This window comes from Choloepus didactylus, chromosome 2 (genome assembly GCF_015220235.1).
Source record: "Choloepus didactylus isolate mChoDid1 chromosome 2, mChoDid1.pri, whole genome shotgun sequence".
Lineage (NCBI taxonomy): Eukaryota > Metazoa > Chordata > Mammalia > Pilosa > Megalonychidae > Choloepus > Choloepus didactylus.
The window spans coordinates 51354004-51426092 of NC_051308.1; the positions used below are offsets into that span (position 1 = coordinate 51354004).

At 39.9% G+C, this 72089-nt stretch overlaps 1 pseudogene; it reads right to left on the reverse strand.

Moving 5' to 3' along the window:
- Positions 1-7167: 7167 nt before the first annotated feature.
- Positions 7168-12974, reverse strand: LOC119511556 (annotated as a pseudogene).
- Positions 12975-72089: the final 59115 nt, after the last annotated feature.

Genomic DNA, 72089 nt, shown 5'->3' on the forward strand with positions numbered 1-72089 from the left:
GAGAGGTCTGATGAGCCAAACTGAGTGTGAAGCCCTTGTCTTCGACTCTGCAATGGGAAATATAGATGATCCTCAAATAACTTACATTTTAGTGAGGAAAGATGAGTATGGAGATCAGTTTAAAATAAGTACATATATAACTATTACAAAACAGCAGAAGATAAAATATCATAAGAAATTCTGGGACATTTCAGAGGTTAGAGAGCTCTTATCCGGTTACCAGAGGGCTTTAGATGCCCACCAAACTGATCATAGCCCTTACGCCTGGGCACCTGGGAGATGCCAGGTAATTCTTATTCATAGTGGTGGTGGGAGGCACAGTGTGGAGGAACAATTTACTTTATGCTTTTCCATTTTGAATTAATTTTTTTTGCAATAAATTCATTCCACTTGTTATTAAAAAAGAAAGGACTTCATAGTCAGGGCAGCAACTGACTGGGTTTTGAAAGCTCTGAGGGGTAGAAAGAATTCTAGGCTGAGGTTACTGCACAGGGGAAATCACAGAGGTAGGCAAACAGTGAAGAGGTTCAGGAAGCCAGAACTAGGAAGACTGGGGTGTTGGATATGAGCAGGAGCATGGGGGCACATAAGGCCAGTAGGGAAAGTTGGGGCCTTGTTGTAAAGGGTCAAAGATTACAGCATGAATTCATTTGGCGCCAGGAAATTCTGGAGTCTGAGCTGAGCAAGGCAAAACCAGCACTAGACTCTAGTGCATCCTCCTGGACTCTGCCCAAGACTTGGATATATGCTGGAGAACTTCTTCATGACCCTAATGACCTGGAGCTCCTAAATGCCAAAGGCTGATCTCTGCTCCACAGTCCAGTCCACCCAGTGCTGAAATTCAAAGGAGTTGTCAACACTGGGACTTTTAAGAAACACGACTAAAAGACAAGGGATATGATAGGCATCTTCACAGTACCCCTTCAAATCACCCATAGGTTACCCTCTCTCTTGCCAGTCATGAAAAGCCAAGGTAGACATTGAGATGTCTTCAGTTTCATATGTTATTCTTCACTTTAAGAAACTAAATCTGTATTAAATATTTGTATTATTGCTCCTCTTTTCCCTATTCCTCTTTCTTCAATTTAAGTGTGCCTCAAATATGAACATATACACACTCAACATACTAACTCACTCGCTACCTTGCTTCCCTCTCCCCTCTCCCGCCCACTACCGTGGTTCCATTAGAAGCAATGAGAACAACTCAATGAATTCCTAAACAATATTAATCTACTGCTTCAGTCAATAACAGACTTTTCATCTGTCAAAGTTCTCCATCAGCCACCTCCCATGCTTTAATCATTTCCTATCATTTGGATCCATTCTGTGCTGTCCATTCTGAATCCTCAACTCCTCCTTCCCTCACTTTTGTTTTTTTAATTTTTCTGACTCTGAAATGAAAGCCCATTACATTTTCCTTGAACCTAACCCCTTCACTGATGCACTTCTTCTACATTTCAAAGTATTTCTTTGAGCAATCTGATTGTTTTGTCTACTAAAGATGTTTTAAGCAAAGAGAACCAAATAGCAAAAACATCCCTAAGTGAATATAATTTTTTTGCTGAAGAAGATTCTGAAAGTCTTCATATCCTACTCCTATTTCTCCAGCAAGATTACAATTTATTATTTCACTCAAGAAATAGTTACTGAATGTCTACTTGGTACCAATAAAACAACCCTTCTTTAAATTGGTGCCAACTCCCTCTACCCACCCCCATCCTTTTTCCCTGCATGAATACTTCTACACATGGAAACCCAGGTATAACCTAACTCTCACCTTGTTCCAAATCTTTTTCTTCACTTTTGCCCTCAGTAGAAGGAAAGCACAGCTTGGCTGCACTCCCTCATAAAACAGACTTTCACAGCTCTGAAGCCCCTGCCTTCCAGTCGAAATTGTCACAGCTTCCTTAATCTCCCCCTCATGGGTCCTATTTAGGTGTACTTTACTCAGCTTCGTTTCTCTCCCGTGAGTCCTCTCCAAGTTCACCATTTGACTTTACTGGGACCTTCACTTTGATCTTTTTTTTTTTTTCTTCAAATGTCCCACATTTATTTACATCTGAAATGTATTTAATACAGGTGGGAGGGGGTGTAGTGCATAACACCTGACAGCAGCAAGACTTTCTGAGGAACCGAATGTTGACTACAATGTATCACACAGGTATCTATATACACAAGAGTTTCTTTGAAAAGAAAAAAAAGAGAGAATACAAAACATGTCTATGGATAAACATAAGATATAAAATGCAAAGGAGAACATGTACACAAAAATATATCTCTCCCAGAGAATTATAAATGGAAGGGACAGAAGAGTACCTTTGCCTGCACTTCAATAAAGTGGAGCTACCAACAGTATAATTATTGAAATGACAGGAATAAACCTGGGTGGCTCGGTGCTTAATCTAATGGCCAATTGCAATCTGTGGACTGTGGCACTGGCAAGCTGGTGGTTGAGGGTTGCGCATCCCAACTCTAAGTTCCAAGACGCTTGGCAGTAGCACCCATTTCCAAATGTTTAAGTTCACCCTAGTCGAACATTCTGCTCATAATAAGCAACCACTCCCCATTCTTTAGCCTCATTCTATATCCTGGTAACTTACATTTCATGTCTATGAGTTTACATATTATAATTAGTTCATATTAGTGAGACCCTGCAATATTTGTCCTTATGTGTCTGTCTTATTTCACTCAATATAGTGCCCTCAAGTTTTCTTTGGACAGTAAAGGGTTAAGTCAACTGATTTGTTTTTCCCTGACAAGAGCCAGAGAAATTCTTGATATTCTTAGTTGTGTCTCTGTAATATTTAATAAATTACATGACAAAATCTGACTGTATAAATATACTGATCTAACTATGTATTTGTAACTTTTGCAGTAGTCCAACCCTTTCATAATTTTTATCTCCTTATGCTCTTTAAACCAGCTTTGCAAATTTTCCCAGAAGACAACCAGCTCCCATTTTCTTTTTTCCTATATGTCACCCTCCTTCCCCATTCCTTAAGAGGGAATGAAGGAAATCCACATTCCTTAATGGACTCCTCCTGGCCTAAGTTTTTAATCCACCACCAGGAAAGAAACAACTTACAAGGCCGCTTTAAACCTTGTGGCATGGCCTGAAAGAGACTGACACACCACCCACCTGCAGGAAGTTGTCTTAAAGGTGCACTCACTGACTTAGGGCAGGGACGTTGAGGATAGTGCTAAGAAACTTAAAATTTCCTAGTGCTTTTTTTTTTAATTTATTTTTTTAATTGAGATTGTTCACATACCAAAGATCCAAAGTGTACAATCAGTTGCCCATGATACCATCATACAGCTGTGCATCCATCACCACAATTAATATTTTTCAATTTTTAGAACATTTTTATTACTTCAGAAAATAAAGACAACAAAAGGAAACTCCAGTCCTCCCGTACCCCTAACCACTCCCCCTCCATTATTGATTCATAGTTTTGGTATAGCACATTTATTACTGTTGATGAAAGAATGTTAAAATACTACTAATTGTAGGATATAGTTTGCAATAGGTATATATTTTTTCCTATATGCCCCTCTATTATTAACTTCTAGTTACTAGTGTCATACATTTGTTCTAGTTCATGAGAGAGATTTCTAATGTTTGTACAGTTAATCACAGACATTGTCCACCACAAGATTCACTGTTTGATACATTCCCATCTTTTAACTTCCAGCTTTCCTTCTGGTGACATAAGTGACTCTAAGCTTACCCTTTCCACTACTTTCACACACCATTCAGCACCGTTAGTTATTCTTACAACATGCTACCATCACCTCTGTCCATTTCCAAATGTTTAAGTTTACCCTAGTCGAACATTCTGCTCATAATAAGCAACTGCTCTCCATTCTTTAGCCTCATTCTATATCCTGGTAACTTATATTTCATGTCTATGAGTTTACATATTATAATTAGTTCATATTAGTGAGACCCTGCAATATTTGTCCTTATGTGTCTGTCTTATTTCACTCAATATAGTGCCCTCAAGTTTTCTTCATCAACCCGTTTTTTTTTTTAAGATGGTTTTGTTCACACACCACACATTCTGTCCTAAATAAACAATCATTGGTTCCCTGTATTGTCATGTATTTATGTATTCAACATCATCACCACTATCTATATAAGGATATCTCCATTTCTTCCACAAAGAATGAGGAAGAGTCAAAGAAGGTAGAGGGACAAAAGAAAAAGAAAAAAGAGAGAGAGAGAGAGAGGAAAAAAAAAAAACATGGCAGCTAGAAAGCAACAAAAGGAAAGATAGCATGAAATTAAAATAGAATAAAGAGTCAGACAACATCACCAGTGCCAGGAGTCCCATATCCTTCCCCTATGTTCCCCCTGCCCCCATATGCATTTAGCTTTGGTATATTGCCTTTGTTATATTAAAGGAAGCATAATACAATGTTTCTGTTAATTATAGTCTCTAGTTTGCATTGATTGTATTCCCCCCCCATTCCACCCTATTTTTAACACCTTGCAATGTTAACATTCATTTGTTCTACCTCATGTAAAAACATATTTGCAACTTTTATTACAGTTGTTGAGCACCCTAGGTTTCACTGAGTTATACAGTCCCAGTCTTAATCTTTCATCTTTTGTTCTAGTGTCCCACATGCTCCTAACCTTCCTCTTTCAACTATGCTCAAAGTCTTCTTTGTTCAGTGTACTTACATTGCTGTGCTACTATCTCCCAAAACTGTTTTCCAAACCTCTCACTCCTGTCTTTTCCTTTCTGTCTGCAGTGCTTCATCTAGTGTTTCCTATAGAGCTGCTATCTTGTTCACAAACTCTGTCATTGTCTCTTTGTCAGAGAATATTTTGAGCTCTCTCTCATATTTGAAGCACAGTTTTGCTGGATATAGGATTCTTGGTTGGTGGTTTTTCTCTTTCAGTATCTTAAATATATCACACCACTTCCTTCTTGCCTCCATGGTTTCTATTGGGAAATCCTCACATAGTCTTAGCAAGCTTCCTTTGTATGTGATGGACTGATTTTCTCTTGCTGCTTTCAGAATTCTCTCTTTATCTTTGACGTTTGGCAATCTGATTATTAAGTGTCTTGACATAGGCTTATTCAGATCTATTCTGTTTTGGGTACGCTGCACTTCTTCTTTTTTTTTTTTTTTATCATCATTTTATTGAGATATATTCACATACCACGCAGTCATACAAAACAAATCGTACTTTCGATTGTTTACAGTACCATTACATAGTTGTACATTCATCACCTAAATCAATCCCTGATACCTTCATTAGCACACACACAAAAATAACAAGAATAATAATTAGAGTGAAAAAGAGCAATTGAAGTAAAAAAGAACACTGGGTACCTTTGTCTGTTTGTTTCCTTCCCCTATTTTTCTACTCATCCATCCCTAAACTAGACAAAGTGGAATGACGCTGCACTTCTTAAATCCATAATTTTATATCTTTCATAAGAGATGGGAAATTTTCGTTGATTATTTCCTTTATTATTGCTTCTGCCCTTTTTCTCTTCTCTTCTCCTTCTGGGACACCAATGACACACACATTCCTGCATTTTGTTTTGTCCTTAAGTTCCCAGAGATGTTCTTCATATTTTTCCATCCTTTTCTCTATCTGTTCTTTTGTGTGTAGGCTTTCAGATGCATTGTTCTCCGGTTCTGGAGTGTTTTCTTCTGCCTCGAGATCTGCTGTTGTATGTTTCCATTGTGTCTTTCATCTCTTGTGTTGTGCCTTTCATTTCCATAGATTCCGCCAGTTGTTTTTTGAACTTTTGATTTCTATCTTATGTATGCCCAGTGTTTTCATTATATGCTTCATCTCTTTTGCCATTTCTTCCCTAAACTTTTTGAATTGATTTAGCATTAGTTGTTTAAATTCCTGTATCTCGGTTGAACTGTAAGTTTGTTCCTTTGACTGGGCCATAACTTTGTTTGTCTTAGTGTAGGTTGTAGTTTTCTGTTGTCTAGGCATCTAGTTTCCTTTGGTTTCCCCAGTCACATTTTCCCAGACCAGAATGGGCTCATGTCTTGGAAGGAGAGAATAGTATCCGGTTTCCCTGAGGGTGTCTTAGAAGATTGGTATACCCTGTGAGAGCTGGGCCCCACCACTTTCCTCTTAGGGAAGATACCCCCCTAAGGAGATGTCATTAGCATTTGAATAGTCTCTCTGCCTGTGCTATCTTTACCCTTGTATGGGTCAGAGCACTGGGAACTGAAAACGGCTGAGACTTTCTCCACTGGGCTGAAAAAGGGGCAGAAAGCCCCCTTTAGGGCCAGTCCATGGCCACCCTCCGGCTCTCCAAGGTAAGTCATCACCAAAAGCCTCTGTCTGCTTGTTGGGAATTCATATCTTGTATTGAACAGGCCATGTTTGTTAATTAAAACCCCAGTTAGAGCTCAGCTGAGCTATATTCACTTGCTCGGAGGGTGCTGCTCTCTAGCACCGTGAGGCTTTGCAGTTTGGGCCATGGGGGGAGGGAGCTCTGGGCTTGGATCCTCAGTTTTTACTTGCAGATTTTGTGCTGTGATCTTGGGCATTCCTCCCAATTCAGGTTGGTGTATGATGAGTGGACAGCATGTTTTCCCCCCCACAGTTATTCCAGATTATTTACTAGTTGTTCCCAGTTGTTTATTAGTTATTCCAGGGGGACAAACTAGCTTCCACTCCTCTTTAGCTGCCATCTTCTCAACAGAGTTCTTCCTAGTGTTTTCGAGACCAACAGTCACCTACAATTTATATAGTAAATTCTAAAAATTAAAAACATTAAAAAAGGCATTATTGTAATTAGTTAACCCATTCAAATCTGTAACATAGAAAATGGCTTATTTGAATGCAGGAAATACCCCTGTTACTAAGAATTCTGTTTTAAAGAAAGAGTACAAAAAGAAAAATCCTAAACCCCCAAAACTCAAACATTTCCATGGAATAGTGATACAAACATGTAACAAAGAGTATAAAAAGTTATTCATTCAAATATATACAAACTCTTTTAAAACCTCAAATACTTATTGAGGATATGCATGAGGAGCTGAAGAAGTTACACAGAAAGAGAATATATTGCAACAGCCTGGGCAGTAGTGTTCTATTATACTGCAAACCCTCTCTAACAAAAACGTCTTTTTAAATTCCAATGTGGATAGGGATTTTCTTCATGGGAACATCTGCGGCTATTTCTCAGCTGAGCTCATTCTTTTGGATTTAATGAAGGCCATGCCATTTGCCTGCATGTGAGTATTTAAGACAGTTTCAGTTTCAAAGTCTTTGCAACACTTTGCACTTTCTGTCTGAAATGGCACCATTGGATACTTTGCTCTTGGGGCTGAGTTTGTTCTCCTGCTGGTTATCTTCCCCAGACCCATTCTCCATGGAACTGGCTGAGCTTCCTTCAACTTATACACAATGAAGAGGTGCCTCGACAGCGAGATGTGAGATGTGTGGCAGAGGCCACATTTCTGGCACTGGTGGGAGGAACCATCCAATTCATGCTGTGGGATGTGTTCATGGAAATGAAGAAGACCTTTGGCGGTGAAGCCACAAGCAGCATATTTGTGAACCTTAAAAACATTTATCTTTAGGTTTTTCTAAATTAGTTGAGTAATTGCTCCTCTGGGAGGTCTTAACTCTAAAACTGGTTCTTCCAACTTCTGCTTTGGGTTGGGAACCTTGGTATCTTCTTTTATTTCTGTTTCCTCCTCATTGGTGGCTTCTGTCACTTCTTTTAAGTCACGGTCCTTAAATGCATGGACCTAAACACATCAGTTGGATGTGTTTCTCCAGCATCAACCGCTCCATAAAGGTGTGCCTGGAGATTGGGCAGTGTGAGAGGTATAAGCTTTCCTGATGCCTTTGTGCTTGATTTGATTATGATGACACAAGCTGTGTGATGAACTGAAAGACCCGTCACACTGGTGTCAAGGGTGATTCTTCACTTGCTTCTCACGCTCCTTCCTCACATGAGAGATGTAAACATCTCTTCATGTGAACAGGTGGTCACACTCCCAACATATCCACCCAGGACTTGCCACTTTCTTGGGTTCCAGTGATTTTTTTCCCAGGAGATGGAGATTTCTTTTCCAATTTCTCTTTTCCATTTACGGATTTGGTGTTCTTTGTTCAGATTTGTTGAATTTTGAGTTGCAAGTTTAATGCTCAAAGGCAAGTATATACCCAAGTGTACCTGTTTGTATATATTATGCTCCCCAGAAAAAGCCATGTTCTTTGATGCAATCTTGTGGGGGCAGACATATTAGTGTTGATTAAGTTGGAACCTTTGGATTAGGTTTTTTCCATGGAGATGCACCCAACCCAACTATGGGTGATAACTCTGATTGGATAATTTCCATGGAGGTGTGGCCCTGCCCATTCAGTGTGGGCCTTGATTAGTTTACTAGAGCACTATATAAGCTCAGACAGAAAAAGCAAGCTTGCTACAGCCAAGAGGGACACTTTGAAGAATACACAGGAGCTGAGAATGACATTTTAAAGAGGAGCTGCAGCTAAGAGAGGACAAAGCGCCCCAAGAGCAACTGAGAATGACATTTTGGAGAAAAGCTGCAGCCTAGAAAGGAACGTCCTGGGAGAAAACCATTTTGAAACCAGAACTCCAGAGCAGATGTCAGCCACATGCCTTCCCAGCTAACAGAGGTTTTCCAGATGCTGTTGGCCATCCTCCGTGAAGCTACCAGATTGTTGATGACTTACCTTGGACATTTTATGGCTTTAAGACTGTAACTTTGTAACCAAGTAAACCCCCTTTATAAAAGCCAATCCATTTCTGGTGTTTTGTGAAAAGGCAGCATTAGCAAACTAGAACACCAGGTTTGGAGGCCCTTCAATACTTTTCAATGTTCCATGCATAGACTTGATATGGTCCATCATAAGTTGCTTCTATGAATATAAAAGAGAACAGTCTGGTTACTTGAAAACAGACAACTTCTGGTCTTCAATGTGTTGATCAAAGTGGCAATGCAGCAAGGTTTGCAGGGTAAACACAGTGTCACACAGGGAACTTTTAAATATTACTTTTGGTTCCCCTATCTTGATGCCAGGATGCTGTGTGTAAGCACAGGAATGTGTACTGGGGCAGATTTAAATACCGTGGGACAAAGAGGACCCTTGTAGAAAGACTTCACAGTGAGAATCTTGAATGTGAGACTTCAGCGAAGCCACATCAGAGTATGGAACATCACAATGTACAATTCGAAAGCCAACTCAACGGGTTTAGCACAGATGGTGCTTGGTGATGTGGGTCTGGAAGTGTACCAATCTGCAAATAGTCCCACACTGAGGGCAGGTGTAGAGAGATTTGCACCGATGAATTCTCTTGTGTGATGCAAAACTGCTCTGGATAGGAAGCAAGCATCTGGCAGATAGTACATATCTTTTGTCCACTTATATCTGAAGCCTGCAAGAAATATGTCATGAGGTCTCATCCCGGAAAACTTCATTATACTCCAAGCACTTTAGACTATGTCTACAGAGTTTGGACGGTTCTTCATCTAGAGGCTTAGCTGAAATGATGGGTGTGATGAAGGAATGGCAATGACCATCCCACTTATGCCAGACTGAATTTTTGTTACAAGTGTGTGCCAGCTCCCACAGAGCTCAGAAGAGTGGGAGATGAAGCAGAAGTATTGCTAGACTAAGAAACTATCATTTGATCTGTTTGGACTGGCTTTAGAATTAACTTGGGAAGACTGCATGACAACTTGTTTCTTTCTAGGCCCACAAGCATGGGAAAGGAGACTGCACTTGGTGTAAAAAGCTAAATTCTTTGTACAATGGTTATCCGTTACTCCAGTGTGCATACAATGCTTTTCTTAGTGTTGGGTCACTCTCTTCCAGAACAAAGGAATCGCCACATTCCAAGCACTTAGAACCATGATACTTGCCTTAGCAGGGGAGATGAGGATTGGGATTTAAACTGGGCTTGGATTGACTCTACTCAGCACCTTGTTGAAAGCTTCCACCACCCCAGAACTCTGCAGGGAGGACACCACCTGCACCCAGGATACCTTTTTGAGTGGCTGCAAGGCTGCCACATTGATTATTGCCTGTTTGGTTAGCATTTGGTGGAGTTCCTAGGTGGCCTGGGCACCCTGAGGCAGAAGGTTGAGGTTGGCAAGGTGCACGAGCTGCTGGATGGTGTTGGCAGCTTTAATGATGGTGGTGCTAGCGCTCTGGGCAGAGGCAGCAGATATGACTGTGGCTTTTGCCATCGTGTTGTTAGTGAGCTTCAAATTGATAACTTGGGATCCTGCCTCTTCCTGGCAGAAACTGAGGAAGGCAGCAGCCACAGGCTTGACAGTCACCTGTTTGGGTGTCACCTCTGTGGGGGAAACAGCACTGGTGACAATAACCCATTGGAGAGGTGCCCTTGGGGGGAGAGTAAAGGACAGTGGCTGATGTTGGAGAGGACAGAAGGGACATCATGGAAGCCATCACGGAAGCCATCATGGATGCTGTCTACTCCAAAGGCTTTTTTCCAGAATCAAGATCAACTTTTGGCACCATTCTCTTTATCTCCCCGGAAGAAGTCTTAATGTTTTTTATGAAGACTTTGGGAATTGCTGGTGTTGATCCTGCAGGAGATGATGGTGATCCCTTCCACCATTTTCACTTGAAACACTCCTGGGCATATCTGGTTGCTTTACGGATGCTTTTTTTTGATTCATCAATGAGACTCTGGGGTATAGGAGACTTTTCAATGGTGCTTTGTCTATCATTTACTTCTTTTGGTAATGGAGAGGATTTTCTTGAATTGGTCACTGGTTCTTTGCAAGATTTGGAAACAGTCTTTTTAGTGCTAAGTGCTGTGACTGCAGTTATATATGAAGAAAGCTTGGAGGACTACTTCGTCTCTGACTGTGCAATGCTGACAAAATTAGCATCATTCTTAGAGCTCAACTTTCTGTCAAGTATCCTATTTTCAGGCACCTTTTCAGAGATCTTCAATTTATCCTCCATGTTTTCAACTTTAAAATGTTCACAAACACTCAGACCTATAGAATTTGTTTCTGTTTCTCTTTCAATAAGTTTTTAATCTATATTGCCTGAAGTAGATATTCCAGTTTTGCTTAAGTTTTCCCCTTCAGGTGCCCTGAGTTTGTCATAGTCTTGTTTGGAAACAGATCCTGTCAATACATTTGACCTAAAATCTGAATGCATTTCCTCCTCGTCAGGGTGGGTCATCCACTTCTATTTTCTCATCATCATCAAACTCCTCAGCACTTGGGGTAGAACTAAATTGACTGAAAGTTGAGTCTTTTAAAGTCACATCTCCTTTCAGGGACTTAGTTCCATCTTTACTGTAACTGGCCAGAGGTGGTGCTGTAAGGATCCCATTGTGCAAGCCCTTGCCGGTGGAACTATGGCCATCTTTCTCCACGCCTGTGGAGGAATCCAGGTTCCGAACACTCTTTTTTTTTTAATTCAATTTTACTGAGATATATTCACATACCATGCAGTAATACAAAGCATACATTCAATTGTTCACGGTACCATTATATAATTGTGCATTCATCACCAAAATTAATTTTTGAACATTTTCATTACCACACACATAAAAATAATAAGAATAAAAATTAAAGTGAAAAAGAACAATTAAAGTACAAAAGAACACTGGGTGCCTCTTTTTTTTGTCCCCATTTTTCTACTCATCCATCCATACACTGGACAAAGGGGAGTGTGGTCCATATGGCTTTCCCAATCACATTGTCACCCCTCATAAGCTACATTTTTATACAATCATCTTCAAGATTCAAGGGTTCTGGGCTGTAGTTTGTTAGTTTCAGGTATTTACTGCTAGCTATTCCAATTCATTAGAACCTAAAAAGGGTTGTCTATATTGTTCATAAGAGTGCCCACCAGAGCGACCTCTCGGCTCCTTTTGGAATCTCTCTGCCACTGAAGCTTATTTCATTTCCTTTCACATCCCCCTTTTGGTCAAGAAGATGTTCTCCATCCCACGATCCTGGGTCTAGATTCCTACCCGGGAGTCATATTCCATTTTGTCAGGGAGATTCAGTCCCCTGGGTGTCTGATCCCATGTAGGGGGGGAGGGCAGTGATTTCACCTGCCAAGTTGGCTTAGCTAGAGAGAGAGGGCCACATCTGAGCAACAAAGAGGCATTCGGGAGGAGGCTCTCAGGCACAATTATAGGCAGGCCTAGCTTCTCTTTTGAGGCAACAGTCTTGCCAAGGTCAAGTCCCCTGGTAGAGGGCTCGGCCCATCAAACCACCAGTTCCCTATGTCTGTGAGCACATCAGCAACCACGGAGGTGGGGAAGCCCAACACCCCCAAACACTCTTAACAGTAACACTGACGCCAGCTCGGAAGACCGTGGGGTGTGGGAGTCGTCTTCTACAAGCGCCTTCTGCTTGACGTGGCCTGCGTGGGTCATCGTGACGAGACGCGATAGCTGCTTTATGATCAGATACAGGATGGCCGAATGCTGCCAGGAAGTCATCCAAGTCTGGGGTCTGCTTATCCCACATGGACAAGAATGTGATCAGATGTTTTTATGAACCTTGACCTTTTGGAAAGACTTTTGACCAATGTTCAGTTCTCTGCAAACATGAAAGGGTTAAAAAGCAGCTCCAGTCAAAAGCTCTTTTGGCCTTCGCAACAGAAGTATCCCCAACACCCTCTGGTAGCTTCTAAAAGGAAAAGCACAGAACAGAGCACACCGCCCTTCCCGGGGCTGGCCTTCGCAGCGGTCAAGCCCTGGCGTCTGGGAGGCAGTTCTGTTGACCTTTGTTCAGTGCGGCGCCGCTGCTGGCAGCTGCTGCTATTGCTGTCCTTGTTGTGGAGGCTGCCCTGGCTGCTTCCTTCTTCTGGGCGTGTCATCTGCATTCCTGGCTGCTAGGGTGCTGTGTGTGTGTACGCTTGCGCGGTGGAGCTGCCCCTTGCGCAGCGGCCACTGCCCGTCGCCTGCCTCCGCCGCCTTGCAGTGCCCCGGCCCGCGCCTGCGCATTGCCGGGAGCCGCGCTCTAACCCCTGAGGGCCAAGGCTGCGGTGCGGCCCAGCTCGCAGAGCCTCACTTTGATCTTAGTGATAAATCTGATGGGATTATACTGTGTCTCACTGTGGCCCTGGGGCACATCCCACTGTAGCCCTGGGTTGAAGTCAAATATTGGGCGCTGCCAAGATTTCCCACAGAAATTTATTCTTGGATAGGTGGTACAGCCAGCTTTAACCCAGCAATCTGTACCATTTACTGAGTACTAACTATATGCTAGGCCCTGAAGTAGAAGATTTAATTCATTATCTCTTTTTTCCAGTAAAATAGACATGGTAGACTTTACTAGTTGTCTTCCAATACCTGTTTCTCCCCACACCCCTTCTTTTTAGAAATGGAAACTCTGAGTTTGAGTTGGTCACATGAGGGCTAGAAATAGGGACTAAATTTCCCAGCTCCACTTGCATAGAGATGTAGCCAGGTAACCAAGTTTTGGCCAGTGGAATATGAGAGGAAGAGTTACCTATAACTTATGAGAGGAATCCTTAAGGCTGTGGGGGGTTGCTGTGCAATCTCCTCCTTCCTGCTGGCTGGACTGTGGACAAAGTGATTGGAGCTTGAAAGGTCATTTTGTGCCATGCAGTGTAAGCATGTGTTGGGGGAAGGTGGTGCAACTAGATAACAGGAGCCGGGACTCCTGAAGTCACCATACTCATCCGGAACTACCTGCACCAGGGTTATTTTTACCTTCTTTACAACTTGTTTTAAGTCACTTGGGGTTTTAGAGTTTCTCTCATTCATAGCTGAATCTAATACTAATTGATACTGTAGGTTCTAATAGTCCCATTTAAGAGGGAAGAAATTGAGGCTCAGAGTGGTTAAGTAACTTGCTTAAAATTACATAAATAGCAAGTAGTAAGTGGTGGAGCCTGGTTCTCTTTGATTCCAAAGTCCCCTGCAGAGAGTCTCTTCCTGCTATAACATATTTCCTTCCAATTGAGTACAGGCCTCAGAAGTAAACTTCTTGTCTTCTCTACTGGTCTGAAGAGTCTTCTAAGCAAGGACATTTTGGTTGAACTTCTACTTCATGGACAAAAGTCCAGAAGCCCCTTCACTGTCTTGAAAGATGTTCCAATCAACCTATGTACCCGTGACCATTCAGGGACACTGGAGGAATTTTCCCCCTAACCACCCAACATGTTTGCCAAGCAGCTCCTTCTTAAAATGCAGGGCAGGATGAATGTCTTGCACACCCTGTCAGATTGTTAAGCCTTCCTGTCCAAACAAATCTACTCTACTGTTACTTTATTCCCCTGGCATGTTGATTCACATGCTTTGCTTCTCCCGCTGGGGATTGGGGCCCAAGCATGTCGGAGAAATTGAATGGCAGCAACTATTTCTGCCAAGACAAAAGCAAATATCCCTGGTAACAAGAAAAGGGAGAGGCTCACTGTGAAGTGTCCTGACTTCTGTATAGGTCTTCTGCCAGGGGACTCTAGAAAATTCCTTCAGGTAAAAATACTCTCAAGGCCCCTCAAACACACAAAAATAGTTTGGACCACAGTCAAGAACACAATTCAAACAGAGAAAAAATGTGCCCACTTTTTGCTTGTGTGGATTTGCAGGGTTCCATGTGCAGCTCTAATCCAAATTCAGTGTGTGACCTTGAGAGAAACAACTTGTTGTGTTGAAAGAGCATAGGGCTGAGATTCTGAAAGCCTGGCTACTGGTTACAACTCCAACACCATGCGGTTGAATCTTCGGGGATTTTTTTCACCTCTCTAATCCTCTCCGTTTTATGAATGAATGGGGATTCATTCATTCACTCACTTATCCATCCATCCATCTGTCCGCCGAATTCAACATTTATTTAATGTACATTTTTCTGGTTCTGGGTCCACACAGATGAACAAGATAATGGCTCTTCCCCTGAAGGAGTTCACAATCTATTTGAAATGGTTATAGAAAATGTTAAAATATTAATGGATATGAAAATACTTGCAAAAATATAAAGCTATGCATACAAAGAATTATTTTTAACTCGCAGCTTTGGAGACCTCAATTACCCCTTCTTTGAGAGGTGAACCCAAGGTTTGCCATGCCATGGAGAAATAGGCATGGAATTAGTGAACTGGCAATGGAGGCTGCTAGCAGCAGCTAAATTATAGTTTGGGCAACAAATGGTGAATGTATACCCATCCTAGGGAAAACATGTACTGAGAAGCACCTTGAAATTCTTTGTCCAAGCTCAGTAACTCATGGGAGCCCTAGGCCATAGAATCCTATCCTTTTGATTGGGAGATACCTCTGTCAGCCATGAGAGAAATTTCAATATTTTATTGAAAGCATTTTGCAGTCAGAAATCTTTTTTTTTTTTTTTTTGCTGGTGCCAGTATAATTTAACCATGATTTAATAGCTTCTTTCATTTACTTGTTAAATTATGCTTTTCTGTCACCTTCCCTTTGGGTTTTCTTGCCTTTTGGTCCTACAACCTCCCATTATTTATTAATGTCCCATAATACATGATTGAGGCAGGCAGAAAGCAGCCATTTCACAATGATTTAGGAGGCTCCTGGCAGGGAAACAACAAGAACAGGAGCTTATACTCTGAGAATCTCCCCTGTACTTGCTGTTTTTGGACCAGAGTCTGATAGTTCTCAGCCATCATCTATGTGGGATCTCCCCTCCCTGCCCCAACCCACCCCCCTGGCCATTTTCCTGCCCTGAGTAAATTCAAATTACTTGGCTCAAAACGACTGGTGAGTCACAGCTCATGTTTTTCCCAAGTGCCAACTGCTAGAATGAGTTTGCACCTCAAATTTGTGCTCAACCTGAAGAGACAGTAAGAGGTAATTTGGCTTTCCCTCCAAGGGAGGAGCCCTGTCTGGGATTAGGACATCTCAGATAATTTGATTCTTTAGACACTCAGGTTTGGAAGGAAGGCTAAAACACACTAGGAAGATGGTCCTTTTGTGTTCCACAATTCTTTTCTTTTCCACAGCTTGAAACATTTTGACTCATGGAATGGCTCTCAGGGAATGGGGTTAGGATGAGTTGTTCCAAAGTACGGATGGGCAAATAGAGGTGTTTCGTGACTTACCCAAGAATATAGATGGGGTTGTATCTGGAACCGCATCGCAATTCTGCTTCCCAGGGCATTTCTTAGTGGCACATTAATTCATTCTCTGATTCGGGGTTTCCTTTTCCTCATTGATTAGTTTGTGCTTCAGACTGGACCGGTGCCCCTTCTGCGATTCAGTGGATGAAGTGTGCAGGTTCTACAGGTGATGGGGGCAGAATGTCACCTGGAGAAGTGCAGTGACTAATCCAACACCTTACAGTTGGAAAGTGGCCAAGCTCCTTTACTGACCATAAATTTTTTTTGAGGTAGGTTATTTAATCTTTTAGAGATAACGTATATTCAGGTTCTTAGCACAGTGCCTGACGTTTAATGCACCTTTGCCTTCCTCTTATTTTAGACCACCAAAACTGATACAGGGCTTACTAGGAAGGTCAGTGTTGGATGTGGACCCATTCCTGGAATGAAAATGTGGAGTGTTCATCCTATCCTATCCACTTACTAAATGATAATTTTGGATGAACTGCTTTGCTTCTCTGGGTCTCAGTCTTCTCATCTGTAAAATGGGAACATTGGGTTAAGTAGTCTCTGAAATTGTTTCCTCCTCTAACTTTGTTCCTGACACTGCCTTAGTTGAGTTGTGAGTGACTTGAGCACAGAGTGGGATTCTAGAGTATGGGGAATGAGTTGTTCAAAATGTAATAAGGGAATCAAAGCTCCAAGTGCTTGACGCTTTTGCGCTTGTTGTATTGGGTGATGGTTGAATCAAAGCAGGGGTATTTCTTCTACTTCTTGGGCTGTCTAGCCTCTTTCTCTCATGTTTCAGATCCTAGATGTCACTTGGTACATACTACACTGTGTTCCTCACTGACTCTCTTTTAGCATTTGGAGGAACATGATTGCACTAAAGGCTAAGCATGCTTTCAATTCCTCCTTCATCCTCGAGTACACTCACCTATTTCACACCTCCAGATGGCAGCAAGAACCTCAAAGCGTGGGCATTGTCCTCTGGGGACATGTCCTGACTTCCCCTGGGGCCCAGGTGGCTATCTCCCATCTGGTGGTCTAGAATTAAGGCCCAGGAGAAGAGATCTGAGATAAAATAACAGCTGGGCTACTGATTTTTGGTCCCCCTGTTCCCTCCTTGATATTACATCCCACCCCTGCTCGGCCTTGTGGAGGGTGACTAATGAAGTTAAGTCAGTCCGGAGATTGGAGCTTTGAATTTCTCTTGCTCACCCTAAGTTCTATCCTCTGCAGCAAGCCTGACTTTGTGGGTGACCTCTGCAATTCTTCCATTTGCATTTCTGCAGTGCCCCAGGTTTGCGATGACATGCTCTATTCCTCCAGAAGTTTTCATTCCCATGGCACGAAGCTGGGATACTTTAGAGGGCCAGGCTGTTCTGTAACTAACATAAATGTGTGATCTGCCTAAGACTTGACTAATGCATTCCTTGCATTATTAAACATGGATTAAATATATATGGATATTTAAATGTAATGTGTTATTTTCCTAAATCTAGCTTTCCTTGATGTTCCTTTGACTTATGCCTTTTCATTGCTCATAATTGTCTCAGGGATCATGAATTACAGGCAGAAATTTGCTGGAGCTCCCTTAGCAGCAAAGACTTTGCCATCCCATTACATTTGCCCAAGAGATGTAGCAGTAGCTCTCCCGCCCAGAAAATTATTGCTTGGATTTTTTGCATGGGAATGTAATTTTTCCCTGCTAGATAGAGCTTATTCCTCACGAATAATTCAAAGACAAAAAGGTAGCTAGAGCCTGGGAGGCTTGTGGGTTTGTTCTCTTCCGCAAGAAAGCTTGTGACTGGAGCAAGTCAGTAAATAACAAACTCAGTCAAAATTTGGCACCTTCACTCATTCTCTACCAGTTGTACTGGCAGTCACTTGTCCTTTATGGGTTCTTGGAAAGCCTCTGAATTCTGATTGATTTTGTTTTTTAATATCCTAGCTTATTTGAAAGGTTCCTGTTCAGTACTCTAGCCAATGGCAGGGAAACTGCAACGGTCAACATGTTTGAGGCAGAAAGCTATCTTAGTTATTCCACTCTTACATACACTGGTTTTCCTTTCACTAAGGGGTGGGAGTGGAGGCTTAGTCTTGAGTGCCTTCAGGGTCTTTGCAGGCCATGATCTCCCATGGTTATCTTGACTTTTTGAGGGCCAGAAATGGAAATACATTCTCAGTCTCCACTCAACAATGCAGTCATATTCTCTGCTATTCCTAAAACATGTTCCCCTCTAAGGCTTGGTTAAAGATTTTCCATCTAATGCCAATCAGTCTGTATTAATCAAAATTCTCCAACAGGAGATATATTTGATAGGATTTGGCTCATGTGAGTGGGGATGGGCAAGTCTGAATTTTATAGGGCAGGCTACAAGCTGTGATCTCCAGTGAAGGTTTTTTTTTGTTTTTGTTGTTGTTTGTTTGTTTTTTTGTTTTGTTTTGTTTTGTTTTTTAAAATTCAGTTTTATTGAGAAATAGTCACATACCATACGATCATCCATGGTGTACAATCAACTGTTCACAGTACCATCTTATAGTTATGCATTCATCACCCCAGTCTATTTTTGAACATTTTCCTTACACCAGAAAGAATCAGAATCAGAATAAAAGATAAAAATTGAAAAATTAAAAAAAAAAAAACCCAGATCTCCACCACCCCCTATCCCACCCTATTTTTCATTTAGGTTTTGTCCCCATTTTTCTACTTATCCATCCATACACTGGATAAAGGGAGTGTGATCCACAGGGTTTTCACAATCATGCTGTCACCCATTGTAAGCTACACCATTATACAATCGTCTTTAAGAGTGAAGGCTACTGGGATGGAGTTCCAGTGAAGGTTTTTGATGAATTCCCAGAAGAAACTGATTGATTGAAGTAGAGATGAAGATTGTCTTCAACCCAGCCAATTGATCAGGAGATTCTGCCTGTGTGCCCTATGTTTATTTGCATCAATTTATTAGACTATAAGCTAGTGGCTGTGCTGGAGCTGGCTCATACAGGCCAGCAAGAGCTAATTGTGTACACTTCTTCCCAATGCTTCGTTCAATGCTGTCATGTTGGTAGCTTAAAATCAGCCATTGTGGGAATAGTTACACCATGGAAATTGGCAAAAGAAAGTTCCCCCTTCCCAAAACCCCCTCCCCAGAAAACTGGTTGCACACCACTGCTAATAGCTCTCTGAGAACTCTAACCAGTTCCTATACCTCTCTTTATACAACTAAATATTATTGGGGTGATGTGGACAGAAGACATGCCAGGTCACAAATTTTTCCCTGCATGACTGTAAGTAAGTTTTAATCTCTGCTAAGTGCTACTCTCCCCCAAACGTGCCTTCTTCCTATAGTATTATCTTATTATGTTCTCATCACCCAAACCATTTTTCTTTTCTGGGTATGCTAACCAGATTTCCCTGAATTGGCAATCAGTGGGGTTGTTTAAGGAAAGAAACTTGTTTTCCATCGTCCCCTGACCCTGGAACAACTATTGATAATTTCCTTTTTCTAATAGGAGACTTACCAGAGCAAGGTGACCCAAGGCTTGTCTGGGGGAGAAGAGAAGGAGCCAATGTTGGGATTTTTTGTGAGAAGCAACGATACAGGGCTGGATGAATTCCAGCAGGTAGGCCACATGTCAGCTGGACTAATGAAAACCCCAAAGAAGGAAAGGAAAAGGACCGGGTATACAATGTTCCCTTCATCTACCACTCAATTAGCAGCACATGGACTCTCATATTTCTTGTGCCTCCTATCTTGGAAGTTCTTCCTAAGAACTTCACCTTGCTTGTCCTCCATAAAGTGCCTAGTCTGGTGCCTGGAAATTAGTAGGCATTCAATAAACATTGAATTAGTAAATAATTTTACTTGACCTCCATGGTTCTCAACATTTGGAAAACGAATGTGGCTTGTAGTTGGGCATGGAGAGGGAGGCAAAGGGAAACTTGTCCTTTTTCTGAACCCTGTTTTATTTTCATTTTAATCCAGGTAGTAACCAGGCCTCTCAAAGGAAGAAGGTCATTGTCAAGATGTGTGTGTGTAAAGGTGAGAGAAATGTTGGGGTAGGGGGGATGCCTGGTCCTTCGTGCATTGTCAGTTCTTTAACTTTAAGGGACCTTTCAACAAAAATTGTCTGCAACTCAGGTAAGCAGGGAGTTAAGGTCTGAGGAGAATGGAATTTTCCTTGTGGTGGTATAGACTTGTTTTAACCACAGGAATGAACGCAAGATTCAACTTGCTCCCTCAGCTATTGTCTGGAACTCTTTTCCCTCCAGCTGCAGCAGCTGGAGGTTTTCTAAGCATTTTGATGGCTCTTTGGCCTTCTCTTTAAAGCCTTTTTGCTTCCCTTCTCTAATACTCTTACTCCTCTAGTCTTCAAGTGCTCTCCGATAAGGCAGTGGAAGATATGTGGGTTTGGTTTATTTATTTTTTTAAAAAGTGTGTGTCTACTTTCCTTCCTGAACTCCCACCTAGCAACTCCTCCCTGAAACCACAAACCACCACCCTACCACTTCCCAAATCCCAAAGTATGGTGCAGAGATGTCTGACGGATAGTAAGCTAACTTCATATGCTGTTTGACCCACCCTAGCAAGTGTTTTTCAGTAGCCTCATCAACACGGTAGAAGGATGGGTATCTTTTCTCTCATTTAATCATTGCTGCCAGGTCCTAAGCATTAAATACCATCTGAGTCTTAGTTAAAGGTGTTATTTTATGGACTTTGCTTCAGATTTTCTTGCCTGGGTGTGGCTTCCTCTAAGGCTTCTACCCAATCCCAACCCTTCTCCATCCACTCATCTTTAATCATGGGAGAAATTAGAAAAAGTTGCCCAAAAACTGATTGAGAAATTGGGGGTAGGAGGAGATGGATTATTTCACAGCTCATCTCTGCTGATTCTGTTGGTATTCTTGCTGCATCCTTTTGCCTGGTTCTGAGTTCTCCCTGTGTCCAGGGATGACAAATGGCAATAAAAGAGTCAGCATGCCTTGGAACCCCAAGCAGGCCAAAAGCTCAGCAGTTGCTTACCCCTGCCAATATTGCAATGGAAAAGCATTCCTGCAGACAATTATTTTTAAATTTTGTTTTAAAGCAGCATTAGAGAGATTGAAACAGATTTCTTTCCAAAGCATTCCCCTTTGATGAGGTGCAAAAGAGGTTAAACCAAAAGTCAAACTTTGGTTTCAAATATAAGACACTTTTAGTCTACTTATAATCATAATGATCCAATGTATTTAGGATTTAATTATTTGGAATTATAATAAAAAAGACATCCTGTAATTACCATTAAATTTATCTTGAGGCATAAATCTAATAATTAAACACTTTCTGATTTCATTCAGTTAGTAATTAAAATTAAAAAAAAAAAATACTCTGGATTCCTTTCCACCTCTAAGAAAAGTTCTATTATCAATGGGTTTTAATGGAAAGATCTGGAAATCACTTTGTATAAAATGCATTTGTTAATATATCATAAGTTCAGTTATTTATAGTCTACCCTGGTGATCAGGGTGTTTGAGCAGGTGAGAAATGACAGAGTTAGAAGATGGATCAGAATGAAAAAATATTTCCTTCAAGAAAGTTAGCTCCCTGAGCTTGAGCTTCACTTTTATTGTCAGCAAGGAGAGGAAAGCAGGTACTGTGCAAATTTTATGAGAACTGAGTTCTGTTCTCCGATCAGTTTTGGCAAAAAAAAAAAAAAAAAAAAAAAAAAAAAAAAAGTGGCCCATATGTTTTCCCTGCCTGGAAGTGGAACATGAAAGTGAGTTGGTAGGAACAGATGATTGTAATATCCAAGGGGAAAGTCTTGGGGAAGTGTGTGCTTGAGAGAATTTAGTTCCTTTCATGGCACTGGGCCCCAAATGTGAACAAACCAGACTCATCACCTCTGAAATGCGAAGAGGAGGCGCTGACTGGTTTGGAGAAAATGTCTGCTTAGATGGCACATTCTCCTGAGCTGAGACGTAAGCATACTGCCTGTGTTGGTTTTCTAGGGCTGCCACAACAAGTTCTGCAAACTGGATGGCTTCAAACAACACAAATTTATTGTCTCACATTTCTGGAGGCTAGGAGTCCAAAATCAAGGTGTTGGCAGGGCCACACTCCCTCTGACGTCTCTAGGGAAGAATTTGTTCCACAGCTCTCTCTTGACTTCTGGTGGCCCCAGGGATTCCTTTGTTTGTAGATGCATTTGCTTTTTTCTTCACATGGCCATGTCTTCTTACTCTGTAGCTGTAGCTTTTCCCGTGGCATTTCCCGCTTCTCTGTCTGTCATCTAGGTCTAATTTTCTCTTCTTATAGGTACACCAGTCATGTTGCATTAGGGCCCAACCTAACCCAGTTTGAACTCTGTTGGGGAGTGAATCATACTCAAAAAAGGCATACCCCCCTGGTTCTTCAGGTGTGAACCCATTTGTAAATAGGTCCTTTGAAGATGTTATTAGTCAAGGTGTCCCCAAACTGAATGGGGGTGGGCCTTAATCCAATGTAATTGAAGTCCATATAAGGAAAGGAAATTGGACACAAAAAGAGAAGTCATGGGGAGCAGCCAAAGCTGGAAGTCAATGGAACCTGGAGTAGAAAGAAGATGCCACCATATGCATTGCCATGTGACAGAAAAGCCAGGGAATCCTAGAGATTGCAGGCCAGCCAGAAGATATCAACTCTGGGAGGGAGCAAGTCTTCTAGCTTCTGAAACCATGAGTCAATAAATTCCTGCTATTAAGACAACCTACTTTACAGTATTTATTTTAGCAGTCAGAAAACTAAAACCACCTCATATTAACTAATAACATCTTCAAAGGCCCTCTTTCAAATAAGGTGACACTCACAGGACCAGGGTTTAGGACTTGAACATGTATTTAGTGGGGGGGACTACACAATTTAAGCTGTAATATTGCTCCTCAGTCAATTCCCACCAGGAACAGAAACCAGGGCATTGGCATTGTCAGAAGAGCAGATCAGAAAAAGCAAAGGAATGAGGTCTCAGGCCCATCTCAGAAATCAGCTGCAGGGATTATCTAACCTAGTGTGAAAGGGGCAGGGTAGTCTCTCTCCTAGGATCTAAAACCTTTGGTGTTTCAACACCAGTATGTCTCCTGTAAAATGCTGCTTCTCTATGGATGGGCAGTACATTAAATGAACACTGCAGTGTGATGATTGATTTCTGCTTGCTTGGACTTACAAAGAGAAATTTAGAATAGAAATAAGCATAGGAAGGTACTACAAAGGGAGGTGGGAGAATGCCTGTCCAGATAGTTATAACATAGTAATAGCACCTAGGCACTTTACCCATGCTTTCCTCATTTAACCTTTAGCAGTCTAAAGGTTAACACTCCCTGTGAGGTGAGTGTTATCTTTATTCTGAAGAAGAGGTAACTAAGAGGTTGAGAGGTTACCTGATTAATTTAAAGGCACCCAGGTTATCAACAAGGAGGCTGGATTAGCTATCAACCATTTCAGTATACAGTGGGGCTCTCAAAAATGGCATTCACAGCGTCTCCCACAGGGCTTCAAAAAATAAAGGTGCTTGAATCTTACCCCAAATATACTGGGGAAGTTATAATTTGATTTTTGGAGCCAGACAGCTTTGGTTTGTTATTACCTGTTAAATCTTGGCAAAACATTGAATCCTACTGAATCTTTCCCTCATCTGTAAAATGGGAATAATTAATGTGCCTGCATCATATGATTATCAGAAAGAGATAATACAGATAAAGTGCTTAGCACAGTGCCTAGCACCCAGTATGTGATCAATAAATTCAAACTATTATTAATTGTTTCATGCAAGGATTGTCTTAGACTTTGAGGAATGATAGGAATTTAAATAGTTGAAGGGAACCCAGGAGAATATTGCATATGAAGACAGACAGAAGAGAAAGTTTGTTCCTGTTTCTCCTTCTTATACTGTGATACTGTTTTAACCTGATCTTGCTTCCTTTTCCTGCTCCTAAATTGAAGACATTATTTAAGGTTCTGTCCTTGGTCCCTTTTGCTCTCTATACTCTGTTTGGACATCTCATCCATTCCCACAATTTCCATGATCTCATTTATACGGTTAATGCCCAAAACTTTATCTTGGGTGCCAACCATTTTCCTAACTTCTTTTCCTTGCTTCTAATACCTACAGGTTTTTCCCTTCCCTTGTGATCTCCAACCCAGTGTGTCAAAAAGAAGTTATCTATGGTTTTCTGTTTCCTCTAATGGTCCCACCATACTCCAAATCACCAAGACATGTCTTTGACATCTTACATCCAATCAAATTGCAATTTTTGTCAATTTTATTGGCTCCAGAATTAAGATTCTTTTCAATGTAGATGATTGCATTAGCTTCCTAACTAGTCAGTGAATCCCCTCTAAATTGGTCAGTAGAAAATCATCAAGGTACTTTTTCCAAGGATTCATATCTTTCCTAGATCAGAATATTTTGGTTTCTGAAGCTTTAAATTTAAAAAATAAATTTTTCTACTTTTTAAACAGCTCTGCTGTGGCCTATTATTTTATGTTCTCTGGGCACAGCCTGACTTTCCCTCCTTTATTGTTGACTCACAGAATTCTCTTAATCAGATGTGTCCTTCCCATAGGCAAGCTTTACCTCATGGGCTTTTACCCATTCTTTAAGAGGCTTAATGACCCCTCTATTAATTTCTTCTGGTCATTCCAGGCTGATAGGACCTCTTCTTCCTCTGTACTGCTGAAGCATTTTTTATCCCTTTTGTGATAGTTATATTATCTCGTGTTATGATTTAACCAATTAATATAAGAATCTGGAAGCCAAAGACCTCATCTTATTCATATCATGCCTTGTCTTCTTTAATCTACAAAACAACACTTGTATATGGATTAGCATCTCTTCATCTTTTTCTTTTTGGGGTACACTGTGCTTCTTGGATCTATAATTTTATGTCTTTCATAAGAGATGGGAAATTTTCATTGATTATTTCCTCTGTTATTGCTTCTGCCCCTTTTCCCTTCTCTTCTCCTTCTGGGACACCCATGACATACATTCCTGTATTTTGTGTTGTCATTCAATTCCCAGAGACGTTGCTCATATTTTTCCATTCTTTTCTCTATCTGTTCTTTTGTGTGTAGGCTTTCAGTTGTCTTGTTCTCCAGTTCCTGAGTGTTTTCTTCTGCCTCTTGAGAGCTGCTATTGTATGTCTCCATTGTGTCTTTCATCTCTTGTGTTATGCCTTTCATTTCCATAGATTCTGCCAGTTGTTTTTTTGAACTTTTGATTTCTATCTTATGTATGCCCAGTGTTTTCATTATATGCTTCATCTCTTTTGCCATATCTTCCCTAAACTTTTTGAATTGATTTAGCTTTAGTTGTTTAAATTCCAGTATCTCAGTTGAAGTGTAAGTTTGTTCCTTTGACTTCATTTTTCTTAATGTAGGTTGTAGTTTTCTGTTGTCTAGGCATCTAGTTTCCTTGGTTACCCAAATCAGGTATTCCCAGACCAGTATCAGGTCTCCCTGAGGGTGTGTTTTAGAAGATTGACACACCTTGTGAGGCCTCAAGTCACTGTGCTTTTCTGCCCAGCAGGTGGCACCTGTCAGCCTGTAGCTCCAGACTGGTGTAAGGAGGTGTGGCCCATGGCTGTTTTCCCCCAGGCTCTGGGATCTGGTTCTGAATGGAAGATGGGTAGTAGAGCTGGAGCCCCACCTCTTTCCTCCTAGGGAAGATATGCTTCCCCCCCCTCCAGGGAGATATCATTTGCATTTGAATAGTCTCTCTGACTCTGCTATCTCTACCCTTGTCTGGGTCAGAGTGCTGGGAACTGAAAATGGCTGAGGCTTTCTCCACTGAGCCAAAAATGGACAGAAAGCCCCACTTCAGGACCAGCCCACAGCCACCCTCAGTTTCACCCATCAGCCAGAGATAACACTTGGTCCTCTGGGCTCCCCCTCCCTCCCAGAGAGGTTCTCTAGCTCCCCAAGGTCAGTTGTCACCAAAAGCCTCTGTCTGCTTGTTGGAGATTCATAGCTTGTATTGGGTAGTCTATGTTTGTTAATTAAAACCCCAGCTGGAGCTCAGCTGAGCTATATTCTTGGAGAGTGCTGCTCTCTATCACAGTGAGGCTTTGCAGGTTGGGCTGCTGTGGGGGAGCGGCTCCCAGCTCGGATCTGCAGTTTTCACTTACAGATTTTATGCTGTGATCTTGGGCATTCCTCCCAATTCAGGTTGGTGTATGAGGAATGGACAGTCATGTTTGACCCTCTGCAGTTATTCCAGGTTATTTACTAGTTGTTCCTGGTTATTTATTAATTGTTCCAGGGGGACTAACTAGCTTCCACTCCTCTCTATGCCACCATCTTCTTCTGCCTCCACATCTCTTCATCTTATAGGTGAAAAAGCTAATGCTTAAAATGTTAAGCAATACCCCAGAGGTTCCAAGTGTTCTGAGTGGCTAGATGGAACAATCCATTGAAACCCAAGTCTGTGGTTCCAAAGCCACTACAAAATACTCCTGGGTAAAAGGGATTGAAGGGAGGAAGAGAAAAGGGAGATAGGAGGTTTTGAAGAGGTTGGGGAAGATGTCAAATTAGAGAGAGCTTTTGAGTTGGACCTTGATAATTATGATCTTACCTACTGGGTGGGTAAAGAGGAAAGCATGCTGGCCAGGGCACAGCAAAAACAGAGTTGTGGAAATTGGCCCTCTATAACTGAAAAAATGAACTAAGAAGCAGGTGTGGCTCACTTTTCAGCTTTAATGAGAGATGTCCTTAGTGATGGGGCTTTGTCTCCAGTGCATTCTCTGCTCCCACATGCTTTTTCAGACCTAGGGCAGGAAACATGCTGTTCAGACCTAGGGCAGGAACATGCCATTCCTCTATTTAATGGAAAGTTCAAGGACTCAGTTAGATTTTCAGGAAAATAAAAAGTACTTTCATCTAAAGCCTTAGCTTTGTGGAGTGCAGCAAAATCTGTATGGTAAGCAGATCACCTCCATGCCAGCCTGGGTTTCCCACTCCGGCCTGGCACCAGCTCAAACTCAGCAGGAAACACTGGCTGAGTGAGTTCACAGCTACCCCTCCAGGTGAGGTAAGAAAAAAGAGGTGGCTTCCCTAGAGCAGTAGGCAGGAGCCACGGGTCTTTTGCAGTAACTTCTATAAGTTCTACTTTGCTATGCCCTTTATTCTCCAATTCTCCTTGACCTTTGCCTAGAGCAGCACAGACAAAGCCAAGAACTCCGTGGACCTGGGCCCCATCTCATAAAATCTCTGCCCACACCTCAGTGATCCAAAGAGCAGGGGAAACAAATGATACAAAAAAATTAAATTAAACTGCTCCATCATGAAAAGCAGAAGCTGGGTCATATTTATCTCAGCTGAATAGAAAGAGGTTGTAGGTTCTTCCTCTCAGAAGACTCCTCACTCAGTTTAAATATCACAATGGAATAGGACCTCTCTCATAATCCCAGTTAGAGATGCTGCAGCCAAGCCGTGGACACAGCCACTGGTATGCCTGTTATTTAGAGTCTGATGTCAACCCTGCATGCAATTCATCTCCATGCTCCAAGTGCCGGTTTAGCAGAATCCTTTTTAACAAACAGCACTAACATATATTTAGGCAAAATAATCGAGATGGATTAATAACATTACCAGACACTATTTATCTTGTATTGGGAAGGGAAGGGTATGATACCATGATACTGGGCATGATACAAGAGGCAGACATTATAAAGAAAAAGTTGATAGATTTAACTACATAAAAAATTTAAAACCTCTGTGCAAAAAACCTCAATGAATAAAATTTTTAAAAATGCATCAAATTGGGAAAATTATTTATAGCAAATATTGTATACAGATTTATTAAAACTCATTAAGAAAAATACAAACACCTTAATAGGACATAAGCTAGCGAGTAACAAAAGAATTGTAAGTAGAAAATAAACATATGAAGAATGCCCAACTGTACTAGTTATTAAAGAAATATAAATTAAAACATTTATGAGATTCCAATTCAGTCTATCAATTTGGTAAGGAAATGGAAGTCTGAAACCAGCCGGGGTTATGAGCATGTGGTGTAACAGTCTCCTGCTTTATGGGGCGTCTGTGAATTGGCACAAGTTTCTTGGAGGACACTTTGTCCATATGTATTTAAAGCCTTAAGAGCAGCCACAGCCATGGGCTCAGCAATTACATTTCTGGGAATTCACTCTGAGAAAATATTTTATATATATATAAAGTGAACATTTGATAACAACATTATTTTATTATGTCTGTACAGAAAACTGGAAATAACCTATCTTATATAGTCACTAAAATGGTGATATATAGTGCTGTATCTGTTGACATGGAAGGATAATCACATTATATTATAAAGTGAGAAAAGTGGGTTAGAGAAGATTTTGTAGGATTTTATTTTTTAAGAACAACATGAAGACATTTTCAAAGTGGTTATTTTTGTTTCTTCCTTTTTTTTCTAAAATGAACATGGATTATTTGTGTTAAAAAAATAAGAAAAGATACATATGGTTGGTAGAATAATGGCCCCCCAAAGACGTTCATGTCCTAATTCCCAAAACCTATGATATGTTACCTTACATGGCAAAGAGCCTTTGCAGATAGGATTATGTTAAGCATCTTGAGATGGGAAAATTATTCTGGATTATCTGGCTGGGCTACATTTATTATCAAATTGGTCTTTATAAGAGGAAGGCAGGAGAGTAGAGTCAGAGAGATTTGAAGATGCTTTACTGTTGGTTTTGAAGATGGAGGTAGAGGCCATGAGCCAAGGAATATAGGCAGCCCCTAGAAGCTTGAAAAAGCAAGGAACAGATTTTCCCCTAGAGCTTCCAGAGGGAATGTAGCCCTGCTAACACCATGGTTTTAGCTCATTAAGACTTCTGACCTCCAGAACTGGAGGAGAATAAATGTATGTTGTTGTAAGCCACTAAATTTGTGGTGATTTGTTAAAATAGCAATAGATGACTAATACTACAATGTCTAAGACCCATAAAACAATTGCCTACATTGGGTCTCACTGGGAGGAGGGGGAGTAGGAGGGGATGGAGAAGAGGTTGTGGTTTAGTGACAATCCTTCTTAGGCCATAGTTAAAGTAGGGAAAAGTACATAATTACAGGACTTTCCACAGATTCTTTCTGGATCACTGCATTTCCCATCCTGACTTGCATTGAAATGGCTGACTAGCTCCATGTTCTGTTAAATCCTCATGTGGGGCACTATCCTCTGGGAACTTGCTTTCTGGAAGCTCAGAATTTTCCAAACCATTGATTTCTTTTTTCTTTGTACCCAAGGGTTCAGTTCTCAGCTTTTCCCTTTCATCTTGCATTTTACTATAAGATGCAAGAAGCAGGATGCACTTTCCACATTTAATTTGGAAATTTCTTCAGCTAAATATTCAGTCTCATCACTTTCAAATTCTGCCTTCTACCCAACATCAGAACTCAATTTTGCCAAATTTTCTGCCACTTTTAAACAAGGATCACCTTTCTTCCAGTTTGCAATGACACATTCATCATTTCTCCCTAAAGTCTCATTGGAAGTGCATTTAGTGTCCATATTTCTACCAGGTCTCTTCAAAGCAATCTAGGCTGTTTCTATCAAGCACCTCACAATTCTTCCAGAATCTTTCCCTTACCCATTTATAAAGCCACTCTAGCATTTTTGGTATCTGCAAATCACAGCACCCCACTCTTGGTACCAAAATCTTTTTTGGTTTGCTAAAGCTGATGTAATGCCACATGCAAAAAATGAACTGGCTTTTAACAATGGGGATTTATTAGCTTAAAAGTTACAATTCTAAGGCCATGAAAATATCCAAATTACAGAATCAACAAGATGATACTTTCTTCCTGAAGAAAGTCTGCTGGCAATCTGGACTCACCTGTCACAAGGCCAGGCACATGGTGGCATCTGCTGATCCTTCTCTCCTGGGTTTCATTGCTTCCAGCTTCTGGCTTCAGTAGCTTCCCCTCTCAGCTTCTGTGGGTGTGTCCTTTGTCTCTTAGCTTTTCTGGGGCTTTTTCTGTCTTTTATCCTCTTAAAAAGGACTCCAATAAGAGGATAAGGACCTACCTGGGTCATGCCACAACTGAAATAACCTAATCAAAAGTTCCCACCAACAATAGATCTGCACCCATAGGACTGGATTAAAAGAACACGATCCTTTCTGGGGTAATATAGCCTCCAAACTGCCACACCAGTGCACTTCTTCATCTGCTTTTAGGAAGCAGATTATCTCAGAAAGTTACAAGTTCCTTGTCTCAAGAACTAAGTATTTGCTATTCGGCATTGTACTAGAAGTTCTAGCCAGCACAGTTAGGCAAGTTAGGCAATAAAAAGAAATAACATTGGAAATGAAGAAGTAAAACTTCTTCTATTCACAGATGACATATTCCTTTATAAAGAAAATCCCAGAATCCACAAGAAAACTACTAGAGCTACAAGGTTAACACAAAAAATCAGTTGTTTTTGTATACACCAGCAAAGAACATTCTGAAATTGAAATTTAAAAAAAAATTATTCATAGTAGCTTACAAAAGAATAAACATACCTTGGAATAAATTTAACCAAGGACAAGTTTCAAGTGTACACTGAAAATTACAAAACCTGCTAAAAGAAATTAAAGAAGACCTAAATAAATAACCAAATAAATGGTTCATGGCTAAGAAGACTTAATATTTAAGATGTAAATAATACCCAAACCAATTTACAGACATAATGCAATACTTACCAAAATCTCAGCAGCCTTTTTTTTTTTTTTCAGAAATGGACAAGCCAATCCTCAAATTCATAGAGAATCTCAAGGGGCCCCAAATAGCCAAATCAACATTGCAAAAGAAGAACAAAGTCATAGGTATCACACTTTCTGATTTCAAGCCACAGTAATCAAAACTGTTTGGAACAGGCATGAAGACAGACATATAGACCAATGGAATAGAACTGAGAGTTCAGAAATAAATCCATACATTTATGGCCAACTAACTTTTAGCAAAGGTGCCAACTACATTAATTGAGGGGAAAGAACAGTCTCTTAAACAAATAGTGACTGGGAAAACTGGATATCCACATGCAAAATAATGAAGCTGTATCCCTACCTCACATCATATGAAAAAGTTAAGTCTAAATCGATCAGGGCCTAAACGTAAGATCTAAAACCATAAAACTCTTGTAGAAAATATATGGGGAACATTTGTTATTTTGGATTTGGTGGTGATTTCTTAGATATAACACCAAAAGCAAGAAAAGAAAAAAAAAAATAGATAAAATGGACTTCACCAAAATTAAAAACTTTTGTATGTCAAAGGATATTGTCAAGGAAGTGAAAAGAATACTTATAGAATAGGAGAAAATATTGGCTAATCTTATATCTGATAAGGGTTTAATGCCCATAATATATAAAGAACTGTTACTATTCAACAAGACAAATAACCCAATTGAAAAATAGGCAAAGTACTTGAATAGACATTTCTCCAAAGAATATATATGAATTGCCAATAAGCACATGGAAAGATGCTCAACATCATTGGTCATCATGGAAATGCAAATCAAAACCACAGTGAGACACCACTTCAGACCCACTAGGATGGCTATTGTTAAAAAAAAAAGAAAGAAAGAAAGAAAGCAAGCAAGTGTTGGTGAGGATGTGGAGAAATTGGAACATTTATACATTGTTGGTGGGATTGTAAAATACTGCAGCCACTGTGGAAATAGGAAAATTGAACATAGAACTACCATATGACCCAGCAATCTCACTTCTAAGTATATACCCAAAAGAACTGAAAGCAGATCCTTGAACAGATATTTGGACACCAATATTCATAGCAGCATTATTCACAATAGCCAAAAGGTGAAGCCACCTAAGTGTCCATCAACAGATAATGAATAAACAAAATGTGGTATATACACACAAAGTGAAATATTATTCAGCCATAAAAAAGAATGAAAAAAAAAACAAAAAACAAACAAACAAACAAAAAAATAACAATAAATAAATAAATAAATAAATGGGAAAAAAAAGAATGAAGTTCTGATACATGCAAAAACCTGAATGAATCTTGAAGACATTACGATGAGTGAAATAAGCCAGACCCCAAAGACAGAGATATTGTATGATCATGCTTATATGAAATACAAGAATATGCAAATTTATAGACAGATGTAGATTACAGGTTACCAAGGGCCAGGGGTAAAGGGAAAGGGAAGTTGTTTAATGGGTACAGAGTTTCTGTTTGAGGCGATAAAAAATTGGGGTAATAGATGTTGGTGATGGTTGCACAATATTTTTAATGTACTTATTACCACTGAATTGCACACTTGAAAGTGGTTAAATGGGAAGTTTGGAGTTGTATATATATTACTGCAATAAAAAGTTTTGTTTTCTTTAAAGAAGTAAATATTGATGCAGACTCTGAAAGAGCACTTAATGGGAACATTGTAAAGAAGTTTCCAGCTCTGACGACACTGAAGGCTCTACTGACTCTAAATCATATGGGTCCATAATTCTTATACATAGGCTGGGTCATATAGGCTCATGGTAAAATGCAGTCACATATAGTTAATGGGGATATATAGGGTCTTGACCTGTGTGGTTTAAGATAAAAATAAAGAGCTTGAAGGACAGATGATGGAAAAGGGTAAAAGAGAGACTAGATGGATGAATAAAACCTTCGGTGTCCTAAATCCACAAAGGTGCAGGATTGCAAAGTTCAGTCCATAAGCAACGAGGCGGCCTGAATAGATTCAAGTCATTTCTGCCAGAGAGCAGCAGGATAGAAAAATGGCCCCTATCACCTCTTCCAGACCGAATTTGCCACTTCTTTTTCTCCTGCAGTCTGTCCTCATTTACACAAACCTGGCTATTTCTGCATTCCCTGGTTGCAGCCTGACTGCAAAGGAGCTGATTGACCCTGTTAACCAGAGGCACAAAGTCTCCTCCAATCCAGGTGGAAAGAGCAGGAGATTAAACTTGCAGGTTGTACCCCGATACAGGCGCTGGGGAGGTTTTACTATTTATTATCTCATGTAATTAAAAGTCATTCACCACTCCCTCTTCTCTTCATCATCAGGATGGATTCAGGGAATGCAGGGGGTGAAATGGGATGCTGGCTGCTTACCTGTTAGCAGCTAGAACGTGTTAGCTGTGGGAGGGCATGGACATTTTTTTGGAAACTACACTGGAGTGCAACTGCCCAGGAATTTTTTGTTTTTGCTTTTGTAATTTTAAAAATGAAATCTGGGTACTAAATGTAGAAGATCCTGGCCAGGGTTTACCTGTGATGCTTCTAGATAAATGCAGCCAATGCTGCTGCCACTTTACTGGAAATAACTGAAGGACCAGAGCTTGTAATGCACTGATAGTTAGAGGACCAGACCCAAACACCCCTTGTGTTTTGTTTTCTCCCATGACATTCATGACATTCAGCTGCTTTCCTGCCTACCCTTAGTAATTAGGTATAAAGGCGCCAACCTCAGGGTCTAGGACCTTTTCAAATATTTCTGACTTAGGGATATGTTTAAGACTCAGTGGAAAAAAATACAACAAAACCCCAAAACACTGAATCTATAATTCAAAAAGAAAGCTGGAAAATCCAAATTAATAAATGTTTAACTAAATGCCTACAGAACATACCATATCAACCAATTTAAAAACAGCTCAACTCAACTCTTGGGTAGTTACATGTAAATTTATTTAGCTTGGGATGTGAGTGCATTTTAATGTCTTTGATGTGGTATAGGATTCGACCTCTAAAAATAAGCTTGCTTGGAGCCCGAGAAAACTTTAAAGCATCCTTCTCTGTAGCTTTGGGAAGACTCCAGCCCCTGCCAGAGCTTAGGCTGTTTGTCAGGTCTTCCCAGCTTCTCCTGGACCTGTGTTCTGAACACTGGGTGGCAGCAAGGAACTTGCTAAGCCTTCTCTGGAGTCAGAATGCAAACCTGAGCAATTCCACCTTAAGAAGAGCCATGCACAGAACCATGCAAAAAGTGCAGTAATTCTTGGACGTGGCTAATCTCTATAACTCACCGGATTGCAGATACAAGTGACAGCTGCAATAGGGGTGATGTTCTCTCATTCGCTGTGTCACCGGAATGCTATTTCAAATCTTCCTGAGATTAGAAAAAGGATTACAATTGGCCCCAGGGCCTTGCTGTGTAATTTTTATCTGTCTCGATCTGTGAGTTCCCCCAGGAGGTTCATGTAGTTTTTTGTGTGTGTGTGTGATGGACAGACCCACGGTGGGATGGGAGGCTCCTGAGGACTGCACAGACCTTTTTTTCCTACTCTATTTCCAGATTTGCCCCTAAATCAAAGACTCTTCCCCTCTCACCTTTGTTCATTCCCTTGGACTCTGTGGAGCAGGGCCGGCTTCAAGGCATATAACTTATGCAGTAGCACAGGGCCCCGTTGCTCAGAAGGGTTTAATGCTCTGCTGTTGTGATCTTGACATTCTTAATAATTTTTGAACAAGAGGTCCCTGCATTTTCATTTTGCACTGGGCCCGATGCAGCTGGTCTTTCTGTGGAGAAGTATTGTCAGAGGTAAATTTCTCTCCAAGTCTTGACTCCATTGTTTCTCAGCCTCATTTTAGTGACTGGCTTGTCTTAGAATTGAGAATGCAATAAGTAGGGGCTTTTGGTCAGCCATATTTAGATGCTGCTTGGGAGCCTGCCACTTACTACCTGTGTGACCTGGGACACATTAGTTAACCTCTGTAAGTTCTCCTCAAACAGTAGAAGTGTATGATTGTCCTTACTTCAGAGGCTATGGTGAGTATTAAATTCTATGACCGAAATACAAAATTCCCTGGCACATTGTAGACAGTCAATAAAAATTGCATGCCTTCTTTGCCCCCATCCAACTCTAGTTGGAATTAAAGCTCGGTTTCATTTACATGGAGCTGGTATAGGACAAACGTTTGGTGCACAAGAACTGCGAGTTGAAAGCAGTTCTTGTTCTGCTAGGCACTCTGTTCTGAGCAAGAGATGCATGGCCAAACTGTGGCTATGATATCTGCACCAAAGGAAATGGTGGTTTTACAGAGTCACCTACTGTTTGGGGAACCTTGAAAAAGAGCTTCTGATTGAAATGCTATCTTCAAGGAATTTCCCTGTACTAATTAGCTTACTACGTTGCACTTCCATAATGACTGTTTCTCCAGGATCTCCAGACACTTGGCAAACAAGCATTAATGACACACTTTGGCCCTCTTGCCTCTATGTCAGATGAGTGCAGTTGTCACATCCATCTCCCTCCCTGGATGGGGAACTGGAAGTTCCTTGTCTTAGGTCTGGCTCTGCTCAAGACTTGTGTGGTCTTCAACAACATTTCTGGGCCTCAAATAGTTCATGTGTAAATTGAAGTTGATAATTTCTTTTGACCTCAGATATCCTATGAAGATGATATGGATGGATTATCTTGGACATAACATATGCTATGTGAACTTAGGAACCCACTACTTTATAAGTCAAGCCTTCGATCTTGAGGCTTGCTTCGGTGAAACATATGGTTGTAAAGGGAAGGCTAAGTCCACCTATAATTATGCCTAGGAGTCACTGCCAAAGAACCTCTTTTGTTGCTCAAATGTGGACTTTCTCTTTCTAGGCATAACTGCAAATAAATTCGTCACCCTCCCCCCAACATGGGACAGGACCCCCCAGATGAATGAGTCTTCCTGGCGACTTGGGACATGGATTCCAGGAATGAGCCTGACCCTGGCATCAAAGGGTTGAGGATGCCTTTTTGACCAAAAGAAGGAAAAGAAAGGCAACAAAATAAGGTTTCAGTGTCTAAGAGAATTCAAATAGAGTCAAGAGGTTGTCCTAGATGTTACTCCTATGTAAGCTTCTTCCAGATATGCCGAATGACCACAGTATGATACACCCAAGTCAACAGTAGTCCTGAAAACCATAAAGAATACCCGAATCCTATCTGAGACTGTATAAAAGTTTCACTCACTAACTTTATTCTTCAGAAACTTAAATCCTTCAGAGAACTCCTATGCCAGCTAAGTCCCCAAACCCATAACCAATAGCCTCTTCAAGAACATCAACCAGATGTGTCCCTTTTCCCATAAAGTCGACATGAACAATTTAGGGTTGTCACTGCCTAGACATCCCTGGAGATTGGGAAAGTCATTAAGCTAGAGGAAAGGGTAGCAACAGACAAGATGGAATTTAACAAAGGATTATGAATACTGAATCTCTTTATAATTTTTTTTCTTAGTTGCTAGGATATTAGAATAGCTAGAAGGAAAGAATTGAAATGGTGGAACTGTAACCCATAGCATCCTTTGAAATTTGTTCTATAGCTACTTGTTAAATTATAATTTGAAAGCTATCACCTTTTTGTATATATATTTCACAACAAGGAAATAACTGAAACAATGGTACTGTAACTCATAACAACTTTGGAAATTTCCTATATGACTACTTGTTAAATCATACTTTGAAAGATATTATCTTTTGTGTATATTGCTATATTTCACAAAAAGGAAATAACGAAACTGTGGAACTGTAACCCAAAATATTCTTTGAAATTTGTTCTCTAACTACTTGTTAAATTGCACTTGGAAAGTTATCACTTCTATGTATATATGTTATATTCTACAATAAAAAACATGATTTTGAAAAAAGAAATCCTATGAAGATGAAGCCTCAAAGGTAAACGCTCTTTAAAAAAGGGGAAATAACTTCACAATGCAAGGTCCTGCAGTATTACATTTTGACAGTTAAATTCAATTTTAAAATCCAGTGCTATTCATAACAATATGATTTTGTAGGCATTGAAATTTCTGCTTGTTTAGACTGGGGTGGATGTCCAAGAAGCAGATAGAAAATTCGCTCAGACACTGAGATGATAATTGGTGCTATAATAATGTTCTATGAATAGTCCATTTGCTCATAGCTAACAAAATATTGAGCAGATACCAGAGACTCAATAAATTCTCACTGGATCTTTTCAGAACTTCCATAACCACCCTTGCAGAGATGGCTCCAGCTTCACCCTCTCTCCCAACTGCCATCCTGTATGTGCAACAGCTGCTCTGTAGCTTCAAAACGAAAAGATGCACTAGGCAAACTTCTCATTACTTGGTCACCTCAAGCTCCTTCCTTTCTCATTATCTTTCCCATCTTATGGGTTTCTAAGCTATGTTAGTTCTATTGTAATGAAATGACAAGAGCATGAACTTCTTCCTTTCCATTCTTCTAATCACTATTTTAGTCTAGGTTCTCATATATTTATCTGTGACTATTACATATATAAATATTTATTGGGCACTATTAAATGCAAAGTACATTTCCTGTTGCCTCTTGTCACTCATAGTCTCCTCTCCTTTTAGTCAGAGACATCATTGCTCCAAGGTCATGCAATGAAAGCAAAATGTAAGAGAATTCAGAGAGAACAACAAGGTCTAACACTTGGATTTGATTTCCAAAATAATCGCTTGAAACTCATTAGAGGCGAGATTAGTGAAAGACAAGGCTGTTGAATTGCAAGGGCTAGAGATTTGGGAGCATAAAATACTAAACTGAAGAAAGAAGTATGCAGAACTCAGGCCAAACAGTGGGTTTGGAAAGACAACAGATGAAGAGGCAGATGATCCCCCTCGGTGGATTAAGATTGCCCAGGCCTGGAATGAAGCTGCTTCAAAGAAGAAGAAAGTGTAGACCCAGACATTTCCCTGGAATGGGCCCTGAGCCCTGTGCCATGAAAGAGGTTGGGAGGGCAAATGACAGACTACACAGATGGTTTTGGGGTGCGAGAGCAGAGCCTCATGGAGAGGAAACCTCCAATCCTGACTATGACCCTACAAGCAGGGTGTCTCAGTCATACTGAAATAAACAGTAACTCCTCTGAGCAGAGAAGATCCGAGATAACCATCAACAGCCTTCCTGAGCCCATCCCGTATCTCCTGCAACTCCAGAGAAGCAAGGGATGGCATCCAAAAGTCCCTGCAGCCTCCAGTAGGGGTATGTAAGAACACTAACTTGACGAAGTTCAAGAGTAATTATTGAGAAGAAACCCTGAAGTGAGGATTGTTACCCAGAACTGACAAGATTAAATTTTCTACAACACACAAAATGAGGGATTGAAGTAGGGATTCAGTTTAGGTCATAGAAAAATTTAACATTTATTCCTTACTCACCTGTCCAAGGGCTGGTTGGAAGGCCAGCTGATCTAGGCTGAGCTCCACTGGGGTTGCCTCCAACTATGGGTAGAGTATGGGTTTGTTCCATACGCGTCTCATCCTATTTGGGCCAGTGGCCACTCATGGCAGAGATCATTGTATATTTTTTGCACTTTCCCATGGCATGAAAATTTGTATCCATGATATTGATCTCTTCCCCACAAATCCTCCACTCCCACCAACGAGACCCATTCACAGACCCAGAAGAAGCCCAGCTGCTTTCCTGCACTTGCCCAGATTATTCCCATCTGGACTAGCATCCCTGCCCTTCTCCATTTGTCTGAATCCTATTTGCTTTTTAAAACCTAGCTCAAATTCAAATCCTTCTACTTCTAATGTCCCTCCATTTCAGAGTGATTTTTCCCTCTTCTGAACTTTTATAATTTTTGATAGCTAATCACAATCATGTCACACTGATGTCGGGCAAACATGGATTGCTACTCGTGACTTGAACATTGTCCTAACTTTCAGTCTTGATGTTGAGCTCCTTGAGGGAAAGTCTGGGGCAAAGTAGATATTTGCCACCACACATGGGGCACAATGGGCTCTCAGTAATGATTGTCAGTACTAAAAAGGATGGCTGAGATAGTCTGCCATTGACTGCAGGCTCCACAAAATGCCAGGGGCTGTGAATGAAGAGAACCCTCTGGTAATGCCTCTTTGCGGTCAGAGCTAAATTCGTCATCCAGCGGAAACCCAAGAACATCTTTCCTGTACAAGCTGATGCTAATTTGAGCTTTAATCTACAGGGATCCTTAACAAATGCAGACACTTCTGGTGATTGGATGAAGGATTTTTGGTGACTTGTATGGGAAAGTTTACCAAAATCATAGCCAAACTCTTTCCAGAAAAGCAAAATGCTCCCCTATCATAATATAAATCAGAAGGCTTTTTGATAAGAGTATTGAGAGAATAAGGATGTAGTTATAACGTTCTTGGAGCCTCTCATTAGAAAGGAAAATTACAGCTAAGATCTCAGATTGCTTTGTGATTATAATTCCTAATGCTAACTTTATCTATACATTATTTCTCTATCTTTGTACATCTGTTTCTAAAAGATTTTGCCCATCCCTGTCCATCAGGTTGCATTATCCTTCCTATGGATGTTATACAAGGAATGAAACTGATATTGTGTATTACTATCATTAGACTGATACTATCTCTCATTTAATGAAAGAAGATAGCTGTTTACGGATAGTTCTTGATAGTATTGATTAAGAGACAGAAAGTTGAAGGAAAGTTGAAGAACATAGTGCCTTTCAGGTAAGTTATAAGAAGAGTAAGGAATAGGATCTGGACCTTAAGCTGTCTGTCCCTGACTAATCAATGTGCTGTAATAATTAAGGCCTTAGTCTCCTTAGTCTTTTTTTTTAAAGGTTGGCCTCTTAAATGGAAATCTTATGACATTAAACTGCTTCTGAGGCAAAAGACCAGTTTCTCCTAGCCACAAATCATGAACCTCCTTCGGTACCATAACCCTCTAACCCTCATCCTTCCTGGTAGGAGGAGCCTGACTTTGACCTGTCCCACAGCTCTCAAATTTTGCTGCAGAGATGGAGCTGAATATGTCATTGAAATCCTTCACTGGGGAGGGGGAAGAATAAAGGTTTGCTATTTTAGGCTGACACTTTTCTGAAGACTATAAAGTTAATGATCCCTAGAAACAGCTTGACTTCACTCTCAAGCTTTGAATAATCCACTAGTGGTAAAAAGAAGCAATAGTTAGTCATCTAGTCCATCCCTCTGTCTCTGGACTGAAAATCCAGAAAGAAGACGTAATAACAATTCCCCATGCTTGACAGCACTTTAGTGTTTACTAAGCATTTTACATACATCACTTCATTTACTGCTTTCTCCAGTACTTCAACTTAGTTATTACTATCTCTGTTTTACAAAGAAAATTGAAGGTCAGGGAGGTTGATACCTGAGGGAAGTCATGCTGTTTGTAGGTGCCAGAGACTGGGCAGGGACCTAATCAAACATCCTTTCTGCAAATGACTGCACTAAGCTCTCTGCAAGATTTAGGTTTTCCTTGGGCAAGGAGTTTCTACCCCTTCCTTTTAGGTTCAATAGCTCTTAGAGAGGTCTGATATCCATCCCTCCTTCTATCCCTGAATGTTTGCTCTCTTTTGACCTAATGCAAATGGTATTCTGTTCTTGAAATAATAATCTTACACTGACCTAAAGTTTATTAGAGCTGTTGTCTTAGTCTTATCTTCTCAAGGCTAAATAATCCAAGCTTTTTAACCTTATTTTTTGGTTGACTCTGCTGTCAGCCAGCACTGCTGTTGGGCAAGTCACTTAACAGGCGTGTTTTGTCACCAGCAATAAGGAGATAATGGCACCTATATCCCAGTGTGGCTGTGATGATTCAATCAGAAAATACGTGGAAAGTGCTGAACATATATCAAACGCACAAAACAATCAATATGCTGAGAACATTTTCCCCTTGCCTAACTTGCCTTTACCTTCCTCTCTGACCTTTTCATTGTCTTTGCAGATCCCTGGAGAGAGGGCATGCTCCCCATTTATGGGGATACATTGGTAGCCTGGCACTTTCCTAAGAAAGGGATTCTATTTTCAGTAAACTTTCCAAAACAAATAATGGAGAGAATCCTAAGAAGACTTGAGAGGTGAGCAGACTCCGCTGACTCGATGCCTTTTATTCTTGTATTATCCATATGCACCAATTACAGGCCTCAAACATAGCCAGGAGAAACCACCTAACTGCACTTGATTTATTAGTTTTATTAAACACAGATGCCTTTAATGTGGAGTTGTTTGTAGCCTGCCCTGGCTTTCCAACTATTGTATTGCATCTATTGGTCAATGTATGAATTATCTTCAAAGGACATGGCTTTTGCTTTTTATCACACTTTCTCTCCAACTACCAAGGAAGAGGTCACTTGGGAGACACATCCTTTCACGGCGAGAAAGTAGCCTCATAGATCAAAAGTGTGTTTGTTCTGGAATGGGAAAGCAGGCGGGCCAGCCCTGCAGAAGGGGCCGGCATCTCTCAGAAATCCTCATCAGTCACTCACCAAATGGTACCCAAGGGTAAAGGCTTTGTTGGGAGATGGTCTAGGGAATAGAGAGAGTGGAGGGGGGGAATGTAGTGTGGTGATAAGGGCATCCGCTTTGGGGCCAGATAGAGTTTGAAATTGTGTATTAGCAACATATTGGTTTCATGACTTTAGAAGTAAATTACCAAACCTCTCTGAGCCTTAGATATCTTATCTCTAAGCACTGATGAGATTATCAATCAAAATGACTTCCCTTCCCCTTCCCTTTGCTAATTACAGCTTCAGATGAGGGTCTTAACCTTGAGTGCTATCACTGGATTGTTCCATTGAGTGTAATATCTGGATTGTGCTGTCACTTAAAAAAAAAGTCCTCTTTTTTTTGCACCTCTGTCATTGCTTTAAGTCTGGTTGAGCGAATGATTCACAAGGAAGAAGGTTCTAGGATATCTGCTGTTGAATTTAGCCTTTTTATTTTATTTTTATTTTTTACTAGAGAAGTTGTGGTTTGCAGAAAAATCATACAGAAAATACAGTTCCCATATACCCCACCTCCCAACATGCAGTTTTCCTTATTCTTAACACTTTGCATTAGTGTGGTATCATTGTTACAATTGATAAAAACAATATTATAAAAATACTATTAACTATAGTCCTTAGTTTAATTAGCTTTCACTGTTTATGTTGTACAGTTCTTTGGTTTTTTTATTTAATGTTGTTACGGTAAAATATATACGGTCTAAAAATTTCCCCTTTCAACCACATTCAAATATATAATTCAGCAGTGTTAATTACTCTCATAATGTTGTGCTACCATTGCCATCATCCACTACTAAAACTTTTCCATCCACCCCAACAAAAACCTGTACCAATTAAGCATTAACTCCCCTTTCCCTATCCCCACCCTGGCCCCTGATAATCTGTATTCCAATTTCTGACTGAATTTCTTATTATAATTATGTCATATCAATAAGATCATACAATATTTGTCCCTTTGTGTCTGGCTTATTTCACTCAGCATGACGTCTTCAAGGTTCATACACATTTCACATGTATCAGAACTTCATTCCTTCTTACAGCTGAATAATATTCTGTTGTATGTATATTCCACATTTCATTTATCTGTTCATCTGTTGATGTACACTTGGGTTGCTTCCATCTTTTAGCAATTCTGAAAAATTCCTGCACATTTTTCAGTGTGCAAATATCTGTTCAACTCCCTGCTTTCAAAACCTTCAGTATATACCTAGAATTAGGATTGCCAGATTATATGTTAGTTATATGCTTAACTTTATGAGGAAGTGCCAAATTGTTTTCCATAGCAGTTGCACCATTTTGTATTCCCACCAACAATGAATGAGTGCCCCTATTTCTCTACATCCTCTCCAATATTTACAATTTTCCAGTTTTTTCATAGCAGTGGGTGTGAAATGGTGTATTAGTGTGGTTTTTATTTGCATTTACCTAGTGGCTAGTGATGTCGAGCATAATTTCATGTGCTTATCAGCTATTTGTATATCTTCTTTGGAGAAATGTTTACTCAAGACTTTTGCCCAGTTTTTAATTGGGTTATTTGTCTTTTTGTTGTTGAGGTGATTTCCTTATATATGCTGGATATTGGAACCTTATTGGATAAATGTTTTCCAAATATTTTCATCCATTCTGCAGCTTATCATTTTATTTTCATGATGAAGTCCTTTGATGTACAAAAGTCTTTAATTTTGATGAAGTCTCATTTACCTATCTTTTCTCTTTTGCCTCATGCTTTTGTTGTAAAGTCTAAGAAACTGTTGCCAGACACAAGGTCCTGAAGATGCTTCACTATGTTTTCTTCTAGGAGTGTTATAGTTTTGGTTCTTATATTTAGGTCTTTGATTAATTTTGACTTAATTTTTGTATATGGTGTGAGGTAGAGATCTCCTTCATTCTTTTGCTTGTGGATATTCAATTTTTATTGCACCATTTATTGAAGAGACTATTCTTTCTCTATTGAGTGGACTTGGCACTCTAGGCAAAGATCAATTGTCATAGATGTGAGGATTTATTTCTAAATTCTCAGTTTGATTCCATTTGATTTATATGTTTGTCTTTTGCCAATATCCTGCTGTTTTGATTCCTGTGGCTTTGTAATAAGTTTTAAAATCAGGAAGTATGAGTCCTCCAGCTCCATTCCTCTTTTTCAAGATGTTTTTGGCTATTCTGGGTTCCTTACCTTCCATTTAATTTGGTGATAGGCTTTTCCATTTCTGCAAAGAAGGTTGTTGGAACTGTGATTGGGATTGTGTTGAATCTGTAAATTTCTTTGGGTTGAATTGACATCTTAATGTTATTTTGTCTTCCAATCCGTGATCATGGAATACCCTTACATTTATTTAAGTCTACTTTATTTCTTTAAACAATGTTTTGTAGTTTTCCATGTACATGTCTTTTACATCCTTGTTGTAATTTATTCCTAGATGCTGACTGTTTTAATTGCTATTGTAAATAGATTTTTTCTTTATTTCCTCTTCAGATTGTTCATTACTAGTGTGTAGAAGCACTACTGAGTTTTGCATGTTTATCTTGTATCCTGTCACTTTGCTGAATTACTTTATTAGCTTGAGTAGCTTTGTTATGGATTTTTCAGGATTTCCTATATAAAGGATCATGTCATTTGCAAATAGGAAAAGCTTTACTTCTTCTTTTCCTATTTGGATGCCTTTTATTTCTTTTTTTGCCTAATTGCTCTGGGTAGAACTTCCAGTACAATGCTGAATAACAGTCATAACAGCGGGCATCTTTGTCTTGTTCCTGTTGTTAGAGGGAAAGTGTCAGTCCTTTACCATTACATATAATGCTAGCTGTGGGTTTTTCCTATATGCACATTCTCATATTGAGAAAGTTTCCTTCTATTCCTAGTTTCCTAAATGTATTTATCAAGAAAAGGTGCTGGATTTTATGAAATGCCTTTTCTGCATTACTTGAGATGATTATGTGTTTTTTTCCATTCATTCTATTGATGTGGTGTATTGCAATAATTGATTCATTTTATGTTGAACTACCCTAGCACTCTTGCGATAAATCCCATTTGATAATGGTGTATAATTCTTTTAATGTGCTATTATATTTGGATTGCTAGTGTTTTGTTGAGGACTTTTTTTCATCCTATTCATAAAGGATATTGCTCTGTGATTTTCTTTTCTTGTATTATCTTTATCTGTTATTAGGGTGATGTTGGTTCCATAGAATGAGTTAAGATGAGTTCCCTCCTCCTCAGTTTTCTGGGTGAGCTTGAGCAGATTGGTTGTAATTCTTCTTGGAATGTTTGATATTTTACACTATGTTTTATCTGATATTAGTAAGCTACCCCAGCTCTCTTTTCATTATTCTTTGCATGGTATATTTTTTTCCATCCTCTCATTTTCAACCTACTTGCGTCTTTAAATTTAAGATAACTTATAAATAACATGTAGTTGGGCCATACCTTTGTATACATTCTGTCAATCTCTGCTTTTTTACTGGAGAGTTTTGCTCATATACCTTTTAAATAGCAACTGATAATGCAGGACTTTCTTCTGCCATTTTGCTATTTGGTCTTTGTAAGTCTTTTACCTTTTGTGTCCTTAGTCGTCTGTTGAGGCTTACTTTCATATTTATTTGATGTTTTTGTAGTGTACCATTTTGAGTCCTTTCTCATTTCTTTCTTTATATATATTTCATATATTTTGATAATTGTAACCATGGGGTTTAATTGTAACATTCTAAGTCTATAACAATCACATTTGACTTGATATCAACTTTGTTTGTTTAACATAAGCACTGTTCCTCTGCTTGTCTGTCCTCCCACCATTTTGTCATAAATACTACAAATTCTATCTTTATACTTTGTACGTCAAAAAACCTAGATTTGTTATTAATTTTTATGAATTTGCATTTTAGAACCTCTGAGAAGTGAGTTTTGTACAAAAATACAATGCAATAGGACTGGTACTTACAATTACTCATATGTTTACCTTTACTGGAGGTCTTTATTTTTTTAATGTTGCTTTGATCCACTGTCTAGTGTCCTTTCTTTTCAGTCCAAAGAACTCCCTTTAGCATTGCTTGTAGGACAGGTCTAGTGGTGATGAGCTCCCTCATCCTTTTTTTAAATCTGGGAATGTCTCTATCTCTTCCTCATTTTGTAAAGGCAGTCTTGCTGGATATAAAAGTCTTGGTTGGCAATTGTTTTCTTTCAGTACTTTAAATATTATGTTCCACTGCCTTCTTGCCTCCATGATTTCTGATGAGAAATCAGCATTTAATCTTATTGAGGTGTCCTTGTACATAACATGTAGCTTTTCTGTTGCAGCTTTCTAAACTCTGTTCTTGTCCTTGGAATTTGACAGTTTGACTACTATGTGTCTGGATATAGTTCTCTTTAAGTCTGTCCTGTTTGGCATTCATTGGATTTTTTAATGTGTGTATTATGTCTTTCATTAAATTTGGGAAGTTCACTGCCATTAATTTTTGAATATTCCCTCTGCCCCATTCTCTTGTTCTTTGCCTTTGGATTTCCATAATACCTATATTGTTATGCTTGATTGTGTCTTATGGGTCTCTTAGGCTCTGTTCACTTTTTTACATTCTTTTTTCTTTCTGCTTCTTATACTCATTCATTTCAATTGTCTTATATTCAAGTTCACTGATTCTTTCTTCTGCCAGGACCAATCTGCTGATGACAGCCTCTGGAGAATTTTTCATTTACATTATTGTGGTCTTCAACTCTAGTATTTCTAGTTGATTCCTCTTTTAAATTTTTAAAAATAATTGAGATTTCCATACTGTTTTGTTCATTGTTTTCTGATATCCTTTAGTTCTTTTTCTGTGTTTTCCTTTATCTCCTTCAGCATACTGAGGATAATTTTTTTAAAGTCTTTATCCAGTGTGATCAAATTCTGGACTTCCTTGTTTACAGTTTCTGCATTTTTATCTTGTTCCTTTGGATGGGTATCATTTTCTGTTTCATTTTGTCTTGTAATCTTTTTTGTGCACTGTACATTTTAATATTTTAAAATGTTAACTTGGGACTTAGTCCCTTAACTCTCTGTTCCTTAAATTTGTATCAAGCTTATGATATGACAGAGCTTGACTGCTGGGAGCTAACAAAAACAAGCATGCCAAAGCAAAAAAGACCTTTCACAGTCTTTGCAAATTGTGTGTTATCTGGTGCTGTTCTTCAGAGTTTAGCCCTCCTATCAAGAAGACTAAGCTGAGGAGAACGTGAAGGTCTGGTTTTTCCATGTCTTTTCTGAGCCTGAGCCTTGTCCTGGGTTTTTGCTTGCCCGCAGACTTAGGAGTTTCCCCATTTACAGGAATATGAATGTCCAGTCTAATCCTCTTGAAATAGACTTTCTCCCACTTCATGGTACTCTGTTGTATAATTTAAAGCAAGTAATCCTTTGTCCCAGGACACCTTGACTTTATTGTTTCCTACACTGCTTTTGGTGCACACAGGCTGCTACTGACTGCAGGGCAAGTACTGGGAGGATGAGCCAGAAATGTGTTTCTTGGTTCAGTCTTTCAGGCTGCCACCAATTTGTTCCAAATTGTGGGTACCTTAGTATGTCCATAAGGGTTAGTCTTTTCCCTCCAGAACAAGGCCAGAGACCCATGGTAGGAGCACAGACTGGTGCCACACTGCACTGTGGAGGGGATGGGGAGGAGACCCATGAGGGTGCCCTGAGCTTCTCTTACTGCTTTTATAAAACTGGTTTTCTTGGTTCAGCACTTGCCCAGTTACTACAATCCTTTAACTGTTTTCCAGAGTTCTGAGGAACATGGCTCTGTCAATTTTTGCTAGTTGTTCAAAGAATCTTTGGGGAAACAGCATCCTGGAGCATCTTCCACTGCTATCTTAGTCAAACGGAAGCTGATATTTAGCCTTTGAGTTCTGGGCCATAGCCTGCTTTCTAGAAAGAGCCTTGAGTGGCGAATCAAGAGACCAGGGTCTTGACCTTATTTGAATATTTTGAGTTCTGATTTTGGCTGAAATTGAGGAAGTTAGTTAACTTCTCTGATTCTTAGCTTCTTCATTCATCAAATGGGGATAATAATAGATAATAAATGTATCTACCTTGTAGAGTTGCTGTGCAGATTAAATGGGTTACTTTATTTAAAACCTTAGAATAATTCCTTGTCCAGAGTGAGTGCTCTGTGTGTTTGCTGCTCTATTTCTACTTCTGCTGTTTCTGCTCACTCTAACTAGCTGTGTGATGTTGAGTAGGGCTTAAATCTCTTTTGGCTATAATATTCTGTGACTCTGATGAGTCCAGAGGGAATAAAAAAAGGAGCAAGAAAGGAAAGGATAGGAAAAAAAATTGTAGGTGATTCTCCTGAAACTTAGGATATCTTCTCCAGTCTGGGCTCTGACTCAGGTATATGTGAGTTCATAATGGTCCCATCACTGAGGATTTAAAACTTAGATGACAACACTTGTCCAGGTAGTCACTTTTCCTTTGGGTTGGAAGCTGAAGCTAGTAGAGTGAGTCTTGTGATACACTTTGCAGATAAGCTACTTTGGTTTACAGAAATCTAAACTCATAAATACCAGCAAAATTCTCAAACCCTGAAACTGGCAATAAACCTGAAAGAAGAGAGTCAAAGTAGGAGTCTCTGTCCCAGGAATATTCCAGAGAGTCTCAAATCAGGGGCTGAGGCTTAAACTCGTTGCTATAATTATTCAAGATTTGAAAGAGACTTCAACCTTGAAAGCAGTGTGGGGGGTGGAGCAGCAATAGAAGTGAGGGCTTAGCTGTCAAATTTTGGCCTTTAGCACATTCTGTTATCAAATACTTAATCCTTGGGTAAATATGAACTGTGAATATGATCCCAGAGGACTGGGTGCAGGGGACAGGTGGGGCTTCTTGCTTCAAGCAGCAACTGTCTTCTGGATGAATGTACCCTCAGAGGAATAGCAGAACTTGATACCTACTGTGGCACTGTGGAATGTGGCCCCAGGAGAAACACCTACAAAGGAGAGAAGGATTTATAATTTTTGTGGGGTGGGGCAGGAGGGTGGGGGCAGGAATAGAGCAATTTATTGCTGACAGAGGAATGTTTTTCTTTCATCAAAAGGTGAATTTATTGTCTGTGTAATGTGTGGTATTTCCAGATTGGAAGAGATTTTATCCTGGTAGTACTCTGTTAGAGATGCTTTGCCTGGTTCATCCATTCTAGACACCAGAATTATTTAAAAAAAAAACAAAAAAAAAACTAAAATAAACATTTTTCTTTAAAAGTATTACATGTTATTGTAGAAAATTCATTCATAAAAACATAGAGAAAAATTAAAATCTCTCATATCTCAATATCATTGATAACCAACTAGCATTTTCTTATAAATCTTTTGACTTTTTCTATGATATTTGGACATGTTTGATACCCTATTGTATATAAGAGCTTGAATTCTAACCTTTAAATGTAAAAATAAAGTATGAACATTTCCATGATATTAGAAATGTTCATAAAATCATTGTGATGATATTATAAAATACTGTTTGTTCCCACGTTTGAATTTGTTTAACTATAAGAATGGCAGCCAACATGTCATGTCACCTGCTATGTGCCAGATGCAGTTCTAGGCATTCTCTTGGGTTCACCTGCTCACAACCAAGGTGTGCCCTTCCCACTGCTCCGCTCCCTATGGGAAGGTCTAGAGGGCCATCTGTCTCTTGGGCTCTGAGCTCAGTTAAGTGTGAGGCAGCCCAGGCTCCTCCAAGAGGCTGGCAGGAAAAGGTCTACTCTTCAAACCCCAGTTTCCCTTGTCTAAGCCCCTAGGACCAAGTTTGACAGAAAGTAGTAAGAACCTTGGTATGAATAGAGGTCTAAAATTCTCCACTAAATAAATTTGTTTCTTCGGTTTCACCAACAAATAAATTTATACTTTTCTCTCCCTATCCCTCTAGTGCCTATTTCCCAATTGATCTAGAATCCATAGAGAGACTTGTGTGATTAAAACTCCTCTTTGAACTCAACCTTAATCTTAGTGCATCAGAGACAAAAAGTATTAACATGAGACTCACAGCTCCCTCCACCACACTCCCAGCCACTTTAGGAAATACAGTCTTGGACTGCTCAGTTTTTCTCCCATATGCTGGGCAGAATTTGACCTTTGCTAGCTCAATTCCTGGACTTCTGTGGTGCAGATTGCAAGAAATGAGTGTGAGAGACAGAAAGGAGAAGCAAGGATGGGGGAGTTACATACAAAAGCCTGAGATTTACTCATGGGCAAAATGAATGAATAGAGATAGAAGAATAGAGGAAGACAGAAAAGCCAAGCACTCACTCACATGGTCAGCTGGGTGGGCTCCTTGGGACATGATTCAGAGATACTGAGAAACAGAGGAATGGGGGAAGGTAACTTTAAGAAGCTTTGCTGGGGGTGGGTGGGGGTGGGGGCTACGAATTGGGTTCCTTTTGATTTTTTTTTTTTTTTTTTTTTTTTTTAGGGAGGCTCCAGCAACTATTAAAATTCTCTATAAGGTGCAGAGATTGGGTTTCTCTGAATGTCAGTCTGTCTGTAGAGTGGGCCGTGTCTTGCCCTCTATTGTAACTGGGTCATTGTCTCTCTAAATATTAAATCTGACTCAATAGATGCGATCAAATGGAAATGGAAGATGGGTAGATGGGATGTGCAGGTGTGAGTATCTGTTGGTATATGTGTTCAGGGACTGGGAGATGTCCCAGATCAAAGCTATGCTTTTTTTATACTAAAACACTAAAACTGGGCACACCTAGGAAGACCTCTTCCCTGTCCCCTGGCTTCTACTTGTGTGAGATACCAACAATATGCTGGGAAGGAGCATGTCCTACAAGAAGAAGGGGCTAAGGGTATAAGCTTAGCCAGGGACAATGCCCCAGTGAAAGAAGGAAGGGGCAATCCTGATATCTTCCCTTCAGAACCCAGACCCTACAACAAACCCAAATTCTTGGGGGAGAGGGCTGCAATAGAAGAGAGGGCACAAGAGCGAGACCTGCTTCCCTGATTCATGTGTACTCAGCACTGACCTCGGGGATTCTGGAGCCCTGAGGTCAGCTTTGGCAGCAGTGATTATGGGAAGATGGAGACCTCTTCTTGGGTTATCTGTAGCCTGGACCCAGGCATCTGTGGCCTCAGCAGCAGAATTCACTGGAGGGACTGCCAGAATTGCCAGACACAACCTCAAGGCCGAGAGGACTGTTTTCGTGATCACCGGGGGACAGCGCCACAGAAACACTGTTCTGGACTGCTACAGAACAGGCTAATGGAGTCTGGGGAAAGCAGTTTACCTTTATTTTTATGCTCTCCTCCTTTCCTCCCCCTTTCTTGTAGGTCAGAGAAAGCTGAGATCATTTCATTGGTCAAAAGGAGGGAAAGGGAGAAACTTTCAAATAGGCGTCAGCTGCACAGCAAGACGTTCTGAAGACGTTTGGCAGGAGCCCCAGTCAGCAGTTACATCTGTGTTCCTGACATCAGGTCTGTGATATTTGGAGTCTAGGCTTAGGCAGATGGACTATTTGCCACGTGTCTGCATTTCCTGGCTCCTGTTTTCCAACAGCCCTTGCTAACTTGGATCAGGCTATTAACAGATCTGACTTCTGTGCATTCAGCACTGTACACACGTATGTATCCTCACACACTTAGTTTTCTGATTACCATTGTAATCACATGGAAGAGTAGGGGAACGAGGTCCTTACTCTCTAGCTCAGTGTGGGGTCTCTCTCCTCACCTAAAGCAGGTTTGGCTTTGCATTGCAGCTACTGGCAAGGATTCTTAATAAGGTACTCAATGTTATGTGAGCACTCACCAGTGCATTCTGTGCCTATTTGGAGGACCAGAGAATAACCTGAGGAGCTAGTTGTCAAAGTGGGAATGGGGTTGGAGGGGTAGGGATGGTCACTGAAAAGTTTCATATCTAAAGCCGCAAGACAACAAATCCAAATACAGATGTTGCACACTGGCTATTAAGGGGACCTCACACGTTGGTAGTGCATTTTGTTCCAAAGAGTTAGTGAAATGGTTTAGGGGAGAAACAAAGACACACATGTACAAGTTAAATGTCTGCAGGAAATTCCAGAACAGACAACATCGACAGCAGGCTCAGTGGTTGTCATTGCTTACCTCATGGTGGTATTAGGTCCTGGATTATCCACACCAAATCTGGCTTCAAAAAAGGCCACCCTCTTGTCAGACCATGTGCACAGTCAATATGTCCCCATTTAGGTTTGGTAATTATGGTGACTGTACTCATATGGCTTTAGGCAAGAACTATCATTCCAAATGAAGGAACAACATAAAGTTGAATAGAAATGTAAACCCAGCTGGTTTAGGAGGGGTTCTTGATGTTATTGCTTGCAATGATTGCCCAACGGCAACACAATTTGAGAAAGAGGGCTCAGCAACTGCTAACGGCAGTTGCAGATCAGTTTTTTTGTGCTGTGGTCTTGGGATTCCATTTCTACCTACCCCGGGGGCTTAGATCAGAACTGAGGCATTAAACTTCACCTCCCACTGTTCATTCACAGAGTACTTACAAGGTAGATGTGCTTTTAAACCAAGAAAATCAGAATGTGGGATAAAGAGGGACTGTGAGACCCTCTTAGCTTAGGCTACCCAAGATGGCTGGTCAAGAGTTTCAGATTCTAAAACACAAGGAAGTTGACACTTTGCTTAGATTTGGGAGAATGTAGCCTCCTGGTTTCCTAAAAAAACAAAGAAAAGAAAAGTCCCAGAATTTCACAAGCAGACTTTATATCAACATTTGGAGTTGTGAGAATGAATCAGACAAACATGAACCAAACGTTCTTAGAAAAGCAGAGGGGGCTGAAAATGGAACTGCAAAGTGTTTTGGCAGTTTGGGAGCCTGGAATAGTATTAGCACCCTAAACACCACCAGATAATTGACTGTCTGTGTTGGGCTGATATGTGCTTGCCTCTGAGACAAGTGAATTTGAAGCCTATTATGAGACATGTTTCCCTTGCTATGCTTTCTTTCCTTTTCTTTTTTGGGGCAATTGAGGGGTGAAAGGTAAATCAGATAGAGAGTTTAGTCCATTTGGAGAGTGAATTTGGTTTTAAATCTTTTCAGACACCCTGGCCCAGATCAAAGCTCGCAGGAAGGGGCCATTGCTGTAACAGACTCAAGCCTCATTTCCTGGCCTGGGTACGAGGCCCCAGGAAGTGGAGGAATCAGGAAATTCAAAGGAGTCTGCCTTTAAAAATCAGATCTCCATTTCTAGTTTTGCCGTTCACCTCAGAGGGTTATTGATTCCCGCCCACACCCTGCCCCACCAGGGGATGACTGGTGGTCAGGCAAACCCAAACGGAAGAAACTGTATTTACTTTAACATCTGCACTTAAAGCAATTTGAGTCACTGAGCCTGATGGGCTTATTGTCTCCTTTATTCTAAGACTAGGAGAATCAGACCAATCTAATGCCCGGTGGAAGTGATCAATGCTGCTCCATTAGCTGGATAGATTGCACAAAGACAACCTGATATTAAGTACCCCAAAACAGGAGGGAAACCCCAAGAAGGTCTGTGAGTGAGGATTTCTGGCTGTACTGGGAACAGTAGAATCTGAGACTTGGGCAGCCCGGATTCTGGGGAGAAACACACAATCAGAACCCTCTACTACTCAGCATCCTGCCTTCTCCCAGCTCTGCAAGGGGAAGCTGTTGACTCAGTCAGGCCACCTAGTGGTCAGACACAGCCATCTCCGTGAGCGTTCCTAGCTGTGGGGTTTGGGGTGGGGGTAAGGCCGGGTTGTAAAAATTTCCCCAAATATCTTGTTTTATTTTCTCTCTCCCACTCTCTCCTACTCTCTCCATATTTCCTTTATAAAACGGAGACTGCTGTCGTCTCCCTTCCTCAGCTCTTTTCCTCTATCTACCTGCCTTTTTGGACCTGTATAGATTTCTCTTTTCCATTTGGAAATTGCACATTATTGCTATCTACACATTGTCACCAAAATCAATTTGTGCTAACTAACAGGCTTATCAATGCCCACTGAAATGAGATTAAAACTGCTTCCAACAAAACAGATAAAAACCAGATGAATGAAGCCCGCTAATAAGACATTAAAGATAATGACAAGAATGATTAACTAGTATGATATATTGAGCAGTTATGAGGAGTCAGATCAGATAACCAGGATCAGTAAACCAATAAAAAAAATCTACCTTTAATTCCCTTTAGTCAGTGAGATATAATCACATCAACATTATGCCTTTTTGGTTATTATTTATCTGTGAGAGCAATATCACACCTTTCCTCCAAATTGCTCAAAGCTTATTAGCAAGAATAAAAAAAAAAGAAATTGCTTTGGGGGGAGAACTCTTCTCATTTCAGCTCTTTAAGAATAAAAAGGAATACTTAATACCCTTCTTGCGTTCCTACACTGATTATGCAGACACTCTTTCGTTTATGTTTCATCTCTGATAGTGGCCTATTCATAGCCAGACTGTTTTACATTATATAATCAGTTAGTCAATTATTGCATTATCAAGTCACATCAAGACAATCTGAAAACCACATTTCTACTGGGTAGTATCATGGGGGTAGGCTGTGGCTCTGCTATCTCAGAGTCTGATTCTTAGTTGCAGGGAGCCCTTCCAGGGATCCGTGAGTTGGTTTATCGTCCTGCCTTATTGGGTTTGGGTACAGGGGGAAGAAGCATGAAGGAGAGGGCATTCCTTTGTTATTCATTTAAAATGTTTCTGTCCCTACTATGTGACAAGCCCAGTGGTTGCTCCAGGGATACAAAGGTGAACAAGAACCTGGCTCTGCCCTCGAGGAGCTCACAATATAGTGGGGGAGTCAGAGGAGTAAACAAAATTTCCAGCCTATGTGTTAAGTAATTAAATTTAGTACATGGCTGGCAGGGGAGATGGGAGGAGGGGGTAACTCTCTGGAAAAGCCAGGAAAGGCTGCTGTTTGATGTAGGTGTTAAAGGAAGAGTAGGGTTTTGCTAGAGAGGGAAACATGATAGGGCAGAGATAAACCAGATACATAAACAGCCCCCAAAAGCCCATTGTGTTCTGGGAAGAAATGTTTAGAGGGGAACGGCAGCCTGGGAGATCCTGGCAAGGGGGTCTGGGGACAGTTAAGAAGGATCTTGTGTTCCATGTTGAGATTGCATATTTTATCCTAAAAACCCAGGCGATCCACTATTACTTTGTAAGGGTAACTACATGATCAAACCTGTGTTTTAAAATATAACATTGGTGATGTTCTGGAGGATAGTCAAAGGCAGAAGAGAAATGAGTCAGGAAAGCATGCCAGAGTCTTGAAATAGCGAGAAAAACACAGCCAGGCGCCAGGCAGGTATGAGTTTGTATTGGAACTTAGCCACTGACTAGCCAGTGAGCTTGAGTAAAATCATCTCTCTAACCTCGATTTTCTCATCTGTAAATTAAGGATAGCAATAACTACTTCTTGAGGTTATTGGAAATACAAGGAAAAATATAAAATAAGTCCCCAGTGTCCAACATATAAGAAACAGATGACACACGTGGTAGTGATAATTTTTCATTAGGCCTTGTGGTGGGGTGTAGAACAGGCAGTGGGAGTGGGGGGTGTTTATGTGTGTATTTACTAATAGGAAAATTGATGGATAAAATGAGACTAAATTTTCACATTATGTTTGTAACAGAAGGAAATCTGGGATAAAAATACATGTTCAGATAAAAATATTATTTCTGTCATTGATGTACTTTACTGAATGAAATTGCCCAAGCTAGAAATCCTTGCAATATATGAGAGCCAAGAGGTTACAAATAATACCCACTTCAGCCATCTCACAGGGCTCAAAATTGATTCTGAGAATCCTTGGTTGCCAGAATGTCAGCTCCATAAGGATGGGAACATGTTCACTGTTGCATCCCTAATGCCTAGAATTCAGCACAATAAATATTTATTGCATGAATGCATGAATTAAATATGAATGAGTGAAAGAGACATTGGAATCATTCATTTCATTATTAGTCAATAGGTTTAAAATGTCCAGTTTCAGTCTTTGTCTTCTTTCTCCTCACCAACTGAAATTTTACCCTCTTACTCAACATTTAACAAAAATTATTCAGCCCCTGCAAATACACTTGGTCATTATTTTCTACCTATAATAAAGTGCTTAGTATACAGTGGTTAATAATACAGATATGACCCTGACCTGAGGGTACAGCCTAGTGACTGTGGGCAGGTGAGTCTCATGGAGGCTGTTAAATGTGTAGACCCCTTTCATCCTTTTCCACTACACTCTGCTATGATTCCACTTGTGGTTTGAATGATGAATAGATGTGTAAAAGCACTAAATAGGAGGCAGTGTAATGGAATGGAGGAGAATATGTCACCTACCTTTGGTTTTTCCACCTGCTTCCACCACTTACGTGACATGAGTTTGGGCTAGTTACTCAGAGCAGAGATTTGTTAATCTTTAAAATGAGTATTTTCAATACGAATGAGTAAAACTAGATATGCAAATCATTTGGTGCATAATAGGCTCTTAATATTTTTACCCCTTTCCAATAGATGTCCTCTAGACAGGAGTGACAGTTATGGAAATATGTTTTAGTTTGCTAATGCTGTGGAATGCAAAACACCAGAGATGGATTGGCTTTTATAAAAAGGGGGTTTATTTAGCTACACAGTTACAGTCTTAAGGCCATAAAGTGTCCAAGGTAACACATCAGTAATCGGGTACCTTCACTGGAGGATGGCCAATGGCGTCCGGAAAACTTCTGTTAGCTGGGAAGGCACGTGGCTGGCATCTGCTCCTAAGTTCTGGTTTCTAAATGGCTTCTCCCAGGACATTCCTCTCTAGCAAGCTTGCTCCTCTTCAAATAACATCACTCACAGCTGCACTCCGTTCAGTCTCTTTGAGTCAGCATGTTTTATATGGCTCCACTGATCAAGGCCCACCCTGAATGGGTGGGGTCACACCTCCATGGGAGTATCCCACCAAAGTCACCACCCACAGCTGGGTGGGGCACATTCCAAGCAAATCTAACCAGCACCAAAACGTCTGTCCCACAAGAACACAATGATAATGGCATTTGGGGGACACAATACATTCAAACCGGCACAAAATACAATTGTTTTTCAAATGGCTTAGCTATCCACAGGTTGCTCCTCCTGTCTCCACAATATGTCAGAAAACAGAGTCAACTGATTTAACTCTATTCAGAAAGTAGACGCATCTACTTTCATACCCTCTAATAAGCCCTTGAAAATACTTATATTTTCTGGTAGTTTGTTTAAATGCAATCAAACCCAGATTCAGAAGTCTGTATGTTTGCAGATGGGGCAGTGGTCCTCTTAAAGAAATGACAGATAGGATATGCTTCAATGAAGAGAAAAATCTAAATATGGTATGTTTTAAACCAGTTCATCGTTTAAAAAAACAATCTCACTATTTAAGATACCTAATAAAAGGGGTTGAAAATGCTAATTCCATTATTTTTACACTCACTGTTAAATTTTAAAAATGTTTCAAAAGCCATTATTTCTGAATTTAATAGAAAATGTAAATGTATCTTTTTTTTGGTATAGTTTTTAAGCTCCCAATCAAGATTTTTTTCTCATCACTTCAGCCCTTCTTTCCTATTGCCTTATCTACAGAGAATCTAGATTTTCATAATGGTTTACAATGTGAGTGGATTCCAATTTTTAGAACCAAAATGTTAGCTTCAAAGACCACATGTAGAGATGCTTAAAAACATTTCTATAGTTTGAAAATGACTGCACTTGTATTTTTAAAAAGCATTCATTTTTGCAGAACTCTGCATGGTCACAGAATGTACATTTTAAGAAGTGGGCACTTACTCCTGGAGTGAAAACCTAGAGTCTTCATAAAATTACATTTGCTATTGTGACTCCTTGATTAAGAAAACAGTCTTCCCTATTTTCTAAGATCTAGTGCTTGAAAAAATAGTTGAGGATTACTTTTCTGGCACACTGTATAGCTGCTCTAGGAATGGGAGTTGCAGGAATATGACTGGTTTGAATCCCATTATCTCTTTAGCTTCTTTTGGCTTGAAATTTACATCTCTGTAAATTCATGTGCTAAAATCCAGGACGAGACTGCAGTTGGTGTCTTATTTTCTAGGCAGTCCCTAAATTAGGAGTGCTGCAGGACAATACAGCCACTGGGGTCAGCAGCTCTGAGATCACAACCACAGGCTTAATTGTTACATTGTGAGAGACATTGCCTACCATTAAGTACATTGGAAATCAGATGCGACTATATAATAGGTGGGTGAAAGGGAGAGCTAAAATAATTAAATTATGTAACTTTGAAATATGTTCTTATTAATTTGTAAATATGTTTTATTATATTGGTGGATATATGAATTCATTCTATTCAACAACTGTTTTAGAAAATAGAAGTGTTTCTAAAAAATACAAGGAATGAATCATACACATCAAAGTAAAATAAATTTTCTTTATATTAAGTATGTAAACATTAAAAATAACAGAATAATTATTTTTGTTGTATCTTCACATACTTCATTTCTTGGTTTTAGCAGTCTCTAATACCATGACATGGGTATTGTGCTGGTTTGAATCTACTATGTCCCCCACAAAGGCCATGCATGTTCTTTTAATCCAATCCTATAGGTGCAGACTTATTATGGGTGGGATCTTTTGATTAGGTTGTTCCCATGAAGATGTGACCCACCCAATTGTGGGTGAGACCTTTTGATTAGATTATTTCCATGGAGATGTGACCCCTCCCATTCTGGGTGGGTCTTGATTAGTTTACTGGAGTCCTTAAGAGTGCTCAGGGGCCAGTACAGACCCAGATGCCTGGAGATGCAGAAAGAAAAATGTTTGGAGATGTTAAGCCAAGAGATGAAGCCCAGAGTTTGTCCTGGAGAAACTAAGTGAGAACCCAGAGTTGCTTAAAGAGAAGACACCCAGAGACATTTTGGAGACAGCCATTGAAACCAGAACCAGGAGAGAAGCTAAGAGATAAAATCCAGAGTTTGCCCTGGAGAAACTAAGAGAGGACCCCCAGACCCTTAGAGGGAAACACCCTGGGAGAAAGAAGCAAGGATGCACAGGAGCTGAGAGAGAGAGGCTAAGACAGAAGCCCAGAGGCATTCTGGAGAATGCAATGGAAACCAGAAGCTAACCCCATGAGAGGCCCAGCCAAGTCCCACCATGTACCTTCCCATGTGACAGAGGAACTCCAGATGCCATCGGCCTTTCTTCAGAGAAGGTATCATCCTAGTGATGCCTTAACTGGAACATTTTCATGACCTTAGAACTGTAAATTTGTAACCTAATAAACTCCCTTTATAAAAGCCAATCCATTTCTGGTATTTTGTGTAATGGCAACTTCGGCAAACCGGACCAGGTATTTTTCTGAAAAATGATTTTTGGAATATGTTTTATTATTTATATTTTTTATAGAATTGATTGCAATCTTCTTCAAAGTTACATTTATGAGTAATAAGTTTGAAATACTTCAACTGAGATTTCTTTGTAGTCAGTAGTATTTTTAATTGAGAAAAAACTACAGATACTGGAAGTACCTAGTAAGCTCAGAGCAATTCCGCTGGGTAGACCTTTACTTTTTTTCATATTTAGGTGTATGAATATTTTAGCCCCAATATTTTCACATGTACTATCTTTTTTGCCTCCATTTCTTCAAAAATATTTCTATCAAACAAAACTAGCCAATAACTTATTTACAAAATTTGAAGGCCATCTTAATATAGTTCCATTTCAGTACATAATATAAATTTTTGGAATTAAAAAGGGAGTTTTATCAAAAGCTTTTTCCCAGAGATCAGGGTATACCAAAGTGTAATTATAGGATTTCAAAATTAAATATTTCCTGCCTTTGTTTCATCATTTAGTTTATTCAGTCCTTCCTTTACTTTTGTGGGTCTAAATTTCAGCCTCTTTCTCCTTTCGAGAATTTCTTTCAATTCCTACAGTTTGTTCTACACCTCAAAAGCTGAAGTTGTTTGGCGTTCCACTGGTTGAACATTTTGATTAAAGATTTGCAGCTTATTTCAAATAAAATGCAACCCTAATTTAGTGGACTACTTTAAAAAGAAGTTCATACTATTGCAGGATGTTTTGGTTGATTTACAGAGTAGTCCTTTAAAAATGAAAACATTTTAAAAATCTGATGGTGATAGACTGCAAAGAAAGAAAACTTCATCTGCCCTAATGAACTTTTCTTTTTTTTAATTCCACATGGCTTTTGTAACAAAGATTTTATAATTTAGCTGTTTTAAATACAGCTTCTATTTTGACTGGTAGACTGTCAAAGATTAATTGGGCACAATTATGAATAATGTGTACATAACAAAATTCCAAGTAGAATTCTACTCCATAGGTTTCTCAATTTAATCAGAACATTGTTTTTAGCACAGTATCATGCTCTATCAAAATTTATATCATATCATCACTATAAAAACAAGTAACTCTATCTTCAAAATTGAACTTTTTATACAATTTACTGTAGCTTTTACAATGATGTTAAATATTTTACCAAACAGAATGGACTTCCAAAAGTTTTACTTTGATTCCATGAACTGAACTTAAAAAACATTACTGGAAGCATCTCGTGACACTGATGTATAACTGATATCATCTTAGTGAAGTTCTCCAGCAAATAGAGCCAACATTTTACTAGCTATCACTTTGTCTTTCACACATAAACAAGAAAATTTGAAATAAAATTAAATGAACTTAATTTAGAAAAATATTCATTTGATACAAATGAAAAGTCATCCTTCTGAGAGTTGTAAATGAACCTTCTGCAGCTGTACTTTTTAAATTGCCATCTTTGGAAAGAGACTGCTTAAAATAACTACTAATTTTTGAAGTATATGCTGATGTTCCTTCAGAATATTTGTGTCTTCTGGTGACATCAGTTAGATGGTTAATATAAACCAATAATTTGTGCAATTTGTACCTTCGTCACTAAGTTTCTTCAGAAATAGAAATTCAGTGTTTAATATTTTATTAAACGTACTTTTTTGAACTCATTGCTTTGAAAAGAACAAAATAAAGCAAAGTATAACAATAAAAGAAATTTATATTTGTAGATTTATATCATATAATAAATAATGAAACCACTGACCAAGAGTGTTCAGACTATTCTCTCTGTGATCTATGTCAAAACAGTCCAGCCAATATTTCCTGCACATGTTTCACATATTCTAAACTTACAATGATTCCACTGATTCCCACTGACCCACTGACTAGTGTGGTCTGATATCTTCATGCAACTCACAGGCTATGGATTGGCCATTGCCCTGGTTACAGCCCAACTGGCTGCTGGTACACCTAGTGGCCAGCAGGGGCAGCAATACTGAATTCTTCTCCCATCACTGCCTGCCACTAGTTACTTAATCTGAGCCCACTTCTTTTTATCAGCACTCTCTTGCATGCTATTTTTGAAAGGGAGGTACTGGTAACATATGTCTGGAAAGGGAAAGGAAAAGTAGGTTGGGTTATCACTTGTCACCTTTAAGATTTAACTATGTGTTAATCAGAACTCTGTTCACTGCATACTCTCAGATAGGACCCAAGCAGAAGCTGGAAGCACCAAGTGGAAATTACCACACTCATCTGAGTTTATTTTAATGCTTTGTTAAAAAATTAAAAATGTAGGATGAATGCAGAACCGTGCAGGATCTGGGACAATAGGTATAAACTGGGAGTGTCCCAGACAAACTAGGATGTATGATCACCCTAATAATAGGGATTATTTTCAATTGTGGAACTTTAATAAGCATTCAGTGGTGGTGATTAAATAAAGGGTTAGAAATGCATAAATGCATTTTACCTACCTAATAAAAAATTAGCAGAAAAGTGCACATACCAGACAAGTAACTAGTTATAGTCTTATCCTGTGGTTCTCAGCCTTTTTTTGTGTGTTCAAGATACAGGTTTGCATACTAAACAAGTTAGTAATTACAAAGCAGAGATTGCTACGGTGGAGCAGTCTCACTGTGTCTATTAAGTCATTCACAGTAACGACCTTATTCACTTGGTTGCCCTTCAGCACTTTGTTACTTTTTGAGCTCAGTTGTTTACTGCCCTGTGCTTGTGCTCTCTAAATACCCATGAGGTGAATGTCCTTCCCCTCTCCAGTAAACACACAACCTTTTTCGGTGCCTGCTTGACTATGAGCTATGGCTCTCCTGGAATTGATCTTACATCATGTTTTCTTACACCATCTGACGTGCATCCTTCTTAATAGAAGACATACCCATGTAGCAAAAATAATTTCTGACATACATTAAGAAGAACTTGTGATTCAGTCTGAACTGATTGGAGCAACTCCAAATCTCTTTCCCCTTCCTCCTTAGTCCTGTCTAAAACAAATTTATGTCATTGGCATCAGCCTTTTACACAACCAAAGAGAATTTATCTTTTCACCTGTGGGGTAAGGTAAATAGGTGAGATAAAGCTGGTACTATGATAGTTGTCCTAATAGAGACTTTTCTGATTGCAGTTAATTCATAATCTCAGAGTTTGCAAACTAAGTTAATAGTTACACTTGTGTTCTTGTAGGTGGCAGCAATTTCAGGGGAGTTCTCCATGCCCTTATCTTTTATAATTGTTTGTACCAGTGTCCCATAGAAGTGAATATGTAATCAGTCATTAGACTCTATGCTCTTGTTTACTGGGTCATACCAAATGCTGCCACTTCATTCATTAATTCTTATTTGACCTTCAACAAATATTAACTGTGTACCTAACACATGCCAGTCACTGTGATAATGCAGAGGATACAAGTATGAATAAAATATGCCCCTTAGGGAGGTTAGACTAGTGGCAGAGAGATACAGGGAGGGGACCAAAGGTTTGTACAGAGTAAACCATCGCTCTGATCATGGAATATATAAGACATAGTGGACAAATGGAGGAAAGTGCCTACATCTGTGGGTGAAGTTTCCATTAACTCTTCAAAGAGTAGATGGACGCTTGAGCTGAGGATTTTGCCAAATGTAGTGGATTGGGAATGGTGGGCAGAACGGCATTCCAAGCAGAGTCAACAGTCATATGTAAAGTTATACATATAAGCAGAAAGGATCCCATTTTGGGTCTCTGATTTGCTGTTCCCTCTGTCTGGAGCACTTACTCCCAGCATACCCCATCCCTTAATGTGGTAAAACAATATCATCTTTCAGGTTACTTTGTCCAGTAGTCTTCTATGGCATGCAAAGTCTGGTTTTGGTGACTTTTTAACATACTTTCATGACATCCCAAACTTCTTTTAACAGTGAAAAATAAATTTAAGTTTTTAAATGCTAGATTCACTCATAAACTCAGGTTCCTTAAAGACACAGTCTAGAAGACCATCTTGTTCATGGTTGTAGCCTTGTTAAGTGACATAGCCCATGGTATATAGTAAACACTCAGTATTTATTGAAAAAAAAAAGAATGATAAATAAATGTATAAAGTTGAGCGATGCAAATTGAGAATTATGTTTTCCCAAAGCCAACAAATGATTGTTTAGAAACCATCAGCTTCTGCTTTTAATTTTTCCTTATAGCCCTCCTTTCTCATAAACTTGGTGCATGTTCTCCAAAGGACATTTGCAAGTATTTTTCTGATCTTGCCTAAGAGGGCAAACTGAAACCTTTGCCATCATAAGATGTCATCAAAATGATAACTTGAAAGACTACAAAACAATAATCACCTGATAGCAAAAGTAAAAGGGAGGTTCATCAGATGAGCGATTTCAGCTCATCAGACAGGATGGATGGAAGCATGTCAGCAGATGAAAGAGAGTTGGGGAAGCTGCTCAGGTTTGAACATTTGCTGGATGAGGCTGCAGTGCAGGTGAGATTGGCCTGCCAGCTAGAGTCTGGGCATGTTCGCTACTTGGTTTGGTAAGTAAGGAGGACAGAAGGTGGAAGAGTAATTGCAAAAAATAAGATTAATCCATTATTTATCTGTGGAAAGCTAGTCCTCTTCTTTCCTTCCCTGTCCAGAGTGACAGGCAAACTGGTATTACTCTCTAGGGGAAAATCTAGATGTTTTTCTCTAAAGATGAACTCACTGGGAATAACCAAGGCTCCTGTTACGCGAGTGGTGGCTCAGGGCTTTCTTATTCTGGCACCTGGGAAGCAGGAAGGGAGAGTCACCTGCTGACCCCCCCATATTAATTCCATGTAACCTACCATGAAGCTGCTGGTAGATAAGCCCACCCATGTCCAGTGGGATCCCCAGTCAGGCTTCTCATCAAGAAAGAGGACTGTTGGGAGAACCAAAGCCACAAACACACTGTAGATGGAATCCGCTCCATCTATTCAGGATAACCAGCCTATTCCTCCATTCCTTAATATAAACAACAAACAAGGATCACCAGAACATGAAGAAAACAACAGCATTAAAGAGAATGGCAAAGATAAAAAAGAATAGGTGATTTCCAGAGGAAAAGTAATTACTTAGGAACAAAGGAAGAAAGTATACTCTGTACAAGGAACAAGCAGGGGGCAAGATAGAAAATGTGGTTGCTATGACAAAGACTGCTAATGGCCACAAACTGAGCACAAAATTTATGGTCCTCCTCCAAAAGTACATAGGTATCATGGGGAAGCAGTTACAGAGCACCCCAACTTGTCTCTTAGTGGGCCTAAGAGACTATTTTCACCAATAGAAGGTGAGCAGAAGTGAGGTTTGACACAACAAGACTGCTGAAAATGAGATTTGCTTCCTTTCTTCCCCTTCTTCTAGTTTTCTACAGAGCCAGAAGATGGAAGGAGTCAGAATCCCTGAATCTTCCCATGTGGAGGAGCTGTCTGCAAACCCAGGAAACCTGTGTTTAAACAGTTACATGAACAAGAAGTGAATTTTTATTGTGGTAAGCCACTGGAATTTGGGGGTTTATTTATTACAACAGCAGATACTGTTGCCCTAACTAAGACAACTAGCAAGATTTTTTAAAATCACTGGAAGTGTGAGAAGATAAATTGAAGAAATCTCCTAGAATCTGGAATAATTAGTGAAATAAATAGAAAATTTGAGAAAATATTGGTGTTATATGAAATTGATTCAGAAGCTCTAAGAGCTAATAAGAATTTCAGAAAGAGACAATACAGAAAATGGAGGAGAGAAAAATCTCAAAGTTATACTAGATATTTTCCCAGAACTAAAGATTGCATTTTCAGATTAAAAGAGATCAGTGAGGCCTGAATAAGGTTAAAAAATTAAAAGGCCAAACTTATACATTTACTTGCACAATTTCAGAACATAAAAAGAAGATTCTAAAAGCCAGTGCATGAAAAAACAGATCACATACAAGGGAAAAGAATTAGACTGGCTTTAGATTTCTCAGCAACAGCACTGGACGCCAAAGAGCTATGGAGAAATGACTTCAACATTTTAAGGAAAAACATTTTTTCAACCTAGATTTCTAATCAAAACCTAGTCAAATATCAAAAAATCATTAGGGTAAAACAAGGGTATAATAGATTGTCTAGAACTTAGAAAATTTGCCCTTCATGTAGACTTTCTGAGTAAGTTATTTACTCTAGTAAACTGAGGGAATTAAAGAAGGGGATGATGTAGGATCCTGGAAACAGTGAGTGTGATGAAAGTTCTAGGAAAAGTTCCTAGACAGCAAACAGTGATGGCTGAGCAGGAGTTTGAGGGTACTGGAAGCATGTCTGTTGGGATAAAAGAGGATTTCATGCAATAGATAACACAATTTAAATACTGTATAAAAAAACTGAATATGGGGAAGCTACATTATTGTCAATGAACAAAGTAAAAGATAATTTGAGACTCATCAAGTACTACAGGGAAGGCATGATCCAAATATGAACTTAGCTAAAAGGTGGCATGTGGAAGGATTGTACAGCATCTGAATATATCTCAATAAAATTTGCAGTTAAAAAAAGGTGGCATGACTTCATTGAAAATTGGACTATAAGAAAAGAGAATCCAATTAACCTTGATGCTAGAAATATTCTTGGAGTGGCACAGAGGCCACAACATCAGACTTGTAGAGATGCATACATAGTCTTTGCACACTACCTGGACCTGTAGTGAAAAATAGTATCATGGTCATTATAAACATTATCTACAGTATAAGCACTATAAACAAAGCAAAGAACATTTAATTACTGTCAAAGATTATTATGTAGATATTATCTATGGTAACAATGTAAATATGGATGCAAAATATGGAGGTTGGGAAGGGAAGCAGAAAGGAAAATATACCTGGTGGAAAGTTAAGAGAACTAAGCAGTTATGGAAATAAGAAGACATGAGAGTATTTTCTTTAATATTAAAAAAAAACACATGCAAATAGAATAATTAAAGTTATTTATAATGATCAAATATTGGTGAGAAGAGGGAAGCAAGAAGATCAGCCGATTATTTAAGATGTGAGTTAAATAGTCAAGTTCTATAGAAGAAAGGCTATAAATAATATTTAAAATTGGTAACTCAAGAAATAGTCTATAGAGATATTAATTAAAGTTATGGGAGTAACCACCAGAGACATAAGAGATATATATGGTCAAAATGTAGTTGCCTCTGGGTAGTACGATTGAGTGGAGGAATGATGATATTCATTCCAAACCTTCCCTTACAATTTGACTTTTATAAAATTTTGATTAAAATAAATTTTTAAACAGATGTAAAGAATAAAGCCTCTAGAGCAAGATTCTGAGTCTCCCACCCTTCTTCCACTCCCACTTATTCCTTGCTGGTGAAGCTCAGGTTGTGTTTGCGTGGCCCCCATTTCCACATGACTTAGGGACAAATCCTGATTTGTCTGATGAGTCACGGAATGCCCTTTCCCCTTGCCAGTGTTTGGCCTAGGAAGAAGAGGTATGTGTCTTAACTGCAACCAGTGAGATTCAAAGCAAGTTGGTTGTGAGGTTTCTGGGAATGGTAGATAGATACACAGAAAGAGATGAGCCCCTTCTTTGGCTGAACACTGTCATACATGCTTGGAAATGTGATACAATGAAACCATACCACAAATTACGGAGACGCCAAGAGAATCAAATTCTATAGATCTGAGCCTATATCTGAGGTGATTAATGTGTCTATTCTTAACACCATTTCAATAGGGTTTTTTGACATTTATATTTCAAAGCATGTGATTCTAGACAGAGGCTTTCTCTAGAAATTAAAAATCATTGTAATAAGATAGATTCTGGCTACTTTAGCTCTTTCCTACCTCAGGGTAACTAGTTCCCAGCTCACTGGGGCTACTCCTTCTGGAATTAGGGACCAGATATTTGGTAATTTATGTCTTTGTCTTGTTTGGTATCCTTAATTTCCCAGTTCCTGGGCTCAAATATCAGATCCTCCTTAACATTTCTCCCATAATATAGTTTGGCAATCTTCACACAAAGAGAATTCCCAATGGTCCATGCTGATTTTCCAGATTTCCTGACCCAGGCATGCAGCTAGTACTCTTCGTGTAACCCCAGCTTTGGGTTTCTCAACGCTTACCAATCACTAGTCTCTCAGTGCTCCCAGATAAAAATGGTTCTGTGGATAATGTTCCTTGCCATTTTCCTCTCTTGGAGAGTCACACAGACATTAGCATATTAAGAGCTCTGAGAACCCCTGCAGTAAAGAAACCTGATTAACTTTGTCTAACCCAGTGTTTTCTAAACGTAATTGACCACGGAACCCCCCTCCCCTCCCTTTTTTTCCTGTTAATGCCGTTTAACATCTCAAGGAATTATGTTTTCTTAGAACTCATTTTGACAAGAGCTGATCTGGCAACAAAGCCAATCCGTATAGTGGCATGCATGCCCATTGCATGTATCATTCGAGACATGATTTTAGTTGGTAAACCACTGCACAAGTCAGTTCATTTTGCTCCATATTGTATTTGGAAGAGGCAGCCATTTGCTCAATCCTTGTACCAAGATTCCCTGTCTCCAGGATCTGGTGTAATTGCGAGGGTCAAGCAAAAAGAATGCTGGGGATTCACTCCCTGGACTTAAATGAGTTCTGTGTGTCTTGAGGACTGTGTGAGATGTATAAAGATGACATGAAATCATGTCAAGCAACTGCAAACAAATAGAGTGAAAATTACTTATGTCAAAGGAGCAAGAATAAATGGGATGTCCAGAGCAATATTCATGTGGAAACTTAATAAATATTTTTGGTGGTGATGTGATGATTATTCAAAATAAAGAAACTCAGATACATGGGATCCCAAGGGAGTGGAATGGGTATGGGGGCACTGGGACTCTGAAAATGAGATGATTGATGGTGAGCTTGCTCTTGTGCTAGAATGAGTCTCCTGGTCCTTGCCTTTTGACAGCTCTCACAGTAGCTGTCCTGCCTCTCCCCATGGGGTGTGAAGGAGTGGGAGAGCAATGGGTAGAACATCTGGTTAACAGAGGAAATGGGAGACTCTGTTTTTGCCTATACCTTTGAAGCTGACTTTCAAATGGGAAGTTAAATTGATCAAATGCAACAAGACTTTGCTGCTCTCCTTACAAATCAGGTATTTATTATATCACTACTAAGCACTAAACATTTACTTCTTGGCTTTTCTATTCATGTGCACATGAAAGGCAGTGTGCATGGACGTTGGAAGCGATGATTTTGAAGTCAGTTGCACTTGTGTTTGAATCCCGCTCTGCCAATTACTTGCTGTAATTAAGCTAGCAATTGAAATTAAATAGCTAAGTTCCTTTTCAAGCCTTGGTGTACTTGGCTATAAAATGGGGCTAACATCTTTTTCATCAAGAAAGTTTGAAGATGAAATAAAATAATGCATGTATGATACTCAGTACACTGCCAGGCACATAGTCAGCACTCAGTAAATAGAGGCTTTCATCAGTAGTTCACATGGTACCTCCTGACTAAATTGCTTCTTGATGGTCTCTATGTCTTTAATCTTTGTATCCTAAGGCATGGAGCCTTAAACATAGCACACAGCAATTAATTGTTAATTGATATTCTAAGATTATGCTGACATAGCTTAAGGGAATATATGGGCAATTATCCATTTAAACTGGAAAATTCAGTCTCCCAAATGAAATTTTTGTTATAGTCTAATTTGGTTATCTGCCCTAATTAATGCTTAAATAATTGCCACATCTATCATTCCTGAAGACTGATATTGGTGCTTTTGGCCCCTACTCCATATAAACAGATCCATTTCTTTGTCTTCAGTAATCTAGAAGCTGCTTTCCTATCCTTTCATACCCAGGCTGGGGGTATGAGTGAGAATTAAGTTCTGGGTAAGGGGACAGTCTTGCTATTGGAGTGCAATTATTTATTGAATTGCATGGACAACTTTTCAGCATCTCATCTTACTCTGTCAATGTGGGTCAGCCTAGGCTGGCTGGAATGTGTTCATGAAAAGCTCAAAAGGCAGTCTGTCACCTAGATACTTGCCACAAAAACAGGCAACATATAGAAAAACACATCTGGATAATTGACTGCACGTTTTACTTTCAGCTGGACTTTGCATGTCACATAGAGGGGGCCCTGGAGACTTGCAAAGCAGCAATTTATGCTGCTGTTGATATGCCCAACCCTCAGGGGAGTGGCAGGGGAGTTGAGTGGCGGGAAGGGGACCTTCTTGGGAGTCTCTCGGATTCTTCTGCCTGCCAATCACAGTAGCAACAAAAGTGGCACCAGCCACCCCAACCCAGAAAAGCTTAATGGCCGCAAGCTAACTTGAAAACACAGTTCCAGGGAAGGCATTAACATTCCGAGCTCAGCTGTGTCATCTCGGTTGCCATAGCAATGCTGGGAAATACATTTTGTGTCCAATGGTTATTTCTCCACACTAATGAAATGGACATTTTTCTTCAGTGAATTGAATCAAAACTAATTGAATAGTAATCAGCACAGACCCTGAAGTTCAGGGAAATGTACTCTGACTAGTGCTTTGTAGAAATGCAGAAACCATTAACTATCTTCAAATGAGATTTTTTAATTAGTGGAATCTTAGCATCCTATTACAGGCGGGTGTGAGTGTTATCACACAGAAAGTTCCTCATTTGTTTAGTGCTGGAGGAGAAATTTATTTTCAATTAATTCAAGGGTTGATAACATCCTATGATTTGTTGTGCCCTTTCCCCAATAAATATCCCAAACTGACGTGTACTCCTGGACTGACTTTTTAAAAATATCATTAATAATTTGGATTCTCAGAAGGGCATGGTTTTTGCTGAGACCAGCTGTTCCTGAATCCCACTGAAGAGTGGTGATAAAAAAATGATTTTCTTGTTGTTGTTACTATATCTTAGAGCCAATCTCCCAACTTTAAACCTTACTGTAATGGAAGAAGCTACATGAAGATGGACAGAAGCCATAGGGTCATTATCTTTGTCCCAGGATACATTTACAAATTCATTGATTACCCTAATTGCCCTTTTTGCTTCAGTTTGGACCAAAGGCATTTAAAAAAATGCGGGTACAAATGAAGTCCCAGTCTATGCATTAATATTTGCCTTCTAAGAACATAATATTGTATATTATTATAAGTAGATTTTTCTCTCCATTTTTATTGCTCACAGTAAAGAGACATTTGGTTATGTGGAAATGAGAGTTCCCTCACTACATGTGATAGACTGGAAAATTTCTGCAAAATCTTTAAGACAGCCGACTGACTTGTCAGGTAGGCTGGGGATGGCTAAATGAGTTCCTAATTTCAGATGTCCCAATTCTCCTTCTCGTGGAGTCTGTGCACGCTGAGATGCATCTGAATTCAGTTTGCCTTCTGAGTCTTCCCAATGTCACAAGGCCTTTGGAACCAGGAGTGTCAAGGGCTCTTCCCCTGTGCTCTCTAACAGGCATCTGGAGAGCGGTCAGAGACGATCAACAGAAGGGGCAGGCTCCTGAGTTGTTGTGAGCAGTCCAGTAAGGCTGCCTTCTTGAGTTTGGAGAGGTAGGGTTTGAGGAAACTGCACCCCAGCATTTGGCAAATGGATAAACAGTTGAGTCATTTTCCTGTGGCTAGGAATCTGATGCTTCCAACCAATGCTAAACTCACCTTAAAAATCGTGCCATAATTTTTAAGAACAGCTAGACCTGATGGCAAACGTTAGCATTTCCTCGAAGTGAAATAAAGCTGCCTGGAGTCATCTCTCAGCTGGTTGGCAGGACGGGGTGGGGAGGAGGATGCCAACAGGGAGAGGGAACAGAACGGGGAGCCCCTCCTCCGTATGCGCCTCTCTCCTTCACAGCCGAGGGTCTCAAGGTGGGAGGAGACTGTCTTTTGGCTCCATAGCAATTTAAGTGCATCACAGTGGGATTAGTGGACTGCAAGGCAAAATGCCAAGTTTGGAGGAGTTGGGGGCAAAGAAAGAGGATGGGCTTTCACTAGAAATAAACACAATAAGGAGTCACAGCAATACAGGGGAGTGGATTTATCGTTTATGACATTCCTAAAATATCTTTATTTAATAATGAAAACTTCATTATCCAGGCCTGGTTTGAAGTGTTGCTGTGGGCCCTCTGAGGATCCCAGCAAAGATCTTTCATCTTGACAGAAGTTCTAAATTACAACATTAGTGTTCTAACCGAGAGGCTGTTATTGCCTATTTGGTCTGTCCAGGGAAATGAGACATACATTGCTGGGGAGTGGGTTATTGAAATCTAATAGTTGGAATATTAAAAATGGGGGCTGGGCTGGAGGGAGGTGTGTCTCTCTCTCCCTATGAACTGGGGATAAATTAAATGATAAACCTGGGATGTTTACCAAAGTTTCATTATTTTTCAGAAAAAAAAAGCAATTCATCTTTATTATGGTCAAAGCCATTATTAGGTTTCACATCATTAAAAACCAACATAAGGAGACCCCTAAAGCTAATTTTGAGACCAACTACATGAACCTGTTGTGCTTTTATTTTCATCCCAGCTACCTCTGCCTCCTTTTCAGCTGCATAGCCTGACCTCCAAAAAAAGTGTTTGGTCTTCGGATGTTTCAAAGACAATTAGGCCTAACTGGCTCCCAGTGTTTGGCTAATGGTCAGAACAGATAGCTCTCCAGATCACAGTTCAATTTCCACTCCTTCTGGCAGGGCTGGAAAATGGTCTACCTGGGCCGGTGGAATCAGAGGAGGGCCACGTGGGCAAGCAGAGGGCTTTGCACTCTTATTCCCTCTTCCTCCTCGCCCCCCAACCTCCAACTCATAATTCTCATTTTCACTTTATGTTGGTTGGTCTCTAAGAGCAATCCCAGGAAATGGTAGAATAGACAGTTGCCTACATGGTATAATAATAAAAATAAAAGAGCAGGTTTGCTATGTTCTGGGCACTTTGTTAAGTGCTTTCCATGTATAATCTCCTTGAAGCGTTACACTCACTTTATAAGGTTAGTACTGTTATTATCCCACCTTACAGTTGAGGAAGCTGGAGCTCAGAGAGATTAAGTAACTGAGCCAAGATTGCACAGTTGATACCTTGGAATACTGGGCCCTGAACTCAAGCCTTCTGATTCAAAAGCCCAGACACACTTTTACTGGCTATACTGAATCACCTCTTTTATGTAGCAGTGCTCAAATCTTTCTCCTGCCCAAATCCACCCCCATCCTACCCAGGCTTGCCTCGGGATGCACCAAAGATCAGTTACTCCTTTTCCTTAAGAAAGAGGTTGGAGACTCCTTGTAAAATGGAGATGTATTTCCTGGGGATAGAGTGGCAGTTATGTTGTGTAACCTTGGTCAGCGATGGCATGTCATCTGTTTAGCGTGGCTGATACTGCACAACAATTTATACTGCTAGAAATACTGAATAAGACACGGCATTGAAAATGTCTTTTAAAGCTATGGTACCACACAGGGCATTATCTTTACATGTGAGTTATTATTCTTATTAGGTTGAGTTTTTACCATCCAACATGCAACTACAAATTACTTCACTGATTAGCAGATAGCTGA